At 39.6% G+C, this 72,089-nt stretch overlaps 1 protein-coding gene across 2 annotated transcripts; it reads right to left on the bottom strand.

Moving 5' to 3' along the window:
• Nucleotides 1-16,450: 16,450 nt before the first annotated feature.
• Nucleotides 16,451-47,817, bottom strand: FAM174B (family with sequence similarity 174 member B). 2 transcript variants are annotated; one of them, XM_072617441.1, is made up of 3 exons: nucleotides 47,164-47,817; nucleotides 28,605-28,748; nucleotides 16,451-17,380 (listed from the first exon to the last, which is right to left on the bottom strand). In XM_072617441.1, the coding sequence occupies exons 1-3, from the start codon at nucleotides 47,478-47,480 to the stop codon at nucleotides 17,377-17,379; spliced, it is 465 nt and encodes a 154-aa protein (XP_072473542.1). In that variant the 5' UTR covers nucleotides 47,481-47,817; the 3' UTR covers nucleotides 16,451-17,376. The 2 variants fall into 2 exon arrangements, with proteins under 2 accessions (XP_072473542.1, XP_072473553.1); XM_072617452.1 differs by having other exon boundaries at nucleotides 28,617-28,748; nucleotides 47,164-47,701.
• Between the last annotated feature and the right edge of the window lie 24,272 nt (nucleotides 47,818-72,089).

The raw sequence follows: 72,089 nt of genomic DNA, 5'->3' as shown, positions 1-72,089 counted from the left end.
GAACTTGGTGTCTCCTATGCACTGGTATCACTTTTCATACTCTCTCATGGATTCTCTTTTCCTGGACCTTGCCAGTTATACTTCTTGGCTTCCAGGATTTCAATTACCAGGGACTCTGTTTATTATTTGGCTGTGTTAGGCACTGGTTGTGGTTTGTTGTTGTTATCATTTTTCAGTTGTTTCCAACTCTCCATGACTCCATTTGGGGTTTTCTTGACAAAGATACTGGAATGATCTGCCATTTCCTTCTCCAGTTCATTTTACAGATGAGAAAACTAAGGCAAATAGGGTAAAGAGACTTGTCACCCAGGGTGGCACAACTAGTAAGTATCTGAAGCTAGATTTGAACTCAGGAAGATGAAGCTTCCTGACTCCACCGCACTCTCTCCACCAGCCACTTAGCTGCCCCATCAGCACTAGGCGAAGATACAAAAATATATATTATAAGCTGCCCTCAAAGTGCTTATAATTTTGGAGAAATGATAAGATATATATAAAGACAGGAATAAGGACAAAACCCCCAGATTCTTCCAGTCTTATTTACTTTCACATACAGTGTATCTATCACATGGTCCATTAAACCTTTAGTTCCAGCCTGGCCCTTTTTATGTAGGTAGACTCCAATAATGGCCACTTGTAACCTATAACCCACTAATGTCTCCTCAGTTAGAAGTGGTTCAACAGTACAGATGGCAACGATAGCTAACATGTAAAAATAGATGAGAAATTGTAAGTGAACTAAACAATTCTTCTCTGGCATAAGCTGAAGCATACAACCCCAGCATAGTAGAGTAAGCAAAAGAGGAAGATTAAGTTTTTGATTTCCAAGGTCCAAGTGGGTACATTGATTACAATACATATTGATACAGATAGTATGGGAGTATAGAAGCAGTATCAATCACTACTAAAAAAGGAAGAAGCCTCTGGAAATAACCCCAAAATATGCAGTTCATTCTATACTCCTGAAAAAATGAGCAAACAGTATTTGAGAGGGGAGAGAAGTAGCACTCTCTTATAGGTGTTAAGCATCCAGAGTACCTCCCCAGAACCAACGGAAGAGCAGAAATGTGGGTCAATTCATGTACTCAGCTCAAAATAAAAGATCCTTGTTTCTCTTCTTGGCTTTGGCACCAAATAGTTAACGTGGCCTTTGGCAAATCATTCAACCTTTCTGATTCTCAGCTTCCCCTTCTGAAAGATAAAAATTCTTAAAGCTAAGGCAAAATATCTTTAAAAAAAACCAACCTTCTAGCTCTGAATTCTATGAAAGTACCCTAGCAGAATTCTGCAGTGACTGAGAAGTCACTTAATTGGAAGCTAATTCCAAAAGTTTAACTTAATTATTCAAACACAGATGCCACCATCTTCTCATTACAGCTGTCCCTCTACTTCAGGCCATGTTTGAATAGCCACAGGCCACCTACTCTGTTCTCTCCTTTCCCAGACCCTATCATTATTCTCAGTCTTGAGTATCATCCTTAATAGTAGTTTCAGTAACCAAATTCTATCCCAACTCCAGGGATATTTCACCTGTTTCATACATAATTAACAAAACTGATTTCATAGCACTTTATCCTTCTTCTCTGTACTTATGTCCTCATTTATATGATATTTGTCCATGGTATAATGGATAGAGACCCAATTTCAGACCCAGAGCCTGGATTCAAGGTTCCCCTCTCACTCACACTAGCTAAACATGTCACTTAAACTCTCAACTGTTCTAGTCAATGCCACCACTGTAAGTTACAATGAAGATACTGGCCTGGATTTTTAGGGGGAGTTTAATTGCACCAATTAAATCACAGACCCAGTCCCTACCTCCATTATATTTAGCTGAGACCTGGGAAAGACCTTACCTTAAAAAGGCCAAAGTCTCCCACAGTATCCAGGGCCATCTCCTATCATTCTCTCCATATCTGGCCACTGGACCCTGATGGCTCTGGAGGAGAAAATGAGGCTGGTGATTTTGCAGAGCCCTCCCGCACTTAAATTCAATTCACTTGCAAGTTATGGCATCACCCTCCTGATGTCATGGTCCTCCTCCAGAACGAACGACCAACAATATTTATGTACTTCTCATCATTCATATTAGTCTGCAAACTCACTGAAGACAGAAACCATATAGCTTCATCTCTTTCCCCTTAACATCTTTCTACTGTGTACTACACCTAGTAGAAACTTAATGAAGGTTTGCTGAATTAATGAAAACTAAAGGAATATTTATCTCAGCTGCGATGCCAATGCCCTCCTTTCTATCCCTCAACAATGGCATCTTAGAGATCACTTAACCGATTAACATTTGTTAAGTACTTATCATGGGCCAGGCACTGTGCTAAGTGTTGGGGATACAAAAAGAGGCAAAAGATAGTCCCTGCCCTTAAGTTTACAATCTGATAGGGAAGACAACATGCAAACAAATATGTATGAAGCAAGCTATAGACAGGCTAAACGGGAACTAACTCATGGAGAAAAGACACTAGAATTAACAAGGGTTGAGGAAGGCTTCCTGTAGAAGGTAGGATTTTAGTTGAAACTTAAAAGGAAGTCAGGGAAGTCAGTAGTCAGAGTGGAGGAGGCAGAGCATTTCATTCGAAGACAAAGAAAATGCCTAGAGATGAGAGATTGAGCCTCGTTTGTAGAATGGCCAGAAGGCTAGGGTAGTTGGATCAAAGAGAACGTGTCTGGTAGTAAGGTCTAAGAAGACTGGAAAGGTAGGAGCCTGGTAAACCATGATGGGCTTTGAATGCCAAACAGAGCCTTTTGTATTTGCTGCCAGAGGCAATAGGAAGCCACTGGATTTTATTGACTGTAACATTGAGTTGTTACGTGATAGGACCTGCACTTTAGGAAAATTACTTTAGTGGCTAAATGGAGAATGCATTGGAGTGGGGAGAGCCTTGGAGCAGGCAGATGCACACCCTCATAGGCTATTACAATAATCCAGGCATGAAGTGATGAGGGCCTACACTAGGCATGGTAGTATCAGAAAAGAAAAGGGGGGCATATTTGAGGGATATTTCAAAAGTAAAATTGACAGACTTTGGCAAGTGATTGGATATAGGACATGAAAGAGAGTGAGGAATTCAGGATGCCCCCCAGCCAGGCTGCAAGTCTGAAGAACTTGGTGAATAATGTTGCCCTCTACAGCAAGAGGAAAGGTGGGAGAGGGAAGGGTTTAGGAGAGTTCCATCTTGATGTTTAGTGCACATCCAGTTTGAGATGTTTGAGGCAGCTGGAGGTCAATGGAGAAACTGGGCAAGAATAGAAAGATTTAAGAATCATCAACATAAAGATGGTAATTAAGTCCACAGGACCTAATGAAATCAATAAATGAAATAATATGGAAGAAGAGAAGAGGGCCCAGGATAGAACCCCAAGGGATGCCTATGGTTAGAGGGTATAATCTCAAGAGGGATCCAGAGAAGCACAAGCCTGATAGGTAGGATGAGAACCAGGAGAGAGTAATGTCCTAAAAACCTAGAGAGAAGAGAGTATCAGAGAATGAAGATGGAGAAAAGACTGTTGGATTTGTCAACTAACAGTTCATTAGTAACTTTGGAGAGAGCAGTTTTGGTTGAGTGATTCCAGAAGCCAAACTGTAATGGGTTAAGAAGAGAGTGAAAGGAGAGAAAATGAAGATACCTATTGTAGATGGTCTTTTCAAGGAGTTTAACTACTAAGGGTAGAGGAGATGTAAGCAGCCTTTTGAGCGAGTCCAAGTTTTACAGAACAAATCCTTTTATTAAGGGAATTTGTTCTGTGAAGGCTGGATTCAGTCAAAGGGCTACACTTCAGGACCTAGAGGGTCATGTGTGGCCTCAAGGTCACAGGTTCCCTACCCCTGAGTTAGGTTACTTCATCATGTGAGACAGGGGTAGAGTAGGAGAAAGTAGCAGGAGGCACCTGAGTATTAAAGAAGGAAAGGGAAGGAAATGTGCATTTATGTAGCTCCTACCATCTTCCATTTAATGCTCACAACAACCCTGCAAAGTAAATGTTATTAGTATCTCCATGTTAGGTGAGGAAATTGAGGCAAACTGAAAGCAAGTGACTTGCCATGGGTCACACAGCTAGTAAGTGTCTAAGGCTGGATGTGAACTCAGGTCTTCTTCACTCCGGGTCCAGTCCTCCATCTACTGTGCCAACTAGCAATAGTCAGATTCTTCACTCCCTTCTACCTCTAGAGATCAATGTACTCCAACAGTATTGCCATTCCATTAGCATAGCATTCCATATCAGTATGCACCCTGTCACAGAAGAAAGAACCCTAGTGATAGAATCAGAGGCACTGAGTTTGAAACCTGGCTCTGACACTTATTAACTGTATGATCATAGACAACTTACTTCACTTCTCTGCACCTTAGTTTCTTTCCCTATGAATAAAGCCTTAAGGAGGAAACAAAAATGGACAAGATGCACCACCTGGCCTCAGAGAGTTTACAATTTAGTCAGAACAATAAAATGAGGTACTTTGAGTGTTCACAGGATGAGGGACCTTGTCAGACTGATGGGGGGAGGGAAGTAGGGGTAACTCTGGGAGATCAGGGAAGACTTCTTGGAAGATATAGCATTGAACCTGGGCCTGAAATGACAGGTAGGAAACAGGGGATCGGGAAGTCAAGAAAGGGCATACCACTCGCCTGGCAAGAAGGAATGAACCAGCAAGGAAGCCTGCAAAGCAGTGCATCCACCAGAGCTGAAGCAATGTTAACTGCCCCACCAGAAGGTTCTGCTCACAGCAGGCCCTTGATAAATGTGGAAGTTCTATGGAATTCAATAAATGTCATTGACATGCAGATAATAGGGGACAGCAGGGATCCTCCCCAGTCCAGCAGCTGCTCCATGTTGGGCTGAAGTGGGCCCAGTGCTTTGGGGATACAATAAAGTAGATTAGCAGGAAGAGGCACAATCAGGGTTTGGAGTGACAGCGAAGGGCTAGGAGGAGCTGGTCAAAGACAGGGAAACTGAAAATGTGCAAGTGGCACAAGGAAGGTTCTGCAAAGTAGGAAATGGAGCACAATCTCTCAGATTTCTACATCCATATTTGAGTCCTGTGACTCTATTTGGATCACTCACACTAACCTAGTGCCCTCTATTGTACCCTCCTGGATGGAAAATGAAGCCATCTCTGATACCAGTCCCAGAAACCCAGATACTGAATATCTGCTCTAACCTAAACTACCCCATGAGGGAAGTTTGATTCTCTCCAATTTGCTGTTGCCTCAAATGTTGTTCTAATAGAATTATAGATAAGCCTTATGTCCTACTGTATCAGTAAGCACCCCAATGTACACAGGGGGCTCATTCTATCACAGGTTCTTCGATCTTCATTCATAAAAGGAAAGGCAATTTTTGAGGGGTTAACAATCACTTTAATCAAGCACATGTATCAGTCCCTTAGTCAAGCACATGTAGTTCAGCGGAGTCAACACCCTGAACCCCAAAGTAATCAACAGGCATGGCTTCCTCTCTCTGACCATAATTCAACAGACAGGTACAGTTGTCTGACTAGTTACCAGAGAGGGAAGCATGACATCTGGGTTCTCAAAGCTGGGGGGCTCTTTAGTGGCTTCCCAGAGTCCTCATCTGGCCCAACAAACACTTATAAAAACTAAGTCCAAAGTAAAACCTCATCTCAGAGTATTTATATCTTTTTTAGAGCCAGAGGGCATCACAACCCTTTCACCTAGTGCCTCAATAGAAAAAACAAAAGGTAATTGGGATGCTCCTACAAAACCTCCCTAATCAAGGTTCCCACAATGTACAGGCCCATCAATGGGTGGGAAAGATCTTTAATTACATTAAAATAATTAACAATACAAATACATACACTGTTTCTAATTAAAGAAACTCTGGTTTCTGTACTTTACTCCTTGTAGAGACTCTTGATTGATAAAGGTAAGATTTAAGCAGAGGCACTAGATTATACTAAAATAAAAATAGCAAAAAATCCTATTTTGATTACCATCACACCTACCCCCACAATAACTGCTAATATAGTCCATGTTTTCTCACCTGTTGGTCTTTGCTCATACCATTCCCTATACCCAAAATTCCCTGCATTCCCATATCCGTCAATTCTTACCATCATTTTCAAGAACTTTGGATTTGATTTTGTGACATAGGAGACCCTGGCACAGAACCGCTAGGCATGACATACCCATATCAGAAAAGGTGCCGTGTTCTACGAGCAAAGCAGAATTGAAACAGCACAAAGGAAAAGTAGGATGTACAAATTTGGAGTAACCACCCCAAATGTTCACAAGGACTATCTGTGCCCAATCTGTGTTAGAGCATTCCAAATTCATATTGGTCTCATCAGCCACAATTGGACACACTGAAACTTGACTTTATCATTGTGATGTCATTTTGTTCCTCTTCAAAAATGAAGGACAACCAACCAACTAACCAACTGTGGCCCAGGTAAAATGTCATCCGTTCTGTGAAGTTTTTTCACTATTTCCCAGCCAGCACTAATCCCTTTCAAGCTTTCATAGAACTTTAGTTGTACTTCTCACACACAAATGTCATGCTGATTTTAAATCATATCACACACGCAAGATACATGTATAATATACCTGAGACAGGGACAATCTCATTTATCTTTGTGTATCTTTCAGTGCCTAACAAAATGTTGAATAACAACAATCTTCAGCTAAGGAAAAAAATTATGGTCACGTATCATTCTTTTTTGATATATCAAAATCAGTGTATTATGCATATATTAGGGCTCTGTCTTGAAGTGCTGGTTTAAATAAACCCTTAAAGCATCAGCCAGAGATGTGAAGTTTGAGCTGAACTTAGCTTTTCAGTAGGAAATAAATGACTTAAGAAATGCTAATATGTAGTACCATACCAATCAAACTATCTGATAATTATTTTCTAGAGCTGGAAAAAATAATATCAAAATTCATGTGGAAGAACAAAAGGTCCAGAATAGCAAGGGAACTAATGAAAAGAAATGCTAGAGAAGATGGCCTAGCTCTACCAGATCTCAAATTGTAATATAAAGCAGCAATTATCAAAACCACTTGGTACTGGCTAAGAAACAGAAGAGTAGACAAGTGGAATATGCTACTCAAGACACAGTGGACAATGAATATAGCAATCTACTGTTTGGTAAACCCAAGGACCCCAGCTTCTGGGATGAGAACTCACTGTTTGTCAAAAATTGCTGGGAAAACTGGATAAAACTGTGGCGGAAACTAGGCATAGACCAATGCTTAACACTGTACACAAGAATAAAGTTCAAATGGGTACATGATCTAGGTATAAAGATTGATACTATAAACAAATTAGTGGAGCAAGGAATAGTATATTTATCAGATTTATGGAGAAGGGGAGAATTTTTGACTAAAGAAGAAATAGAAAGCATTATGAAGTACAAAATGGATAATTTTGATTACATTAAACTGAAAAGTTTTTGCACAACCAAATCCAATGCAACCAAGATTAGGAGGGAAGCAGAAAACTGGGAGAAAAAATTTGCAACTAGTGTCTGTGATAAAGGCCTCATTTCTAAAACATATAGAGAACTGAATCAAATGTTCAAGAATACAAGTCATTCCCAATTGATAAATGGTCAAAGGATATGAACAGGCAGTTTTCAGAGGAAGAAATTAAAGATAACTATACTGATATGAAAAAAATGCTCTAAATCACTATTGATTAGAGAGATGCAAATCAAAATAACTCTGAGATACATCACACCTATCAGATTGGCTAACATGACAGAACAGGAAGATGATAAATGTTGGAGAAGATGTGGGAGAGTTGTAACACTAATTCATTGTTGGTGGAGCTGTGAGCTGATCCAACCATTCTGGAGACCAATTTGGAACTATGCCCAAAGGGCTGGGTTTTGACCTAGCAATATCGCTTCTAGGACTGTATCCCCAAGAGATCATAAAACTGAGAAAGGGTCCCACATGTACGAAAATATTTATAGCAGCACTGCTTGTGGTGGCCACAAATTGGAAATCAAGGGGATGCCTATGAATTGGGGAATGGCTGAATAAATTGTGGTATATGAATGCAATGGAATATTATTGTGCTTTAAGAAATGATGAACAGGAAGACTTCAGAGAGGCCTGGAAAGACTTGTATGAACTGATGCTGAGTGAAAGGAGCAGAACCATGAGAACTTTGTACATAGCAACAACCACAGTGTGAGAGGACTTTTTCTGGTAGACTTAGAACTTCATTGCAATGCAAGGACTTAAAAAATTTCCAATGGTCTTTTAAGCAAAATGCTTTGCACATCCAGAGAAAGAACTATGGAATTCAATCACAGATTATAGCAGATCATTTTCTTTTGTATTACGTTTTGGTTTGTTATATGATTTCTCCCATTCATTTTAATTCTTCTATACAACATGACTATGGTGAAAATGTATTTAATAGGAATGTGTGTATAGAACCTATGTAAAATTGTATGCCATCTCAGGGAGGGAAGGGGGAGGTGGGGGGAAGAAGGGAAAGAAAAAAATCTAGGTTGTATGGTAGTGATTGTGGAACACTGAAAATAAATAAATAAAATTTATTAAAAAGAAATGCAAATATATTTTTATAATCCAGCATCGCTTACCATTAATGGCTATATAGATACCTACATAGTAACATCTTAGCTAAAGCAACAACTGATCATGCATTTGCTAACTGTCCTTCCCTACTTTAGGCAGTCACTGCATTACATGAGGATTGAGGTTAATTATCTTATTTATATCAACATTCATCTTATTAACATTCAAAAAATATTTGTTAAGTGCCTACTGCATAAAGAACACTGTGGTGGGTCTTAAAGAACTAAACCAAACATAGATAAGACACATGCTTATTAGCCTAGAGGGAGGAATAAGATTCTACTGCAGATAACCAATTGACACAATATTATATAAGTACATTATAGAGATGTGTGAAATTTGAGATGGAAGGTTGTTACTGACCAGCGAGTCTGAGGAGGCTCCAGGGATGGGATGGTATTCAAGCAGAGCTTTAAAAGAGGTTCAAGAATTAATTGGCAAAAAGGATGGAAGGCATTCTAAATATAAGGATTAAGAGGAAGGAGGTAAAGAGGTAGGTTCAGGGACTGAGGTTTTGACCTGAACATATAGTGTACCAAGGAGTATAATAAGACATAATACTGAAGTGTAGGCTCAGAGAAAAGTTGAGAAAATGTTCCTCCCTCCCTTTTTTCCAGAGGTTAGGACTTGGGATATAGCAGAGTGCACATTCTTGGAGACTTGGTTGATGGCTTGGTTGATTTTGCTAACTTGCTTTTTCCTCCTTTCTTTTTTTAATCTTTGTTACAAGGAATGGATCACTGGGTATGGGAATGGGAAGGGATATATTAATTAAGGTGATGTAAAAAATTAAATTTATCAATAATTATTTTTTTTAACACAAGGCTAGAAAGATTGGGTAGTACCAAATTGTGGACAGGCATGAATATTAGGCAAAAGCTTCTGAAATTAACCCATTAAGCAATAAAGATCACTGAAGATCTTTGAGGAGATGATATGACAAGAATTATGCTTAAGGAAGATAATTTTGGCAGCAGCTCTGAAAGATGCATGAGGGGAGGGGGACAGGAGAGTGGAGTCTGAAGGATGTTAGCTCATTAATCCTTTTTCTGCCCCCATGAGGTAGAAGAATATAATCATACCAACTCCATATAGAAACCAAGACTGCCTTGGAAGCTATCTGACTTTAAGCAAGTCAACCTCTCTGAGCCTCAGTTTTCTCATCTGCAAAATGAAAGGTTTGATTCCAGGTCTCAGAGGTCTTTCACCCCTAGATCTATAATCCTAAATAACTACCCTGGATATGATGGCTACTACAAAGCTCACAACATCTGACAATCTCATCACCAGGCTATCTCTCCTTTAAAAATAGATGCATGGGTTGGACATGGTGGCGCATTTCATTAGCCCCTGACCCTAAGGAGGATATTCTAGCTCAGGAGTTTTGAGCTATATTACCACTAAAGCCCAGGACATGTCTGCATTAAGTCTGAGACTTATAACTATGGGGGATGGGGGACCAACAGAGGGGGTTCCAGATTGCCTAAGTTAAGGTCAAAGTATCCACACCAATCAGCAGTTGCATCTGACATGAATTGCTGCTTCACTTCCAGCCTGGGTGACAAAGGGAGACCAGATCTCAAAAAAATAAAAACACAGGTATACATGTACAGAAAGCCTGATTCAAGACAGAGAAAAGTGAAAGAACAGTACACATAAGAAGTCTAATGGCTAAAGTTTTAGACCCTAAATTAGAAAAGTCTGGGTTTAAATTCCACCTCCGACATTTGCTAATCGTGTAGCAATGGACTGGTTACTGTCTTCCTCAGTAACATGGAGATACCACACGTAATACCTGCCTCAGCATTATTTTGAGATTCAAGTATAATCAATGTAAAACACTCAGCAAACTTTAAGGCACTATATGTCATTTATTACCAATGCCACATTTAAGCTCATGAGTGAACCAGTCACTGGTAAGTAGCAGAATGACTTAATTTGGAAAATTGTAAGGTTGCAGTTCAAGAGTACCCCCAATTCTAGCACACAAGCCAGAAACTAAGGAAAGGCAAGAGACCAGAATGGTAGTCAAATAACGTTAGCCCATTGCTTTTCTCAAACACCACTCAATGCTCCCTAGCAGCTAATGCAGAGAAAAATTTTACTGGAGACTCCATTCTTGTGTAAGAATCAAACCAAGGAACTGAACAGTCTAGCCCTCAGCAGTTGCCGGGTGACGCTTAGGGGTATTTTTGGTAGGTTTATCGTCAGCAAAGAATTGAAATTCATTTGGCTAACAGTTGAATTTAACAGCACCAGATGGACAACAGCTGTCTTTTGTGTGCAGTGCTCCATTATTTGCTGGACTGTCACTGAGCTCCCTGGCAGGGGTTGGAGGAAGAAGGGGTCAGAAAGAAAGATAATTCCAATCCTAATTGCTAGGCACAACAGAGAAGGGGAAATACCAAGTTCATGCCAAGGTAATATGGAAATCATATGAGCTAAGCATCTGAGAAATTCTTTAGCTTAAGCCCAGTTTCAGGCAAACATTTGGAAACACCAATGTCACAGTTTGGGGGGAAATAAACCTTAGGGTCAGCTTCACCCAGCTGTCAGCTACATTTCTAGAGATCACATCTAACACCATTTCCCCAAGGGCAATTCAATGCATTTTTACAGTACAAACAAAGTAGCCAAGTTAAAATTTCCCTAATGTCTATGATTAGAAAAGAACTCCTTCTATTTTGTACTGAGGATCTAACTCAAACACAAATGGTTCTGAGCTCCAGAATTGCCCACAATAAAGACAGAGCCAGCCTGGAGGAGCAGCTCTGGACTTGGCAGTCAAAACCAAGGTTCTAATCCTTTCGGCCTGAGGCAAGTCGCTTAACCTTTTAGCCTCAGTTACTTCATCTGTAAAATGTGTGAAAGAGCACAGACCTGTTTGAGTTGTGAAGATCAGACAGAATGTACATTAAAAAACAAAATATAAATGTGAGCTGTTATTGTGGTGGTGGATGTTAAGAGACTGAGTGGTTGGAGGGAGAAAAGTAAACAAGCATCTCACTTGTCCTAACAAATATTTCCTCCACTCTCTCTCCCAAATGAAAACTCCATTCAATTGTTTAATCTTTCCTGGTAAAAACTGCTGATACCAGAAATTTAATAATCATTGTACTTAGCCCCTCCAGGAAGTATTTGTATCCCCAAAGGGCTAATTAACTGAAAAGAATTTCTAGTGGCAGAGCATATGAGGTGTTTTTAAGACAAGAGCCTTTGGGTGCTTATTAACTAATCAAGATAGCAACCATATCCCCACAGAATCCAGTCCACCAGAGGTTAATATGTGGAATTGCCATAGTTAACGGTATTCAGTGAGTCTGTCATCTCCCTCAGACTCCAGCACACACACACACACACACTCTCTCTCTCTCTCTCTCTCTCTCTCTCTCTCTCTCTCTCTCTAAGGGGCTGGTGCAATGAATGGTGAATGACAAATCTGAGACTAAAGAAGGTCTCCTGTAGTGACTTGTGATAAGATGCCTGAAGCAGCATAGTCCATCCCTAAGTGCACTTTTTGAATGAAAATGCTATTATTTGGTTCCATTAGTTATTTCCCGGTGTACTTATTTATCTCCATCTTCTTCCATTTTAATTCTAGGAGGTTTTCAAGCTCATCTCATAGATAGGGTTTCCTACTTTAGTGAGGAGACGTAAGTACCCTGAAGCTTTACCAAATCCTTTGGGAAATTTTTGGTCCAAGGTGAGGAAAGAAACACCACAAAACAGAGACTTTTGTCAAAACAAGTTATATGAACAATATTCTCAATATCTTGTATCATACAAAACAAGATTATTACAAAAGAAACTATGACGGACTCAGAGCAAAGGTTGTGGCAAAACAAATTTTGACACCTATAAGACAAAAAGAAATGACCCCCCAAAACCCCCATCTAATTCTGAAGAATGATCCAGTCATAATGGCATGGATCATGATAGGGGGACACCCCAGAATGATCTGTTTATTAGTTATTACCAGTCTTTAAAAAAAAAAAAAAAGCTTTGAGGAAACATAAAGCAGATAAGAAAATAATTAGTGTTTTAAACCTGAAGACCCAAAGCATGCCGCAATTCTTACAAAGGGCTTTAAGTGACAACCATTCTGAGGGTTCTCTATCCCCCTATTTGCCCCTGACCCAAAAAAAACTAAAATGACCCATAGTTTTCCTTCAGGGATAAGAAGGTTCTTAAGAATAGGCTTTCCTATGGCTCTTCTCTATTAACAGTGGGATAAACCAGCAGAATTGTACAAGAATGCCAGAATCCCATCTTACAGCTGTCAGCCTTAAAAAAAGGCAGTCTTCCCTCCAGTCTCATTAAATCAGTTAGTAAGGTTTAAAACAATGGTGTTAAAGAGTGACTGAGGTCTACCAGGAAAGCCACACCATGGCACGTGCCACCTATTGTTTTGTTCTCTATTCCCAGAAAAATTGAAAAACATGGGGGGAGGGCCTTTTCCATAAACCTACTGTGGAAGCAGCCAGAAAACAATATACACAAAATAGCAGCAAATATTGAGATGCTTTTAAAAGTACATCCATATTGGTACTCTGTAATACAGAACACTTAAACAACATACCTTACATCCATGTAGTGGTTAATGACAAATCATTCCAAAGGATCAGGGTCATTCATTTTCAATCATTTCCAAAAGATAATGCAACTTAGAGACTCCATTTTAAAAAAAATCCTATACAGTATATATTACTGAGTTTACATCAAATGCTCATAAACTATATTCTCTGTTCAATAAAAACTAAAACTTTCTTTCATCAACACAGCATGAAGTAAAAACACACAGCACAGTATGAAGCGGTAACTGGACCCACGTCTCTGATGAAGCCACTGGCAATGAAGGGAGAACCTTTATTCAAGTAACCAACACATGGTACCATGACTCAGGCATCCTCTCCAGGCCCCCAGTTGTTTTGTTTTGTTTTCTCCAAAAGCACAGATTCACCTGATTCAAGCAATTATATTGTACCAGGAAAGATTCCTCCAAAATTTGTCAGCAGTTATCAACTGTAGACCTAAATACCATATAGACCTCTTTTTTTTTAATCCTCTGGGAAAGCACTTTTGAAATGGCTTCAGTTTCTTGGTTCTGCTGTATAAAGCCCAGGGCGTCGAGCCCTATTTCTTCCCTCCGTGCCCATACTTAATTCAGTAGAAATATTCAAGTCTCAATAATAGAGTCTTTGGGTGACAATGCAGCACAGTATCCTTTTTGGTGAAAATGTTGACTATTATGCTACCAGGAGCCACCCTTCTTCAACCAGCCAGTTTTGACCTTTGTCTGCTAAAAAGTTTTGTCTACAAGATAAGTATTTTATCAAAGAAAGACGAACGAATAAAACTCAGACTTTTTCCAAGAATCCTTTAGGGTTAAAAATTGAAGCCAGTCATTTTTAAACATTCTACAATGCCTTCCTCCTCCAAATCCTCCTCTCCAACAGTATGTTATAGAATAATCAGTGCTAACATCACCTTTTCAATATGCTCTCCACTTAGAAGGAAGAGGTGATAAGTGTGGAGTCATTATCTTTTCTGCCTTTCACTTGGGCTTTACATGGTATAGTAAGGAAAAAAAAAATACTATCTTCTTTATTGGAAAGACGCATGCTGAAGGACACTTTCCCAATTCACAATTCATTATCCAAGTGAAACGCAAGTAGGGGAATCAGAAAAGTCATTTTCTATCTGTTGCTCAGTCGATCAATAAAGAAGGTTGACTGCAGAACAAGCTTTTTTTCCTCCTCTTGAGTTTCTCCGTAAACGTATATATAGACCAACGTAAGACAAACTTCTCAAAGAAGAAAATGCCCCTGGCCTACTGGGTACAGGTTAAGCACAGTTTATTAAGTCTAGAACTAAACACTAAATCTGATGTATTTAGGTTTCAAATACTCCAACTTAGAAAAGAGTTGCTTTTAAATTCTCACTATTGCTTAGAATGCCATTTAGAAAAAAGAAGCTCCTAGAAAAAGAATTAGACACCTCTTATTTCTGGCTATTTAATCTTTAGTTAAAATGGAGAGTTACAAACTCCTTCCTTTAAGCTCATCCTCATCATACATACATACATATATACTTATGAAATGATAAGAAAGAAATCATATCAGAAAGATTAATTCAGGTCAAAGGTGAGGATCTTGACATGGCTGGTACATAATCATAAGAGAAATTCAAAGGTCTTCTCAAGAAATTGTCCTTCATGAACATGGGCCTTCATCATTACACATCAGGAGAGGAAGTTTCTAAAAATCTGTCCACCAGGTCCATGTGAAAATAAAAGTAAAAACAAAACTTCTCCCCCTTCACCATTTTATGTTTAAACATTTTTTTTTGTACTTCACCAGGTTTGTGGAACCATCCAATGAACTTTATGCTGATAAAGCTTTGAAGTAAGTAAGTCTTAAAAGGGATCAGTCATTTCTCTAGGAGAAAAAGGCACCATGTTCTGCTTCAAAAAGCATCACTATCCAAAATAATTTGTTTCAGCCAAAGATTCACCTAAATGTCTATGGTTCAAAAATTCCACTAAGAACTTAAAGGGTCATCCATAGTGACCTGCTTCAGAGATCACCAATGATTCCAGGAACATAATTCTGACAACTAATTCATAAAGGAGAGAAAATTCAGGTTTTTGGCCCATCTTGGAAATGGAAGAGGGGGAGGGAGGAAAAGGAACATTTTAAAAGGTAGTATTACCGGCACAGTTCCAGTTAAAAGGTACAGAAGGAGCAGATGGTAAATAGGAAGGTGTCATTTTTAGTCAACATTCTGGCTGAGAGTGCATTGTCAAGAGATATGTAGTAACCACATCCTTCTCTGTTCGTATGCCCATCCCCTTTGGCAGATGGCAAAAAAGGGAAAAAAAGAAAAAAGGTCAACATATGGAGCCAATGCAAAGGGCAAAGGTCCAAGAGGCACTGTTATGTTGTTTTCAATAACTACAAAGCCTTTTCTGGTTTGATTCAAAATTCTATGGCAGGAGAAAGAGGTATTCTTAGAGGGAGTCTTCATGGCCTGCTATATTCAAAACACCCTCTCTGCACAAGTTATTTGTGGTACCAGCAAACTTGGAATATAAAAAAAGTTCTATGGATGTTCCAAGAGTCTCAGAATACTGGAAGCTTCAGGAACTGCTAAGAGACCTTCCCAGGGAGTTGTAAGAGAAATATTTTAATAGTATAGACTTCCTCCAATTGACTGCAAAGTATAAAAAAAGAAATGGGTCCAGAAGGTCTAGAAAGACCAAGTAGGTCAAACAAAGAAAAGAGAAGAGGAAGAGAAGGAAAGGAAGAGGAGAGGAGAGGAGAGAAGAGAAGAGAAGAAGGAAAAGAGGAAAGGAAAAACTGTTTCAAGTCAGATTGAATTCCCTGGATCCCAAAAGGTACCACTAACAGACTTTAGTGTAATGTTCAAGCAAAGGTAAATTCAGTCACTTGTGGGTGACTGGCAATCAAAAGATGCACATACTTCCAAAGGTATGAGTTCAGCAATCCTTGTGAATGATGCAAACCTAATTTTGAAAGAGAAATACTTATTGCCTAAACCAATTATTCCGGAAAATATAAGAGGAAACAAAAATCCATTTCTCACTTCTACATAGATGTATACTTTACAGCAAAATGAGACACATCAGCCCAAAGTGACAGGGATATTTCCAGTTTGATGAAAAAATGTTCTCTCTCCAGTTCCAAATTTACTTCTGATATAGTCACTGACCCAACTCTGTTCTCGGCAGTCCAAATTGCCTCTCAGTTAAATTGAGGCAACTGAAACACACAAACACACAAACACACACACACACACACTCACACACAGAGTTGTAGCAAAATCAGGGGAAGAAAAAGGGCACAAACTTTTACACAAACCAAAAGCTGCCTGGTGTTTTATTTTCCTAGCAGAGGAGGAAAAATCATAAAAATATATTTTTTTCCTAAATCCACAATTCTTTTCAAGCCAGCCAAGCCTAATTCTGTGGAACTCACACTCTTTAAAAAAAAAATAATAAGCCTAACAAAAACTATTTCATTTCGGACACCAATTTGCTCCACTGGAGCATGAGGAATAAGGGGCTAGTGCAGATGTTGAAATCAGTAGCAGAGGATCATACTTCACCAATAAGTCTGTCGCATACAAACACACAATCCTGGCAAGGCTGGTTTAGCATACAGCTACTAGCCACCATTGTTGAAATCTGCTTTTCCATGAAACACACTCACCAAAGGATTAAGGCAAGTGGCTGAAATTTAAAGTAGCCAGAGGCTGGTATAACCTCAGATCTTGAAACTCAAGAGTCAGGCAAGAAAAAGCATCTAATTCTAAATCGCAGAGCTGAATTTTCTTCCAGCTTTTTAACATTTGGGATCTGGGTGTATTTTTTTATTTTTTTTTCAATTCTCATCTTGCAGAAATCTGCTTTAAAAGGAGAAAAATAAAAAAGAGTTTCTACCCTTCCCCCCTTATCAAAGAACCCCTTCAAGAAGAGAAAACTGGAGCCTGGTGGCATTTGAAAGAGATATTCAGAAGTGATACAGGTTAACCTGTGGTAGTGGTTTGGAAATGAAAAGCTTAATTCTGACATTTTGACACAGAAGTTCAACACAGGCCCGCCTGCCACTGAACAGTTTATAAATACAGTCCTGGAGTCACAGGGAATATTTGTTTTGGTATCAATGTTTCAGAGATGATGGCTTTCACCCTCCCTTTCACACTTCAGGGTCCAGCAGGGTTTCAATGGCTGACTGGCTTTCCACGGTGTGCCCCAACTCCAGAAAAGTGGTTTTTACCTAGTAGGAAAAACAAGGAAAAAATGAGAATTAGAACCTTCCAGTAATAGCTTCATTAATTCCACTCATGTATTCATTCAAGGGAGCTCAAAGAAGGAAGTAAATCTAACCACCTCTATCTTCTGGTATTCATTCTTTGGTGCTGGTTTATTTCCAGGTTATCCCTGTCAGGAGAAGATGATGCTGGCAATTACAAATGGTGGAAGGAATCAACAAAAAAGGACAAAGGAAAGGAGAACCCCATTGCTCCTACCAACAGCTATCTCCCCTTCATCCCAGTCGAGTTTAGTTTCATGAGGAGACACCAGAAGATATCCTTCAGTCAGCAACCGTGTTTCCCCCTCCCAACCCTAATACAAAGGCAAAAGGCAGAGATAGTTCAAGTAACATCAGTCGTGTTGAAAATTTTTAATCACCTATTTTAATCACTTCTCTCCTCTGAACATAAATCCTGTACCACCAATTATTTATTTGATATTTCAAACTAGGTGTCTTAAACTCAACAAGTCTAAACTGAAGTCACCATCTTTCCCCCTAAACTTTCCTCTCATCTAAACTTCCCTACTCCTGTGGAAGACACCATCATCCTTGAGCGATCTGGGGTTCATAATCTCAGCTTTACCCTCAACTCCTCACACATCTTTGCCCCCCCAGAGTTGCCAAATCATGTCATTTCAGCCTTCATCACACCTCTTGCATCCTATCCCTTTTTCTCACCTCACACAACTTACCTACTATCAGGTACTCATCACCTCTGCCCTAGATTACTGCCACAGCCTCCTGGATGGTCTTCCTGCTTCAAGTCTCCTACCACTTGAATCCACCTTACACACAAAGTAAAAGCCTTTAAATATAGATGTGACCATGTGACTTCTCTACTCAATCAACTCCGGTGATTTCCTAATGCCATTAGGATAAAATGTAAACTCTTCTCCTTAGATTTAAAATCCCTACACAACCTGTCCCCACCCTAACTTTCTAGCATCACTGGACACTCCTCCCCTTTCTGAATTCTACTATACAACCCAGTTCCATACTCAAGACACCCCATCTCCCATTCCCGTACCTTGACAGTGGTCTCTCCACTCTTAAGATGTACTCCCCCTCCTTACCTCCACCTCAGAGTCCCTTTCTAATTTTAAACTGAAGTCCATAAACTATACGAAGCCTTTTCCTGATTCTCCAATTTTGAGTGCCCTCTCTCCCAAACTACCTTGTATTTAACTACCATGCATATATTCATATTTATTAACTTTATATTTATGCCATATAATTTTTATATGTAATTGCTATCTTCCTCATTGGAACATAAGGTTCTTGCAATCAAAAATCATTTCATTTTTTTGTATCTATATCTCTAGCACCTAGCCCACTGTATGGCATAGTAAACTTACTAAATACCTGTTGATTGATTAGAAGCATAGGAGTCTTCTCCCAAATACTGAGTCCAGAAATTTATAGTTGGCATGAATCTAGTGTGTTAAGTCACATAGAACCATACATATTCGTATGAATGCCCACAATAGAACAGGGCCTAGTAAATCTGAAAAGAACTGGTAACAATCCAAATTGGTTGTGCAAATGGCTCCAACAACGAAAATGGAAAAAGCATCAAGTGGAAACTGAATGCAATGTAGTTATCATCCATAAGCTTGGCCCCAAAAGTGGAGCAAACAATACACTTCTCTCCCTTCTTTGTGGAGGCCTGGCGGAGTGGAGGGGGACCACAGGATAGAATATTCCATGTGCTGTCAGACTCAATTAATGCAATGGTTGGCTTTGCCAAATTCTTTGTTCCCCTTTTTTATCTTTGCAACAAAGAATGGTTCAATGGGGAAGACAGGAGGACAGAGAGATTTGGGGATAAAGTGGATACAAAAACAAAAGATACCAATAAAAAACTGTTTTAAGGGAAAAAAAGAAATAGTTATACAAACATAATGCTTAACTACTGATGCATTAGAAAATCTGCCAGTAGGTGTTCAAATTTACTGCTTCCCAGATCTGAAATTGCTTCATGTGAAGGATTCCACAGTGTTCATTTTTGGTACTCAAGCTGTTCTGAACCTCTTCAGCAGCTTTTGTTCTCTCTCTTTCTCTGTGTGTGTGTATGTGTGTGTGTGTGTGTGTGTGTCTCTCTCTCTCTCTGTCTCTCTCTCTCTCTCTGTCTCTGTCTCTCTCTCTCTCTCTCTCTCTCTGTCTCTCTCTCTCTCTATCCCTCCTTCCCACACTCTTTTACCATCCCATACTCTTCCTCCTCTCACTTTCTCCAACTCTACCCCACTCACATACACATATATGTACACACATGCATGCACACACACAGCTTCTCCATCTCACACAAACTCTTTTCAATGTCAAATTCAATTAAAGTACCTACTATGTCCAAGACACTGTGCTAGGCGATGGGTGCACAAAGATTTAAAAAGAACATTTCCTCATCCTCGGAATTCAGCTTCTAGTATAGAGAACATAACGTATGTATGTGTGTGCATAAATATACATACATATATGCACATATAGAACAACTACATCAACAACGGAAGAAGAACGAAATGGAGAAAGCAGAGACTGGAGAAAGACAAGGCACTAATGACAAGATTGTCATAATAGTATGGAAAAAAGCAATGAGGCCCTTAATGGAGTTGGGGCTGGTTATGCGAGCAGACAGAAGAGGAAATTTATGAGAGACATTATAAAGAATTTGACTTGACATGATGTTCAAGGGAGAGGAACCCACTGAAGACGGTTTCAAGCTGAGGTGACAGGGGGAACTGAGTCTCATTAATTGAAAAAAAGAGAAATTGCAAGGAAAGGGAGGATGGGGTTAAAAGGAAAGCGAACATGCGTTGAGGTGTAGACAAGGTGATGTGGAGGTGCTAGTGAGGCATCCAAGGGGAAAGACACATAAACAGTTCAGATCAATCCATCTATGAGGATATTGACACTTTAGGCTTAGACCTACAGATCTAAAAAGATGTGATAACTGAGCCATGAGTGTACATAAGGTTGCCAAGGGTAAAAACACAAAGAAGAGAACAGAAGCTAAGGGAGACCCACATTCAGTGGGAAAGGTAACAGATGAAGGAGGAGTGGTCAGGAAGGTGGGAGAACCATGAAAGAGCAACATTACAGAAGTAATGAAGGAGAAAGCATTCAAGAGGCTGTGCAACAGCACAGAATATGGAGAAAAAGTAAGGATTGAGGAAAAATATGAGGATTGAGAAAAGGTCATTAGATTTGGCAAGTGAGAAGTCTCTAGTGACCTTTTAAAAATCATTCCAGCAAAATGATGCCATCAGACATCATGCTGCAAAGACCTTCTGGGAAGTGAACAGTGGGTTAGAAAATAGAGAGCAGGTAGAGATTGTTCTGTATGGAAGTGAGGAATGAAAATGAGGAGATGAATGTTACTAATAGAGAATTTGAGAGTATGACAGTCAAGGAAAGTCAAGGGGAGATCTGGACACATTTGTGGACAACAGGGAAAACTATAATGGGCAGAGGCATATGATATGAGAGGAGTTCATGAAACCGAGCTATCATCTCAGTAAAGTAAAAAGTAAAGTCAAATGCTGAGAGAAGGAAAGGATAGGGTAGGAGTGAAGTTGGGTACACAAGGTTTAGCAGTCTTAGTGAAGTGTGGTAGTGAGTCAAGTAGAAATGACCAAGATTGGTATGTATAGGTGAAGGATGTTTGAGGTTAAATAATATCAACAGAGAAAGTACCCAGTCTCAAAGGTTTCCTGACCTACTCCAGAAGTGCTCAACAACTTGGGATCAGGAAGCATAAAAGCAGATGGTAGGAGGAGACCCACTGGTGAAAACTGAAGAAATATGGTGATAAAAATCAGAGTGGTGCAGTAGAAAGAACACAACTTGGGGGTTACAAGAACTGAATATTCAAGTAACTTTGGGCATGTCAACCTCTAGACCTCAGTTTCCTCATCTGTGAAATGGAGTTAGACTAGATGACTTTAAATCAAAACTTACCCAAGGACTCTTAGAATGACTTTATGTCCAATTTCTGACATCTAAGATCCCTTCCATGTTCAGATCTATGATCCACGCATGTGCAATCTGAGACCAACCTGACTGCAGGAAAATAAAACCCAAACAGGAAAAAGTGACCATGCCTCAATATTCCCAAACTCCTCAACAGGAAAGCTGTCTTCCCATAGACTTGGAATCTTTGAGAACTTGAAGGAACCTTAGAAGTTATCTAACAACTCACTTTTTATAGATCAATAAGCATTTATTTAGCACCAACCATGTGCCAGGCTAAGCACCAGAAATACAAAAAGAGACAATAGATGGTCCTTGCCCTCAAGTAACTTATAACCTAGTGGAACAGACAACATGCAAACAAATCTAGCAACCGAGGGCCAGAGGGATGAAGTAATTTGTCTAAACTTCACCCAGTTAGTGGCGAAACAGTGACTAAAACTTGGGTCTCCTGCCTCCTATTTCAACATCATAGCTTTAAGTAATAGATTCAAAATCACAGAAACTGAAAGTTCAGTGAGACCTTGTAACTCCTCTAGTCCAGTACATACAGGAAAAGAATCCCTTCTATGCCAGCAGATTCAATATACAAAAAGGGAGAAAGAATGAGCATTTCACCACCTTTCCCCCCCAATCTGCTGTGGGTACACTGACAAACACAGTTCAATGCTGCATGTCAATCTGGGGTTCAAGCAGATATAGGTTATTAAAAGTCATTTTCAGACACAGCTACTTCTGATAAAACCATACAAGAGAAAACGATAGAATTTTAGAGCAAGTGAGAAGCAAACTTGGGAAGCACCTTAGATTGCATTTTATTTCCTTCCTTAGGGCCTTGGAAGAGGTTATGGCACCGTTTGGAATTCACTTTCTTCTCTGCCTCTTAGAATCCTTGGTTTACTTCAGGTGCCACCTACTAAATGAAGACCTTCCTACTCCCCACAGAAGCGTCCTCATCCTTCTCAAATTATCTTGTGTTTAATATTGTTGAATGGAAACTCCCTGAGAGCAGAAATCTCCGCCTGCTTTTCATTTCTGTCTTTGTATTCCTACATGACTAGCTGGGGGCCTCATACAAGGTAAGTACTAAATGTTTTGTTGGGAAGAAAGGTCCTCCCATAGACACTGAAATATTCATAGCAAACAACTGGAACAAACTGAGGCCCGTAGACTGGGGGTAATAGCTAAACAAAATGGCAGCTGAATGTGATGCAATATTGTTGTGCTGTAAGAAATAATAGATACGAAAAATTCTGAGAGCTGCCAGCAAGTCTGATGCAAACCAAAATAAGCCTAAGAAAATAATATGTTCAATGACAGTAATAATGTAAAGGGAAACAACATAAGAAAATAGCACATAATTATTATGACTAAGGGTGACCTCCAAGAAAAGACAAGAAAATTCCCTCCTCTGCAGAGATGGAGGACACCATATCTGTTCAATGTGGCACATATCGTCCAACCTGGTTGACGTGTTAGTTTTACTTGACTGATTTTTTTCCTTTTCTTTTTTCCTTTTTCATTACAAAGGATGGTTCTCTGAAAAAAAGGAGTGAGCAAAAGATAAATCTGGAAATGAAGATGATATAAAAACATAAGATGCTCATAGAAAATTTTAACTATTGAATAAACTTACTCCAATTTCTGCATTATACAAGTGAGGAAACTGCAGTGCACAGGTTAAGTGACTTGTCCACAGTCACAAAGCTGTGGGGAGCCTAGAATAGAGGTGTCTAAATTGTGAGGACATTAGTGCTCAAAGCTGGATATCAGATAAGGTAAAGCTAGGGAGGGAAATCGAAGCTTACCCAAGGACTCCAAAAATGGGCTTACTGATTTTGTATAAGCCTTACTTTACGAGTAAAGTTAAATGTTGATACAATATGACCTATAAGAGTTTATGTTAACACTATATTCTAGGCCAGGCTTAATTCAGGCCAGTCTAGTGATTCACTCCCAGATTTCCAATGCAATGAGACACTCATGGCCCATAAAATGCAATAAAAGTGACTTTACTAGAATGAAGTTAAAAAAGGATACATTTCCTAACATGAAAAAGGATACTAATGCAGATAAAATACTACTTCTCTCAACCTCTGTGGTTACCATGGCAATCGGCAATGTTAGGTTGGAAAGAGGTCCCTGCAGGTCAATAGGAATCCCACTAAAACCTCTAACACTAACTCCCCAACAGGCTGGGCTTTTTATATCAAAGGAGGTAAGAGAAGGCAAAGAGTCTGCCCAATCCTTCGAGGATTATCTAGCCCAACTTAATAGAACAGGTGCTGCTCCTACTGTGGATGAGCAGCACCTTTTGTGGAGGCAAAAACTGGGGCAAAAATGTAGGTACCAATTGATTAGGGAATGATGAAGCCAGTGGTGATACATGAATGCAATGGAATATTATCACATCATAAGAAAAAACTAATATGAATAATTCAGAGAAACATGGGATGACATACGAATGGATGAAGAGTGAAGTATGCAGAACCTGGAAAGCATTCTATATAGTAAACAAAACAATGTAAAGGGAAATAATAATAGAACTGAACATTGCATGATTATAATGACCAAGCATGGCCCTGAGGGGAGAGATAAAATATATTTCCTTTCCTTTCATTAAAGAAGTGGGGAGATCATAGGTATGCAAATGCTGCATATATGCCAGACATGCCTGGCTGGTTCTGCTAAATTTTTTATTTGGGGTTTTTTTTTAATCTTTGTTACAAGGAAAGATTTTGCTAAGTAGGGGAGTAGAAGGGGCATATAAAGAAATCAATGGTGCATCAAAGCAAAAAGCATCCATGAAACATTAGAAAATTATATATTTAATAATTATGAATATCGGTCTTTAACATTTTGAGCTGAAGCCTAGGTTGAGATGAACTGACAAGCCATCTTCCAAGTTGAGGTGGAAATTACAACTGATTAAGCTAGGGAAAAAATCATTTTGTGGTCACCAAAGGGCACTCCAGTTTCCCATGAAGTTATCAGTCATTCTGCACTGCTCATAGCCTCTTCTAGGATCCTAGAGGTCATTATTTCAAACTTTCATTAATTAATGACTTAAAAAACAATTTCCACATTTTTCTCCATCCTCCCTAGTCTCAGTGATGATTCTCTCTACCTTCTATTAATGTCAGCAATCTAATCCCCAAAAGATTATTATGGTTTAGGCTGCTGTCAGGATGGGCATGGGGTGGAAATGAGGCCTTCCTAGTAACACCATTAATGAGACTTCAGAAGAGGAGATGTTGACTAAGCAGTCATCACATCAACCTACTTTAATCTGTGCAGCACCAGCATAAAAGCACCCGGACAGACTCTGATCTTCAGCTTCTTGGTGCAAGATGAGCAACGTAGGTCTTTTTTTATCCCATTTCTGGCATATTAGACTACTTTAGATCAGTCCTAGTCTACACTTCAAGGAACTCTAGACTGAAAACTGCACAAAAAAGGTCATTTCTTGGACCTACGAGAGGGTAGGCAGACTCCCTAGCATGCCAGTAGAAAACTCAACAGCTTCTAATTATATTCACATGGATGGGTATCCACAAAGAGGAGGAGAAGGTGGGTATTTCTTGAGCTGTACCCAACCCCATGCCCATCCCCCTCCCTCTGCATTCCTCCCATTACTCCACAAGGGTCACTTTATTTTTAAACAGGCAGAAGTTCCTTTGCCAGGAGGGAGGGGAGAGCTCCCTCTCCAGAGGCTGTGGCAGAAGAAGTAACAGAGATGACTTGTTCTCCTATCTGCATCAGTTTGTGCTACAGTTGTCAAAATGGCAAATGTTTCCTGTCAGATAAATGAGCACCAGAGCCAAAATATGGAGACTCAGTTCAACAAGCATTTATTAAATACTGTGGGTCTGGCACAACGCTAGATAGGCTTGGGGATACAAAAAAAAAACCAAAACGGTCCCTGCCTTCAAAGAATTTACATACGACCAGGGAGAAATCACGTAAAAACAGGTAAGTAGATTTAAAAATACATACCAAGTCATTAGGGAACATGAGTGCACCTATAGCTGAGGCAAAGGCATCATGCAGTTAGGTGGTACTGAGCCTGGAGTCAGGAAGACCCGAGTTGTATGACTCTGGGCAAATCACTTAACCTCTGCTTGCCTCAGTTTCCTCAACTGTAAAATGGGGATAATAATAGCACCCACACGAAAGGGTTGTTATGAAAATAAAATGAGATATTTGTCAAGTGCTTTAGCTATTGTGCCAGGCACAAAGTGCGTTTTTAATAAATGCTTTCTTCCTACCTTCCTTCCTTCCTTACAGGAGGTAACATTTGAGCAGAGCCTTTTAGAGGAAGAGAGCCTTGGGTCGTAAGTGGCAGAGGTGAAAAGCGACAGACTATACAAACTCATGGGAAGAAAGATGTGGGATGTTGTGCCCAGGAAGCACAGAGCTGGTCAGTGTGGCTGGAATTTAGAGTGCATGAGATGCTCAAGGAAAGGCCTGAAGGGTTTTACAGAACTATAGGTTCTAGTTGCACAGCAAGTCTAAGAGAGCTGTAGCATATTACCAATATCAACTTGTACTCAGGAAATAAATCAATGTACCTGTGACTGTATATAGTCCATCCAACCAAACCCTAAAAACTCAGGTCATAACATTTTGTAATATACAACAATTTTAATTCCTTCAGAGTGACTCAAGCTGGTTTATCCACCTTTCAATCAGCCTGCTTTTTTGCTAATGAGAGTTGGAAACGTGCTTCTGGAGAAATAGCCTCAGATTTGACCCTAAAAATTCAAGATGTTTATCTCATGGATTAGAATGTCCTGGTTGGGGGAATGTTGCGGGGGCAGTGGGGGGAAAAGGTGGGTGAAGGGGGAGGATGTAACCAGAGGCAAGCTTGCCTGACTTCTCCTTTTCTTAATCAAATTTCCAACCTGGTGGAAAACCTCAGGAAAATTAAACCTGCCTTTACCCTCACAGCAGGTTATCAGTCATATGGTGTTATCATAAGAACTGTGTGTGCAATAATCCTCAGATTATTGTCCTAGTGCAGAAAACATAACTTCCCTTCTCCCACTGTGCAAAAGGGCAGGTAGAATATCATGTGCTGAAACCATCAAGACACAAGGTCGTGATTCAGTCACATCTCCAATATTAAATGGTGCTTTTTCCGAGAAGAAACCCAAGGACCGTGGATGAATTGTGACTAAATAGGAAATTAAAAAAGAGTTACTTTTTTTCTTATTCAGTCACAAGGTTATTCTGACTTTGCTCTAACTGAAAACATGCCTGTCTTTGAATAAAAAACTAAAACTCCATGGTATTCAGTTACTCCCTACAAGACAATAGACTTAGATGACTCTTAAAACAAAGCTGATAAGGGAGTTCCCCTCCAAAATTGATCTAATTATCCACATGCAAAAACAAAGGGGATAAAAAATGCACATTGCCCAGGCATGGCATGAAGGTACATAAGAGTCAAATTAACTTTATCAACCTGGGACAAATGAATACTGTGTTAGCTCTGGGATCTAGGAAGAGAGGCAGGAGATGTAAGAAACTGTCTTGAACTACACTTGGAAACCATGCCCTTCTTTCAATCATCCCAAACTGTCCCCTGCCACACATGGATATTTCTCCAACAAAATCTTCTCCTAGTGATACTATATGTCTATGAATGATGCAACATACTCTCAGAAGAATTTTTCAAAATTATAAATAAACCCAAAAGGCAACACAAAGAGGGTTGGAGCATGTTCTTGAGGATTCCAGGAGACAGTAAACTCATAACTAAAAATAGGTATGACCAGAAAAGGAAGACAGCCACACACAAGGATGAGAAATGGTCATCCTGAGTGCTATGTTGGAACGCCCAAGATATTAAAAATAATAAAAGAAAAACTTTCATCTGGTCCGGCAGATCCTGTTTTGGAGATTCAAGAGCAAATATGGAGAAGAATCACCAAAGTGAGGGGAAATCTTGGAGGCCTGGCATTAGCTCAGGTAAGTTTCAGTGCCTGCCCATTGCCTTAAAGATAAAATTGACTTCTCAGTTTGACATTTAAAGTTCTATACAGCTTCACTCTATCATTCCAGACATGTTACATTATTCCCCTTCATGTATTTTACGCTGTAGTCAAAATGAACTATTTGTTATTCCATGAACTGAACGTTCCATTTCCGGTCTCCAATCTTTGCATAGACCAAATGCCTGGCCTGCACTCGTCTTCTATCTCTTAACTTCCTTCCAAGTACAACCTAAATTCCACCTCCTATGGGAAGAACTTTCTGATCTTTCCAGGTGTTGGTCCTCTCCCCTTCCTCAAATTTTCTAGCATTTATCTAGCTTTGTAAACATGTCGTCCAGAAGGATGCAAGCTCCTGGAAGGCCGTTTTTCATTTTTTGTCTTTCCTTATTCAAAGTATATACTTCACAAAGTTTTATTTGACCTAGGAATCAGGAGATCTTGGGTCCTGTCCCAGCTTTTATCAGGGAACAACTGTGTGACTTTGGTCACTTAAACTTTCTGACCTCACTTTCCCCATCTGTAAAAGGAGGACTTTAGACTAGACTTGGATGACTTCTTAAGATACTACCCAACTCAAAGAATCTATCTAGTCTGAAATATTCTGGGAGGGTAAGGGCTTAAAAGGTATAAATATTCTAGAAAAACAAGTCATAAAAAAAGAAAGCCATTCTGATTTTCTCCAGATTTATTGAAGAAGCATCCCTGTGTTTCAAGCTTGACAAGACAATAAACTCTTGTATTAATCTACCTTCTGACTTCTGAACCCACTAAAGAAAGGCTAGAAATTCCAGTTTGTGTGCATCCTGTTTGACTGGCTCACATTTATAAATCATTTCACACCAGGGCAAATGCAAGAGAAACAAGAACTGGAGTTGATTATTTTAGACCCAAATTTCTCAGTTTATCCATTTCTCAGTTTGGGAAACAGTAGAGTGGAAGGGGGTGGGGAATGAATGTGAGTTTAAAGGAGGAAACATGAGGCTGTGTATACTCTCCATCCTGTTGGTATTCCTTTAAGAGGAGATCAGAGATGTACATTTTCAAAAATGGAATTCCTCACGTAGGAACTTACAGAGAGAACAAGTATATACAAAGAATAGGTTGTGCTAGATGTTACTTTCATGGGTCTGACATGTAGGAGCATAAAATATAGTTCACTGTATTGACCCAAACACTAGCAGTCAAAGAGGAAGCCTTTACCAGAACTACTGATATTGTACCTGTAAATATACCTGTATTTGACATCAAAAACTGTTGAGTCTTCCTCATCATCATCTTCTTCATTTAAAGGAGTCATTTCCACTCTCTCTGCTGGAGTCGTAATGATATCATATTTCCGGGTTTTCTTTATTCTCTTTCCAGACCTAGAAGGGAAAAAAATACTTTTAGAACAGAGAAAGAAAAGAAATAGGTTGCCCTGGCCTTCACCTCAGTCTGCAAAGGGAATGGACTTATTATAGCTCTCTGACGCAGAAGACCAATTCCCACTGTACGCCTTTCTCTTGAACTGGCAACTGAGCTCTTTCTCAGGATCCTGGTTTCACATAAACCACACCATTCCAGGGCAATCTGTCTGCTTCTAACACCCTAGCTGCTGTACCTCCCAAGGGCTACCACCAACATGCCGTCTTCCGGTTGTGCTAATTAGAGGTACTGAATCACTGGAAGCCCATGGCAGCCTTCAAACCAAACAAGATTGAGAAATAAATGTTATCCCCATAGAGTCAGAGAAAATGAGAAGGAAAGTTGGAGATTTGAGCCTCTAAAATGTTATTTTATAGCACACTGACAGATCATTGACAATTGAAACCAAGGGTCTCTGTTTTACTCCTAAGTTATCATTTTGCCCAACCTGAAAAACTGTCAAGAGAAATGGTGATATATATGGGGTAACAAAATATGCATTAGATCAGGGTTCTTCTCTTGGCTCTGCTACAGTCAGCCATGTGACCTTGGATAAATCACGTCACCTCTGCAGGCATCAGGTTTCTCCATAATAAAACAAAAAGGTTGGGTTACATGAGTCTAAGCTTCCTTCCAATTCTATGATACTCTAGGAACATGAGCTGAAATGCGAATTAAGGCAGAGGACTATCTTTACTGGGGAAATACACAAAGACACCCAGTCACAGAATTTTTCTTGAAAGTGCAAAAAACATTCCCCAAATAAAGTCCTATGCTGATGTCTCCACATGGTATAAAACAGGCTTTGAGTCTTTAAGACTATGCTAATAGAGTAAAAACTCTCATAAGTCCTGCCATATTAGTAAGACTTTGAGTGTGGACCCAGTGATGGGCTTTATCATCTTAAGATTAGATTGAATGGCTAAGTTCAAAGAGCTTTATCACCAGAAAATTGCCCACTGAGTGATGACAAATCTACTGGCCACAGCAACTTACCAAGATTATAGACAAAAGCAAAGAGGAAGTCTAGTACGTAGCATTCAGCAGACACTTTAATAAAACAAGTGCTCACATTTATAAAATGTGTTGTTGTTCGGTCGCTTTTCAGTCATATCTAACTCTTCTTGACCCCACTTGGGGTTTTCTTGACAATGATAATGGAGTGATTTGCCATTTCCTCCTCCAGTTTACTTTACAAATGAGGAAACTGAGGCAAACAGGGTTAAGTGACTTTCCCAGGGACACACAGTTAATAGGTATCTGTGGCCAAATTTGAACTCAGGAAGATGAGTCTTCCTGGCTTGAGGATCCACACTCTACCCACTGCACCACCTAGCTGCCCATATACAAAATTATGGATCACCAAATTCCTAAAAATATTAAATGTGTTGGCATAGAACCAATCCTTTCCCAGTCAAGTTTCAAAGCCTGAGACCATCAAAGCTGAATTTCCTTCTCTATCGATGAGTCACCATAGGATTGCTCACAACTGCTTCTCTAGGGGGACTTTCCCCTTCTATTTTCTTTTCAAGAAAAAGGACTATGATTCATTTAGTTTAAAATAGTCAAGGATACAGACAAGTCTCAAAGACTACAAATTATGCACCTTTCAAACAAAAGAAGAACATATTAATTTCATAGGGCTTGGGACCCTTCTCTCATATTGTTCTGAGGCACACCATGTTACACTCAGAAGTTTGAAGCTGTAAGTAAAGTGGCCAATTACAGCTGAAAGTCAGAAGGATATTCCCAAGGCAGTAATGACAAAATCCCATAATCGGGAAGTTTGGGAATCTGTTTTTAAACCAAACACAAGCTAGGCATACTAAATCCTTTATCACATACTCCAAACACATGAGCCTAAAACTGTATTTTTCTTATGCAAACCACTCCCAGAAAACAAACGTGTATCTTTACACACTCTTAGAAACCATGTTCAACGAATACACAAGATGGGCTATGCTATGTGCTTTAAACAAATCCACTTGATCAGTATGAAGATGATTTATGATGACAGTGAGTTACTGTAATAAACGTTCACCTTGGGGAAAGAAAAGGGTTGCTGTGGGTCACTAATGGAGAAAGGCTACATAGTATTCTCTGTCTCAAACATCTCTCTAAAACAATTACTCAAAAAACAGAATACACAGCTGGTAGATTCATGCTGTCACACTGAATAAGATTAATAATGGTGTACTTTCATTCGTTAGAACCTTTCTCCATCATCTTTTTACATATGGGTGCTTTTATGTACTCACTTTAAAAAAAGTACATATGAAAATTCAAGCTAAAGAATGAAAATCTACCTCGGAAACCATGCCATGCTGGTTACACCAAATTAGCCTACTGGTATGGATATCTTAAGACAGGAAGATAGGAATATCATAGATGGCATTTGTAAAACACAGCAGTGTTTTCAGCGATCCTAAACTACTCATTTCTACAAAAGTCCACTTACAAAAGTCCATTCGTGACAATGACAGTCTGCTGGTGCTATACGGCTGCCAATTATGGAAAAACACAATCTGGGAAGAAGAAAAACTGCAGGTGACCCAAAAAGCAATAGAAAGCTACATAGTGAGGTAAGTATACTGTCAGTGACAAGATGCCAGAAGAAAGATATTCTGGGAGAGGGAGGGGAAGAATAAAATACTATTAAGGAAATAAAGAAAAAAGAAAGACATTCTGGGCATATGCGACCAAGTCATTCAGACAGCAGGAGTAAAAGCCAATAGCTGGGCACCCCAAATGCTACACAGATATCTCTAAGTTATCTGAAGAACCAAAATAAAAAGGTTTCTGGCATGTTGTGGGAAGAAAAATCCTTTATGAAGGATTCGTGTAACGACATGGATAGAACTTGCATAGGATGAGAATGCACTGGTGGAGAAGGGACCCACACCGATGAGATCACAGACCCCTCTAAGTAAATAAAGACAGAAATTAGAAATTAGGATTTGATTATTCACTATATGAAAGCATTTTTTATCAAAAGATTCACTATAGGATTGCATTAAAACTGCAAGCAACCCCTGGTATATTTATGCAGAACACTTCAGAGGTGTGCCTATTTCATAAAGGTGCACTGTTGCATTCCATCGATTCTTTGGAAACAGAAGAGATAAGCCTTTGCAGAGAAAGGAAGGCAGGTTAGCAGGGGTCCACCAAATTGACTATATGTAAGCACTCTACATAGACAATAAAATATTTAAAATAAGCCTTGGGTTAAGGATTTTAGAACTAGAAGTCCTTTTCAAGGTCATCTAGTCCAAATTCTCTTTTTACACATGAGGAAACTGAGAACTAGGGAAGTTGAGTGACTTGCCCAACGTTACAGGGGTGGTAAATGTTGATGTCAGAATTTGAACTCAGGATCTCAGATTCCAAATCCAACATTCTTTCTTCTATTGCATCATGCCATCTTAAGTTTTAAGCATCACTGACCTGCATCCTTAGATATTCTGTCCTTCCCCAATTTCAGAAAACAAAAAAGCACATACAACAAAACTGAGTTTTGAGATCAAGTTCAAACAATACACATAATCAGGATAGATCAAGCTCAGAAGGGAATAAGAGAAGGGAGAGAGAGTTACAAAGGAGTACCTGGTCCAAAGAGAAAATGTTATTATGGGAGTAAAGGAGGTAAAAGAAAATAAGTATACAGCTTATTATCTTTACATTTGAGATAGTAGGGCCTCCCCCTCTCTTCATCATTGCATTCTGTCCTCTCTTTCAAACAGGTGATAATTCCTAAATCTTTTAGTTCTGCCAAAAAAAATCTCTAGGTGAGTTAAAACTCCTCTAATGACTCTGATAATACTATTTTGAAAGGTCTGTTTTTACTGAGAGATAAACTCCAGTAGTCTGTCCTTCGAACACACTTGGCCCTTATATCTAGAATGACCTTTCCCTGTGGAATTCCTGCCTATCCTTTAATGATGACGATGTGATGATGATGATGACGATTTGATGACGATGATGACGATGAGGATGACAGCAGCTAACATTTATATAATGCTTATTATACTCCAGGCCCTGTTCTAAGCTCTGTACAAGTATTATCTCATTTGATCCTCTAAACAGTGCAATAAAAATGTCGCTTTGTCCATAAAGCCTTCCCTGATTCAAACCATCCCTAATAAAGTCCCCCTTGAACCTTCCCTGGTATTTTGTATTATACTTCTCAGATAAAGTGTTACAGGAGAGCAGTTTTTGTTACATCCCTCCTACCCCCGCTGGAATATAAATTCCTTGATGACAGGGATTGGTCTTGACTTTCTTTGTATCCCCAGAATTTACCATGTGCCTGGCCAAGGGTAAGTGCTTAATAAACTGACAGCTAGACTGTTGAGAGACTCCATGAGGGCACAAAGTGCCCCCTTCCTCCTCTGCCACTATTACTCAGTGCCAAGCCTCCAAGGAAAAACTTTAATAAAGGAAAGTAGAAAGAATGACTTAAGGGAAGATGTTCAAAAATAAAGACCATTAAAATTTTACCAGATCCCTAATTTCTAACCTCTAACATCAAACTACTAGTCCACCCACCTACCTTCATGCTATACCATATCCTGGGAAATCACTTTGGGTACTCCCTGGGTGATTTAGAATTATTCCTAGAGTTCTCATCAGAGCAAAAGGTCAACATTCCCTCCTCAATGCTGTACCACCCCATGTGTTTGGGAAAACTGGCTCCCAAATCAAGTCTGAAAATAAGTCTTGAAGCTTTAAAAGAATGTGTGGATCTTAGGAACTGTGTAGGAATAACAAGGGCTCAAGAAAGAAGAATGTTTAGCATCCAGAGACTAGAAAGAACCTAATCATTGATGTCATGGTCTAGCTACACTTGTCCAAGGACTCACAGGCAGCTACTCAAGCTTTTGGAGCATCACACGGTCAAGAAAATGCAGAGTCTCACTAAATGATTCTACACTTGGAACTTCACATCTATTTGAGTAAATGGCCCCTAGGTAAAACCCCTGCTGAACTCAGAGAGAAGGTTTCAAAAACCTCTAAATTTATCACTAAGGCTCAGACAAGGCTTCAGAAAAGAGCAAAGTGCCTCAGACTGAAGTCTAAACTTGTTTTCCTTCTTCTCAATTAATTTCCCAGTCACAATACTCACTAAAACCATCTGCAAAGCTTTAATAAGGTCCCTAAACATTTATTAAGTCCGCAGGAGAACCTAAGGGGGAGAAACATTGAGGGCTTACAGTCACTACCTGTAGAGCCAACTCTTTCTAAGTATGCTGTCTCTATTAAGAGAATAATTTAAAACTGAAAATTTTCCCAGTGGCCATTAGAAAAAGCCCTCATGCGTGATTTACACAACAATTTCAATGTAATGAACTTTAGAAATTACATTTCTAACCACCGATTCTCCGAAACCTGATGAAAAGGAAGCAATTTTTATGCTGTTCGACTGTCCTGGGTGTTAATAAGGTGAAACTGAAACTTGTGAAGTCTTTAATGACATCTAGACAAGTTCTTGCCTGTGGCTCAACTGGAGGTAATGTCAAGTAAGGAGTGAAAATAGAAGCTGGATTGAAAGACCGCATCGAAAAATATGCTGTTCACCAGCAGAGTCAAGATTCCAGCAGGGGTCAGAAGTGTTGCCAAATATTTCTCAAATTAAAAATATATGCTTTTTCTCTAAGCAGCTGGCTGCCAATTAGAAGACAGTAGAGGAAAGGAGTGACTACTCCAGCCCCATTCTTACAAAGAGCCCCAAACAAGGCTTCCAATAAAACATCAAAGCACAAAAGATAAGCCAGATGATACCAACCAAAGCAAGATGGTGCCTGTAATCAGTCTCACCAATTTTCAGAATCCTCCTAACGTCCTGAATAGTTCCATAATCTAGCAAGGCTTCCCAATGGAGAGATCAGCAAAATTTAGGTAAATTGATGATGGTGAAATAGAACAAATAGAGGAAAGGAACAACTGGAGGGCTCTCTGATCCATCTGATGTAGTTTAAAAAAAAAATTTAAAGAGCAGAAATGAAGCACAAGACTGGCAAATGATGCTAGAGGAAGCTCATTTGTGCAGAATTAAGATAATGAAGAGATCAAAGAGATAGGGCCACAGGATGACAATTTTTTATCTTTGTTTCCTGAATGACTCCCAATTCAAGCCTCTTTCTTCCCTAGAATTTCTCACCTCTTGTTTTTAATAATAATAATAATAATAATAGTATTAATTAGAGCTAATGTTTATATACCTATAAGTGCTTTACAAATGTTATTTCATCCTACAACAACCTCGAGAGGTAGATGCTATTATTTCCATTTTATGGATGAGAAAACAGAGACAAAATCTTGCCAAGGGTCACACAGCTACTAAGTATCTAAGGCTGGATTTGAACTCAGAACTTCCTGACTCCAAGTCCAGAGTTCTATACACTGTGCCACCCAGCTGCCCACACAGAGTTTTAACAGGAAACTACTGTACTAACTTCACATCTGTATCACCTGAAAATGTTACTTATCACAGCTCATATCCCAACTTAAAACTGCCTAGGCCACAAAACTCTTAAAAGGGTGCACAAAACAAGGCAAAAATAGAAAACACGACATGAAGTGAAAATAGAGCTGAGACATGAATGCCCAGAAACGCCTTCTTCATGTTTGAAGCTTAAATTCTTTCATTCATTCCTCATTTAAAATGTCACAATTTGACTTTAAGAAAATTTGTGAGCAGAGAAGAGTCTTTGTAAGCCAGTTTTGCCCAAGCACTAACATTTATGATCTGTATGATCTTAGATGAATCATTTCACCTCGCTGGGGTATGGTTTCTGCATCTTTAAAATAAGAGGGTTTGTCCTAAATGCTTTCCAAGATTTCTTCTAATTCTAAAATCCTGTAAATAGTGTAGGGATTTTAAAATTACAAGAAGGGGTCAGGAGATCAACTGATCAGTCAGTTAACTCAGAAGGCAACCCTCTCTATAAATACAACCAAGGGTTAAGTTTTTGTTTCTCTGAAATGACATTCCAAGGTGAGGTATTTATTGAACTGGGTTAGAAGTTGTATTTTCATCTTCTCTAAGAACTAGCAAGCCAGGGTGAGGAACCTGTGGCCTCAAGGCCACATGTGGTCCTCTAGGTCCTGAAGTGAGAACCATTTGACCGAATCCAAACTGGATTCTTGTGGACCTAGAGAGCCACATGTGGCCTTGAGACCGCAGGTTCCCCGCCCCTGAATTAGCTAAATGATTTTTGACAAACTGCTCAACCTGTCTAAACCTCAATTTCCTCATCTGCCAAATGGGAATAAATTCTGCCCTAAGTCTACTTGACAAGTCTAAGGGCTCAAATGCTGTAGACTTCATGAAATGTCTCATCATCTCTGCCAGAAGTTTTCTTTCTCTCCCCAGAACTCAGACTCATTTTAGAGCCAGAAATGTTCTTAAAAGTCGTCTGATACAACCCCTTCCACTTCCCTAAGCATTTGTCATCAGTACCACTTAAATGGCAGTTGCCGTGTAAATGCGTTGCATTATAGTAACATTTGTTTTGTGTCATATCTATAACTTCATGGAGGACAAGGAACCCATCATTGTATTTATAGCCTACTACGCTGTCTTGCATACAGTATAAATACATTGTATCTATTTATAGCCTACTACAGTGTCTTGCACACAGGAGAGATTTAATATTCGTACAGTCAATGCTTACTATTTGTTGAATGAATAATAGATACAAGTATTCTGAAAAAGCATCAATAATTACAAAAATGTAAAGCATACATATTCATTGTAACTAATACCTAATTTGTTACTAAGAAAATACATTTTATAACAGAATTTAAAATACCATACTGCCCCAAAACAGGAAAGAGAAAATTACTAAGTACCACCGGCCTTAGAATCAAACAGTATCCATCCTCAGGCAGGGACTAACCTCAGGTCAAACACTTCCACCTGCTGATAATGTGCCTGACCGAGTAATAGAAGTAAAGCTTTTAGAAACAAGAGGAGAGTAAACCAGAAGAGGAAGCTATTTAAGACCATAACAACATTCACCTGGCTAGTTACTCGGTGCTGCTAACAATCAATAAGAAACTGTGGATGACTGTAAAAAGAGTGACCGTTGTCAGGAGGTGTCAATCATTTTCTTCTTTATCTAGACCCTACCATTTCACCTTAACCTAATTAAAGGCAGACTTTTTTCCAAGAACTGACAACAGGTCACTTTGCTGGGAGTTTTCAACTCACCGCCTGTGACAATGACAAGCAAAGCCTGAGTGTGTGTGTAACTGGAATGTCACAGCCCACTGCTTTGTCAAGCCCAACACACACATTTCCTGCACACTTGATAAGGAGTGGGGCTGGGGGGAAGTGTTCCAAGATTACACTGCTCAAAGAATAATTTGTCACTGTAACCAGATTCTCTAGGGCAGCTGTCACGAAGATGTGAGGCTCCAAATACACACAAAAAAAGTTGGAACCTGAATCTTGAGAACTACAATGACAGGTGGGCTGGATTGCTAGCCAGCAAGTTCAATACAACGAATGCCTTCAGTAGATTCTTTTCAACCACAAAGGCACTACTAGGAGAGCATAAATTCCCCCATCATCAAACTTTTCCCCAAACATCAAACATTCTCCACTGTGGTGTTGGATTATAGATCTTCCTATCCTGGGGACTGGGGAAGAAAGACAAGCAACAATTAACCCATAACTGCTCCCCAACAAGTAGAACAAAATAAAAGAAAGAGGTTCTCCAGAATTCTACAAACCCATCCACATTTTCCTATGTTAAGGAGGAAACTTGTCATCATTGGGACAATTTGTAGGCACATAAATTCACTAGGGAATTGGTGAATATGATGGATTACTCAAATGGACTTGGGAGTGAGAAAGGCCAAGGTTCAAATCTCACCCCAACACTTTTCTAATGTGATCCTGGGCAAGTCCCTTAACCTCTCAGAGCTTCTGGTTTTCTCATCTGTAAAAAGGGGGAAACAGCACCTGCAGTTCTTTCCCTCAAGGGGTTTTGTGAGGCTTAAATGAAATAACATGTAAGCCACTTTGCAAACTTTGAAGCATTACATAAGTGTTAATTTTTGCGATACTAGGAGTGAGGGGGCCGAGTTCAAGTCCCATCCCAACATTTATGAATCCTGGGACCTGAGCAATTAAACTAATCTCTCAGGAACCCCAGAGGCAGCTTTGCTCTTCTACACTGCTGGAGGGAGTTCTCACCTAGAATTCCATACACCAATGAAATCACAGGCCTAGCCTCCCTCTCCCCTCCACACGCAAAAAATGGTGTTACATGACACTGATTTCAAGAATTCTTTCAAAAAGGATACCAAGAAAATCTTTATGCTGATCACAAAAATTGTATTGCTTCCAACTGTACGCATCAAAGTTACTACCCTCAGGGCACATCCTTTAGCACTTCACCTTTTTTGAGCCATCAGAGAACCCTGTTATGGGGTCCAGGTATCACACCAGGGAAGCGGTAACATGCTAGGAAACAGGGTAGGTTTGAGGAGCGGGAAGCAGAGGAGAGATGCTCACATCTGTTCAGTCTTAGTACTGGTAAAAAAATAAAAATAAAAACTTCAAACAGTTAAAACATTTGTGGGGGGGGAGAAATTAAAATCTCAGGTTTTCTTTGCAAAACTGTAGCACTGTAGTTCCCCTCTCCGAATACTCTCTCTCTCTCTCTCTCTCTCTCTCTCTCTCTCTCTCTCTCTCTCTCTCTCTCTCTCTCTCTCTCTCTCCTCTCCCCCACCCCCAATCCTCTCCTTCCTTTAACCTTTGGAAGACAGATAAACACTCACACCATTAATCTTTCAGGAAGTCACTTCTCCGTGTTCTCATGAAATCTTTCCAAACTCTTTTCATCATCACGCCAGGTCTTTGTGACCCTCTATGTTTAATCTGTTAGAGGAGTCACAGAGAAAAGGGTGACAACAATTTCTGCTAGACAAGTTTCTCCAGGTTTACACTTATGTTTATAAAGGGCTGAGTACTTTTTTTTATTAGTCAAGCAAATAGGGTTTGCGGATGTCAACAGATAACGAGAAAGCCATTCTCAAGAGAATTTTTTTTTTTAAAGCAGATTAGGAGTTGGCTTTGCCTATCCCTAGCAAAACTGTAACCTATCAAGTTCCATGGCGTAATAAATAGTCTCACTATTTGCCATGTTGGATGCTTCATTTTTATGATTACGTAAGTATAAGAAAATCCCAAAGAGGAAGCTTCCTCTACCAAAGGTACCTCCTCTGCAATTTAGTCTTAAAGAGCTCTCTGAGACACTGAGAGATTAAGTAACCAGTCCAGAGTCACAGAGACAATGAATGTGTTTTATTGGTAGGACTTGAGAACACAAATCTTCCTGATTCCAAGAGCAGCTCTCTATCAATTATGACCAACAAACTACTTCTTATGAGCACTGAACCCTTTATAAGAAAATACAACAAAACAGAAGCTACTGTGGAAACATCTTTGCCCTGAACCTGCCTTTCCCACTCCTTCACCAGTTCTCTAAAAAGCCTTGAAAAATTCAACTCTTAACCCTCTTCTCTTCTCACACATGAAGATTTTATCCTTTCCCACTCCTCAACCATCATGTCCATACAGATAGCACCATGCTGGGGGAAAAACACTGGATTTGAGGGTCAAGAACTGTGTTCAAATCCTGTCTCTGATACTACTTACATGACCTTTGGAGTCACTTAACCACTTTGGGCCTATTTCGTCAACTGTAAAATAAAGGGGTTGTACTATATTAAGCCAAAGGTTGATTTCCTGCTATAAATTATGTTTCTATGAAATTCACCATGACCTATGTTCTGACTGCAGTCTCACATCTCCAAGTATCTGTTCTACATTTCCACTGACCTCAAACCTACAATTTAACTCATTGTCCAACTTCCCAAACTAGCTCAACCTTCTTGACCGGTTTCCTTCTTTAAAGGGAATCATCCACCTGTCACCTCAGAATCACTTTTTAACCCTCCCTTTCCCTTGCAACCTTCATCTAGTTATTCAACAAATCCTGTCCATTTCTGGAGTCCTGGAAGGTTCCTTAACTGCCTCCAGGGTCCAAGTCATACAGTACACTATCACTAGATTAATTATGCTAATATATCCCTTTGATAATTTTATTTATTCCCCTGTTCAGAATTTTCAGTGGTTCCCCATCATCTATAGAAGGAAGTCCAAATTCAAGGCCCTCCATAATCTAGTCTAAATCTAGTGCATTATAAATCTATATAATTATAATTATCAAATTACAATTTAATAATTATAAAATCTACCAGCATTATCTCCATCTTCCCCAACTCATCATTCCAACCAAAATGGTCTACACATTGTCTCCTGAAAATGTCTTATATTTTCTACAACTGAATCTTTGCTCATACCATTATCCTTACCTCCATCCCTTTCACCCTCTTCTTCTTCAAGCCTTCATAGTGAGTCAATACTTTATTAATTTAATAAGTGCCTACTTAGTTTACACAGTGCCAGGCATTTTGCTAAGCACTAGAGGTATCCCAGAAAGGGAAAAGAACATCCTTCCCTTAATGGGGGAGATATCATGCATATAACTATGAACAAACAATCTATATGGAAGATAAACTGGATATAATTAACAGAGAAATCATACTAGAATTAGAGGAGATCAGGAAAAACTTTCTGTAGAAGGTAGGACTTTAGCTGTAATTTGAAGGCAGCCTGAAAAGCAAGGCTGCAGAGATAAGGAGAAAGAGAATTTCAGGCATGAGGGACAATTAATAAAAATACCTAGAATCAAGAGATGAGGTGTTCTGTAGAGGAGCGCTTCTTAAACTGTGGGTCATGACCCCATAACTGGATGTGGTGGTCACAAAAAATCTGGCAATAGTAAAAGGTTTCTGAACATGCAACAACCAAAAATTAATTCAAAATCAAATGCCTAATGAATCTGAGGTCTTTCTGAAAGCACTTGCCGTGTTGTACCATGAAACTTCACTGCAACCTTTGTTCTGAACACACAACATGCACACTTTGCACTTCGCATGTCATCCATCGTACCATGCAACATCTGCTGCCAGAAATGCCTCAGCTCAGATTCAAGACTAGTGTTACATTATGAATTGCAGTGCTTTTACTGATACCAAATGGTCATGAATTTTGGCTTGGGCTTAGGATTGAATTTCTGACAGTTTCTGAAATGGTCCTAAATATACTTCTGCCATTTTGTACTATGTATTTTTGCAAAGTAGTGGGTGTTCTCACACTGCCAATTATAAAATCACAATATTGATCAACTCTGGAAAACATTGGAGATACTCGATACTCTTATGTCTTGAAGTATCAAATATTCCACCAAGATTTAATTCTCTATGTAAAAATTAAAAAGTACATCCATCTCATTAGTATGCATTTCATCTCTAATAAATGGTAAAATTATATGTATACCAAAGAATTGTTTTAAAATAAATTTCTTTATGATTATCAATAAATGTTTGATCTATATGCCTATTTTATATACCTATATATCCAGGGTCATGTCAAAATTTCTCGGGCAACAAGGAATCATGAGTGGAAAAGTTTAAGAAGTCTTGTCATAAGAGAAACAACAAGGAGGCCGATGTCACTGGATTAGAGTATGCAACTAAAATCTGAATTTATTTCCATTTGTCTGTCATTTCTAGGGGAGACTCTGTGAAACATATTCATCAGTTCCTTCATTTTTCCTTTTACAATGTTTTATATATATATATATATGTATATACATATGTATATGAATGTATATGTACATACATATATATGTATGTATATATACACACTTCATGCTGTGTCTATAAGGTGAGCACTCAAAAGCATTATGTGGTATGATAGCATAAAGGCAAAAATATATTAAAACAAAAGGTTTAGGAACAAATCAATGGAAGGATTTTCTCTTTTCCACTGGGAGAATACATCAAAGTGACATTTCATGCAGACCCACAGTTTAACATAAGAAGTCTAACGATGGTGCTATAAAATTCAATTCATGTTATTGATGTAATGGAGAAATCCAATATCTAAGCAGACGACGTACAGTGAAGTCTCAAGAAGAAGAAAAAAACCTAGACCCTTGGGGCCCAAGAGTCTCTAGCCTAGGGAGGCAGATACTCTGCTCCAAATTATTTTAGGTACAGGGATACCTCAATTTGAAAGGAAGTTTTGTTTCTCAGAAATTGCATACAAATTAAATTTTGGCAAATTGAGCCATAATTTGAATGCATTAGAAGAGAGTTTCAAAGTTGAGTTGAAAAGTCAAGCGAATATGTAAAAATGGGGCAGAAGGTACAGAATGAGAGGCAGTGGAAAATGATTTCTAAATCTTATGACTTCTAACAAAAAAAAAATACTCTCACCTTGATTTGTACGCAGTTAATGTAACACTTTTACTCATTAAGCATTAATAATAGTAGCCAGCATTTACAAAGTACTTTAAGCTTTTACAAAGGAACTTTACCTATGGTACGTCTGCTGATCCCCACAACCACTCGGGGAAGCTGACACTATTATTATTTCCACCTTACAGATAAGAAAACTGAAACTGACAAAGATCAAATGACTTGCCCAGGGTCACATAGTTAATAAGTGTCTGAGGCAGGATCTGAACTTGGATCTCACCGATTCCATGTCCAGCACTCTATCCACTATGACCTTTTGCCACCTTATTACATTATGAAACATAAAACATTTAATAAAAGTTTCAGTTCTACAGTATTTTTATCATGATAAACCAAAGCAATGTTGATGTTCTCTTTTAAAGTCATAAAAATAGTGAATGGGGCTCTTTGTTGCCAAAGATACAAAAGGGATTTTTTTTTCATGTAATTGAGATGACAACTATTAGCAATAACTAGTCTATCTGGGATAGAGTGATGAGGGGTAAAGGGGGAGGCACATTTTGTTTTGTTTACTGTTTAGTTTCTGCCTGGCACACAGTCTGAACAGATCTCCAGGGGTCTTAGGAGTCTCGCTCCACAAGGAAAGAATCCTGCCTTGAAGTTTTGCCACTGATCCAAACCGGGAAATGTTAGCTGACCTATATTGCCAGCCCCACCCCAACCCCAAGTACCGAAGAAAACTCTCCTTTCAAAAAGGAGTTTATAGTGATTTCTAGATGAGTGGTTTAACAAGATATTAAATATAGCTATTTAATCAGAAAGTAAATGGGGGCAAATGGACAAATAACTCTGAAGAATGTGGTGATGGCATTTTATGCCTCAAAACCCGTTTACTTCACTGTAAACAGTAATGAAGTAAGTCTTACTGGTCATACTGACATTCAGTATTGTATTTATAACAGGTTGTTTTTGTTTTTACTTTACTTCCCTGGGTCTCAATTTCTTCATCTGTAAAATGAGGGGGATTGGCCTCTGGGTTTCTTTGAACTCCAGAGCAATTGTCCTTCAGAAGGGAAACATCACCTCCAAGGCAGGCTACTTGGCCTGGGAGTCTGCCACTAGGTCAGTTTACCTCGATTATCCTGCTTTTTCCAACTTCTTCCCTGGGTTCACATCTGAATGCAGTTTATCTGGTAATAAGAAAACCCAGGAAGGGCAGAAGGGAAGTAGTCATTGCTATAGATATGTAATTTGTAAGCTGGGCATCTGTAAATCAGTGATTCATGTTATTCTTCTCATTTACAGAACCTTTGGTCAAGGTCATACCAGACCTTACATGCCTTGAGTAACATGGGAGAACTGGTACATTTACATTCAACAAAAATGTGGGGCTGGAAAAGCAAGGGACAGTGCAGTTCTAATTCTGACCTATGATCTAGATGCCAGAAACAACAGCAAAGAACACATAGGGGCAAAACTGGAGGAAAAGTGACTTTCGGTGGACAGCCCAGGAGCAACTATTTTGACCTTGAGAAGGTCAAAAACAAAGGCACTGCTGCCTTCTGTTAGTCTAGTCTTTTGATTCTTCCCTTTCTTTTTCTTCCTCATGCCCTTTTTTTGGATTAGATGATTCACTCCACGGAGGTACCTGCTACTTTACAAACACCCTCTCCATTTTTTCCCACATCATCTCTATTTTTCAACATTCATTCAATATCAATACAAGGCATTCTGCTTGTAGGTGTGGGAAATAAAAAGAAATAAGTCTTCAGAAGCTTACAATTTAGTAGGGAAACCAGCAGTTAGACAAATATCTGTATTACTAGAATCTATGATAACTGTAGAGGTAATGGATAAAGTCCCATGAGTTGAGGAAAAGATCACAGCCCTTAGGGAAAGGGCAGGAGAGACCACGGAAGGTTTCATGAAGGAGACAGAATTTAAGTCCTGGGAGGGGGTTTCAACAAGAACTACAGAAACAAAAAACATAGCAAAGGGAAAGCACGGGACAGGAAAGGGGACAGTGAGAAATCAAACTTGGCTGAAGTATCTGCTTATAGGAAGGAAGCAGAAGGAAAACAACAGGAAAGGAGGCATTTAGATTGTGCTAGGTAAACGATCTTTACCACCCCACCCCCAAACTTACCCCCCCCCTCAAAAAATAAAAGGCACATTTATTTATGCTATCAGTTCTAATCCAGTTTTATAACAATTAGCCATGCAAACTAGTCAAAACTGAAAAGTAATTTCCCAAAAGTAGCACTTTTATAAGTATTAGATTCACTGAGTCTCTGGTTAGCCTCCTTTTTGCCAACATAGGTAGTAGCTAATTAGATTCTTCTTGTCCACAGGTATAGGAGCAGAAGCTTATTCCAATAAAACTGGTCTAGAGGAGGAAAGAACATTAATCAGTTTGCCATGACAGCTGTTTCTCGGCAAAACTAATCTCCTTTTATCATTCCACTACCAAGTAAACAAGAGTCCACCCCCCTTCCTAGCCTGTAGAGTAAGCCGCATGACTCAAATATGCAGGGCAGTCCTTTCACATCTGGAGCCATGCTGGTTTATACTCTATTTCCCATTCTTGGGGCAATAACAAGGAGCATGCTGGTTAAAGAGTTAAAATATTTTCTTTAATTTTTGTTAGTCTTATGGATTTAGTTTCATGTTTTGGCCCAACTAACTGAAACCTCCAAGTGACTGCTTCTCTGATCACTGAAGTTCTCCAACTGGAAAGCCAGCAGAATTCTGGGACTTATGGTTTCCTATCTCTTGTTTTTCATGGCCCCTTTATTTCTGGGACACACTGTGTTGTTTATTTTCCTTTCTCTATAAGGAAAACCCTTTACCCAAAGTTCTGCCACAAAGAATCAAAATTTTTCATCAAAAACCCTGAAGTTCTTACCTAAGTTTCTTCCCATCTGTTGATGGTACTCATACACTCAGTAAGCTGCTGGTTTCATCGGTGCTCCTATGAATACAACAGACATCAAAGTGTTTGGTTGCTAGGCCCGGGATGGAGGTGCATGACCCATGAAACCATGACTCCCTACAGGTTATGGGGAGCTAAACTGGGCTGAGCAACAAGACACATTTGTTACACTTCATGCAAGATCAACATCTTGCAGCCATTATACAAAATGCTACTTCAGCGCATTATTGTGCGGCCACACACAGATACACCGTTCCCATGACAAACATTAATTCCTCCAAAAGCTCTCATACAACAAAACCACCCCCATCCCCATCACAACCACCACACATGCAGCCTGAAATATAATCAATCCACTACCTTGGCCACTACCTTAACTCCATTACCTATAAACTTTTCATTTAAAAGTTCCTTAAGGGGAAACCCCATTTCAACTTTTACTAGAGTCTCACTATTTATATCCCAATTAATCTATTCTGTTATCATAAATAAATTAATAGCTTATATTTAAGTAGCACTTTATGGTCACAAAGCACTTTTACAGACATTATCTTTCTCTATGCAATAACCATGGGAGCATGATGCATTGGAAAAAGTGTTGAATTTGGAGTCAAAGAACCTGGGTTCAAATGCTAGCACTGTTGCTTACTTGCTTGACCCTGGGTAAGTCTCTGGGCCTCAGTTTCCTCAACTGTAAAATAGGGAGGCTGGATTAGCTGACCCTTCACTCTGAGAGTACATCATGGTGTAGTAGAGAAACGGGCCTTGTAATCAAGAAAAGTAAGACGAAATCTTTCCTCTGACACATGTTAGCTGTGTGACCTTGGACAACTCCCAATCTCCTTGGCAGTTCATTTTACAAATGCATTGCTAATCTTCAGAGGCGAAGATGAGTCCTGTACACAGATGAAATCCTAGGCAGACCCCTCAAAGAAAACGCCCCTGTGATATAAGTAGTACAAGTCCTGCCATCACTGTTTTATAGCTGAAGAAATAAAATAAGGTCAGAAAAGTTACACAAAACTAGTAAACAAGTGATACTGAATGTCAAATCCAGGTCTTCTGACCCAGGCAACTAGGTGGTACAGTGCATAGAGTCGGATCCTGGAATCGAGTTCAAATTCAGCCTCAACACCTGCTCTTTCACCCATGGCAAGTCACTCAACCTCGGTCTGCCTGCGTTTTAACCCCAAAATGGGAGTAGTAACAACACCTACTTCTCAAGATTGTTGTAACGATTAAATGGAATAATTAAGTGCTATTATGATCATTCCAACTATAAGGCCAATGCTCTTTCTATGCCTTCTTAAATCTGCAGAGGGGGAAATGAGAGGGGGCAGGAAGAGAAAAAGGGATTATTTACACTGAGAAAATAAGCAGCCTGGGCCCACAAAGAACTAACGTTAAAGCCACCACTGGAGCATATGAATCTCAAGCCTCCCTTTCGTGGTGCTCCTCTAAACCTCGTAACACCCAACCTGAAGCAGCACCTGTGTACTCCAAGTCACAAACGCTTCTCGGAGGCTAAAAAGTAGACTGGAAGCAAATGAAGGGACAATGGAAGGGAAAAAATAAAAAGCTTCAATAGCAGACTTTTTTGGCTGAGAAAGGTCATCAATTGAAACACTAAAATGGGGGTTCGGTGGGGGCTGAAAGCAAACGGGTCACCGAAATCATTGCATTCCAGGGCCTGAAGGAACTTTGGAGATCCCCCTCCTTTCCTACACGAATAACCTGAGGCCGAAAGGGACGAAGGTGTCCATGGAGCGGTCCTAGAGTTTCTGCCCAAATGTATAAAGATCGGGGCATCAGTGAGCCCTAAGATCAACCCCGGGGAATGGGGATCCCAGTTTGCTACAGTTACCCTAGCGCAGAGTCGAGATTTCCTTAGAAAACCAAGCATGTGACCTGAGGCGTCTCAGACTGATTAGGAGCGCTATTGCCCCGCTGCGGGGGGCCCCCGGGGCATCTCCGGGATCGAGGGCACCCACCCCGCCGGTGCTCTCCTCGACCGCACCGCCGCTCTAGGCATGAGAAGACGCAGGGGAATGGAGGAGAGGGGCTGCCCGGGTCGGGCCGGGCACGGGCACAGGACAGGCTACCTGAACACCCGAAGCAGCAGGCAGGCGATGAGCAGGGAGGTGAAGGCGCACGCCACGATCACGGCCGCCTTCAGGGTGGGCAGGTCCCGGAGCAGGCTGGAGATGCGGGTCACCAAGGTTTCACTCCGGTTGGCTCTGCCGCCCGCCGCCGCCTCTCCTTCCAGCTGGGTGCCATTCCCCGGGCCGGACCCGGGGCTCACCTCCGGCGGCACCGGCGGCACCGGCGGCGACTGCTTGGGCGAGGGGTAGAATACGCTAGCGCAGGCTCCGGGAGCCAGCAGGAGGAACAGCAGCACCGGGCAAGGCAACGCTCTCATGATGTTCGCGGCCGCAGCTTACCGGAGCCTGGCGCTCAGCCGGGGCCGCGCTGGGCAGGGCTGGGGGGCAGCTGCCGGGGGCGCGGGCTGGAGGAGACCGGGGACCGGTCGGGGGGCGGGGGGTTGTGCCTCGCAGGAAGCGGCGGAGGCCGGAAGAGCCCGCGCAGCCGCCGCCAACACGTTGCACCGAGCCATTCGATGGGCTGCGGCCCCACGTGGGCGGGTCCGGGCGGCGAGGGGAGGCGAGGCAGGGGCGGGGAGCTGCGCCTCGGCTCGGTCCAGGCCCCCGCCCCAGCTCCCCCCGCCCCGGCTCCCCGCGATGCTGCGCGAGGGGGACAGCTGCGGACGCGCCCGCGATGCGGGCACCCCTCCGGCCGCGGCTCTCCCCCTTCCCGGCTTCCTCCCAATCCCCACGGGGAGCCTGGAGAAAGTTATTGAGGTCCGACCTTGGCCGGCTCTTCCTCCCGAGCCCTGAACGCCCGCAACTGTTACTAATAATTGTAACATTGTAGCGTATGAACTTACGTCCGAACTGAGCCACAGAGTGCGATTTGAAGAGGTAAATGACGCTGGAGAAAAAGGAAAAATGCAGAGGGAATTAAAACAAAAATCTGAAGAATGAGTGAGTTATCCGTGTGCCAGACTGTTATATTTTTCTTGGGTCTTCCTCAAACACAAGGGGATGCTAATTACAAACCACATAAATATATCACCTCTGCTGGAAGAACAAATCAGAGTTTGAACTAAGAACCTTTAAAGGACAGCAGTCTTCTCTTTTGAAGGACAAGTTTTTATTTGGTTGAATTGTTGATTGTAAAATAAATAATATCTGTTATAAAAACAAAACAGCCTGGCAGAGTGGGTAGCAGGGTGTTTGGAGTTGGTCAGACTGCGATTCAGACCAATTTTCTGACTCTAGCAGTGTAACCCTGACTTCTAGGCACTGCAGGGCACCTCTAGTTAGTCACAGAAGGGTTGAGATTTGAGAGTAGATAGAATTTTCCATAGGGGGAATCCCCTGCTGCCGAAATCACAACTCCTTGCTAAATGTGTATTATATGAGAAAAGTCATCTTGTCTTTCCCTCAAGAAACTTTTATAATTTTCGTTACCATATTTAGCAGGGCTGTTTTCTCAGACATAGATCATATCCATGTTTAAAGGTCTGATATTTCAGAACTTCTTGATACCTCCTAATGGGGCAAAAACAATTTGGTTCTTGAATGCTGCATTACCATTATAAATTAGACATTGTGGACGCACAGCCCAGCCATTAACTTCCTTTGGATAAGGCAGAGATTTGCAATACTATTTTACAAGTGTGCCAACTGAGACAAGACACTACTTAACGGCTAACAGGGTTATTTTAGAAGGCAGCCATAGAACCAAGAGTGAAATTGGACTTAACTCCCTCTCACAGTCACATTTCTAGAACAGTTCTCTACACCTGTTGACACCATTTTCTCTGTCACATACACATATACCACTTTCCTCTTTATCAATCCGTTGCAATCTAGCTGTCTACCCTGCTTACCAGACTGAAACCAGTCTCTGCAAGACTACCAATGATCTCAGCTGCAATGGTTTTTCCTTAACTCTTATTCTACTTCATCTCTATATAGCTTTTGATACTGTTAAACTTCCCTTTCTCCTTGACACTCTCTTTTCCTTTACCTTCTATCACTCTGATGTCTCTGGGTTCAGTGCAATTCAGCAAGCACTTAGTAAGTCTTGTACTTCAGTGCTAGGCACTGTAATCTGTGCTGTTGATATAAAGACATAATAGTGTTTGCTCTTAAGGAACTTGCATTCTTTCTACTGGTTCTCCTCGTCCCTGTCTGATTAGTCTATCACCGTATCCTTTAGTCAGTTATTATCCTCTACCCTGCCAGTAAGTATGGGGGTCCTCCAAAGCTTATCCTGGTCCATTTTTGCTCATTACAGTCTCTTCTTCAAAGATCTTATTAGCTCCCCTGGGAGCTACTTAAAGATTGACTTGCAGATCCTTAATTCTATGTATCCAATCCTAATCTCTCTCCTTAATTTTATTCACTCCTTTATTACCAACTCACTGCTTGATATCTCCACCTGGATGTCATCACAAGCTCAAAAACAGAACTCATTTTTCTCCAAAACCCATCTCTCCTCCAATCTTTCTGATTTATGTTAATGTACACATCATTCTTTTATTTGTCTAAGTTTACAATCTTGGAGTCATCCTTGACTTGATGCAAATTTAAAAAGTAAGACAATTGCTGTCCTCCATAAATTTAAATTTTAATAGGGTAAGAAAACATATAGAATATATAGGAGGGTGGTAGCCAAGGAGGATGATTTTGGTCTGGGAAGCCACAGGGAGCCCTAGGACAATTGATGGACTTCTTTCCAGGAATTGGAAATCCAAGCATTGATATGATTACAGTTTCCAAAGATCGGAGTAGAAAGGGGGGAAGGTGGGAAGGAATTTAATTATTGTTTGCAAAGCACAAAAAAGAATGGGGGGGAGGGGAGCAGTCAGGGCTAGGATAGATGTGCAGAACTCTTACCTGATCATGTTTCCAGGGCCCCAGAGCATGGACTGGAGTGCCAGATCAGAGATGGAGGCTGGAGGTGGTAGGAGGAGAAATGTCATGAAGATACCTATAGATCAGTAAAGAAAGAAGAAAATTTTATTATCTGCTCAAAATTGTTCATTGAAATTCATCTGAATAGAACTGCCTTTCATTTATTTTTTTTAATATTACCTAAATTGTGAAGGAATTTAAATAACAAAAAAAAACAAGAATTCATATTTGATCCTAGAGGGAGGCATTGGAACTTACTGAGTGGATCAGTGAAATGACCAGAGGAGTGGAATATCACTTTGGTAGCTGTGTGGAGGATGGATTCGAGAAGTGGGTAGACTGGATAAAGGGTTCCTTAATCTTTGGCACACTAGTAAAACTTAGGCCACTTCTCAGAATGTTTTTAAATGCATATGATTACAAATGAAATCAATAATACTGAAATACAGTTATCAAAACTTAAAAAAAAACCCTCACAGATGCCCGATTATAAACCCCTGAATGGAGGAACCCAATTAGAAGAACATTGCAATAATCGAGGCTATTGAATTATAGTGGAAAGAGATGGGGCAGGGAGGGTCTTGCAGATGTGGGATATGTTTTTAAGGTTTAATCAACAAGAACTGGAAACTAATTGGATGAGAGGAAGGTAAGGGAAAGTGAAAAATTGAGGGTTGTGAACCTGGATCTCTAAATATGTAGTGGTATCACTTTTTCCATCATTTTTCATCCTCTTGCTGTCTGGTTATTTAGCCACCTTCACTCCACCTTGTACACAAGGATACCATGAGAGACTTTGTCAAATGCCTCACTGAAATCCAGGTATACTACATCTTTTAAATTCCCTTGATCAACCTGCAAGTCTATTAATCCTGTCAAACAATGAAAGGAGGTTAGTCTGGCATGACCTGCTCCTGCTGAACAAGTTCTCTCAGTAGCAGGGTTTGTTTTCTAGACATCTGACAACTGCCTCCAAAGGACCTAAAAACAGTTTTGCCTAGGAGTCCTTTTTTCTGGGGGAAAAAACCCTCCCATAACGCATATGCTCCCCTCCCCGCTAAAATAGGATTTTACATTATCTTGTTAAGGCAAGGGATATTGTGTTTTCAAAGGAAGCTTTTCGAATCAAATCAAGAAATATTTATTGAGCATCAAATATATTTTAGTAAAGTATCAGTCTAAAAAACATGAAAAGTCACATTCCTGCTGGACAGACAATATGGAAAGGATTCAAATAACCCCTTCAAGACAACAACGGAAAAGCATTCGTAAAGCAGCATGGGTCTAATTACCCCCAATGAATTATGCAAACAATAATTGCCATAGCAGTTAGAAGCTAAACCAGGATGGTACAGAGGGGAGGGGAAAGGCAAGTTAGTACAAGGGTTTTATAGTTAAATTAAGGACTAAAGGCATTTTTATTGGAACTTCAGGATTGTCAATGAATCCCTAAAACACAGTTCTGATGATGTTACCCCAACAGTTCTACATATCGCAGGTATGGGCAGATATGATTCATGACACAATAATTCAATCATTTCTAAGGGAAATTTTTCCACACAATGGATGGAAGTAAAGCCCTATAGTAAATACCTGTTAAAACAGTATGAGCAGTGGCTCCTGGAAAAGTGAGTGAGACATGAGGAAGGCAGATGGGCTTTATAGGTCATGGCAGCAAGAAGAAAAAGTGGTAGAGACAGCAAAGGCCAAGGTGTTCATCATATCCCTGTGGTCAACCTAGCAAATCCAAGAGCAATGAAAGCCTGGTGGTATCACCTGGTGGTGGGAGAAACAGGACCAAGAACTGAGAAAGAAAGGATACAAAGCAGGCATATTGATGCCAGAGTAAAGGAGTGAGCTGCTGATTGGAGAAACACTGATGTTGCCATCCACCAAGCTCATCGTTTAATTAATTAATTTGCTTCATTTTGTGAGCACTGTGAGATTCAGCCATTTGGAGACTGAGGGAGAAAATGGCACTCAGCAGAATGTAGGCTACAAATTGTTTTCTTGCTATTCAAGATAAAAGACTAGTCACTTCTCTATCTTCACCTGCATTTTAATAATGCTGTGTTCCATGCTTTCTAAGCTTAATGCTTAGAGAAAAATTAAATATTCTTAGGAGAACAAGAAAGAAATTAGATTGTGGTTTTCCCAGAGAGACTATCGGGTGGCAGCAAAATAAGCTATAAAGTTATTATTGAGAAGACTTCAAGAATAAACACTGTCCAGTTGAGCCTAGAGCTATAACAAAGGGCCCTGGGTTACATGTAATAGTATTGATTGAAGAAGGAAAAGAGCAGTAGAGGACAAATTTATTCTAACGTACCTGCCCACAGGAATCCCGCCAGCCTTTAAAATAATCCCTTAGCCTTTTTCTTTTTTTCATATATACTAAGAGCAACATAGCACTCAATGAGTACTTTTAAAGTTCTACTATCCTCACTCCCACAAAAAAATTATTGCCAACTATTGTAAATAAATTAATAATACACCAAAGTTCATTTTTTTCCATAACTCAGACGATAAAGGTCCCATCTTGCATCAGAAAATCTCTCCATAATGTAATTGTAGGAGAAAGTAACTTCTTTTTTTTAGAACTGAGCTCATTCATAAGGATCAGATCCCCATTCTCAACTTGTGCCCTTTGTCAGAGCTACATTGGTTCTGATGGATAGCCTGATGCCACTAATTTTACTTTCCAATGGGAAATGAAAGTTTTATCATCTGATATTCATACCTAATTTTATAAATTATTCATCATTTTGCATGGAAGTAAAATAGCCTCAAGCAAGAATATTTCAAAGAAATTTTTATACAATATTCATAAAAGAATCATGTGCTAGTTGCCAGACAGTTTGTACAAGTCCTGAAGCTAAAATACATGGAGTACTGTCTCTATTTTTTAGCAGGAAAAAGATTCTCAAAGCTCTGTCTCTGTTCATTCTTGATAGGTACAAAAGATCTGTTTTCTTTGAAATTAGTATGGGCTTTCCCTAGCCAGGAGCATTTATGTACATAGATCTGAAAATAATTTGGTATATATATATATATGTATAGATGTATATACATATTATATATAACTTATTGAATCATTTTTTAAAACCTTACCTTGTCAAATAGATGAGCATGTAATTTCTACATCAGAAAACACCAATAAGAATGAGGAGAAGGAGAGAAAGAGGGAAGGAAAGCCAACCTCTGATAAAATTGTCAGATGTGATCATGGCAAATGGGATCAAAATTAATTAAAGTTTGTATAATGTTTTTTTCCCTAATTCTGGAAGTTAGTTTACTTTTTTAGAAAGATAAAAACACTGAAAAAAATAACTATTAGATGAAAAAAAGAAAGGTTATACTTGTCTTTATTTTTCTGTCAATATACACTTTTTATACAAAGTGACTTTATATATTTCATTCTCTGAGTTAATCAGTACCATTTCCTGCTTTCTAAAATGACATTTGGGTCTATTTTTTATGGTAATAAGCATCACTGTCAATATCAAGTGAAAGGACCATTAACTTCAAATTGTAGCTAATGAAAAGCAACGGTTTTGCCATATATTCAGGTCAGGCTAAGTTAACAGCCTAAACAAGTTCTTTACATTTATCATTTCATCAGTTTTTACATAGGCTAGTTGATATATAAGAATTTTCCCAAAAAACAATGGAAATGGCAAGGTTTTGCCAAGTAAAGAACTATTTCAATCTCTATTTCTCAAGCATCCCCTCAGAGGGACAGAGACATAATGAAATAATACCAGTTTTAATAAATCAATCAAGCATCCTGTAAAAGTGCTACCCATTTATTTTTAAAAATTCTCAAAAGGAGTCATTTCACAGTATTGAAATGAATAATGCAGAGATGGAAATATCCACAAAACCTCTGAATGCGGAGATTGTTCCATCTGTCTGTAGCTGCTTATTTATTCAAACATATGTCTACGTCTGGTCTGTATTAAAGTCTCTGTGGGTTTCTGGGGAGCAAAGACTAGCCTTCCTCTACTAAAGCCTTTACATAGGAAGCCATCTTTGACTTGCATTTTATAAATTGTGATTAAGGGGTTGAATCCAGCTGAAGCCATGAAAACTTTCTGGTTGCTGCTTCCTTATTCTATCTATGTCTATTATCCTATCAATAGAAAGCATGAAGTAGTGCATAGAGCACTATATTTAAGTCAGAAAGACCTGAATTCCAATCCTACCTTAGACACTTATTCACTATATAACTCTGGGCAAGTTATTCAGCCTCGGTTTCTCAACTATAAAATGGCAATAATGATAGCACAACCACTACAGGGTGGTTTTGAGGAGCAAATGAGATAACATAGGTAAAGTGCTTTGCAAAGGTTAAATCACTGTGTACATGTCCTATCTTATTAACACCATTATTGTTAGATTTAGGACCATCCGAAAGGGCTTCTTTCCAACAGTCTTATTGCTAATGACTTCCAACTATTAGCATCATTCCTTTGAAGTAAGGCATTGTTTCCATAAAGTGCCTCTTAAACTACAAATATGAATTGTATAAATAGAATGCATTAACCTATGATCCCATTTTTCTTTAAGGAATCCTAATCTCTTAATTTTTCCACCAATTCAGGTCATCTCAATTCCTCCCTGTCTTAATAGCTTCTGTAGCTGCCCACCCTTCAAAAAAAATCTCTTCTTACGAACTGAGCTCTGATGATAATCTTCTGGAAACTAAGTTGGGCTGGTTCTGGGTCCCTGGGCTTATACTTGAAGTATTTCTAGAGCTTATGCTCTGCTTATCTATATGGCCCTTCAGAACCCATTTGTCTTTCCCTCTCCCTACCCTAACTAACCCTTCCCACACTCATATATAACATACCATATACTATGATGAGGCAAGTAGTTGAAAACTGTAGTTAAGCATTATTATTAGCATTATTATATTATTAATTTGTTGATTACCAATAGGGAACAACATCCAGAAAGAAAAGAACATAGGACGAATAAGTTTTGATAGACTTGAAGGATGTTAAGAAATGTCTGCATTTTAGGATGTTCTTAAAAGACAGAGGCATACCAAAAAGCTATAGAACTGTGCATACCCTTTGACCCAGCAACATCATTACTAGGTCTATATCCCAAAGAGATCATGAAAAAGGAAAAAGCACTCACACATACAAAAATATTTGTAGCTGTTTTTTTTGTGGTGGCAAAGAATTGATCATCGAGGGGATGGCCATCAATTAGGAAATGGCTGAACAAGTTGTGGTTTATGAATGCAATGGAATATAATACTATTGTTCTATAAGAAATGATGAGCAGGCAGATTTCAGAAAAACCTGGAAAGACTTGCATGAACTGATGCTGAGTGAAGTGAGCAGAACCAGAAGAATATTGAACACAGTAACAACAACATTGTGTGATGATCAATTTTGTTAGACTTAGCTCTTCTCAGCAATACGATCTAAGAGAATTCCAAGACTCATGATGGAAAATGCTATCTACGTTGAGAGAAAGAACTATGGAGTCTGAATGCAGATTGAAGTATGCTTATTTTCTTTTTTTTTTGTTTTTTTTTCTTTCTTGTGTTTTTTTTCTCTTTTGCTCTGACTTTTCTTCCATAGGATGACTAATGTGAAAATATGTTTAATATGATTGTACATGTATAACCTATATCCAATTGCATGGACAGGGTGATGGGGAGGGAGGGGGAAAATTTAGAACTCAAATTCTTATAAAAGTGAATGTTGAAAACTGAAAATAAATTGATTTTTAAAAAAAGACTGAGGCATAGATATGTTTTATTGGTGTGAGAAGCTTGGTAGCCGTAGGGATAATTATGAAGGCACTCAGCCCCCGGGAGGTGGAGTTGCCAAAAGTGAGTTTGTCTGTCTTTGACAGCTTCCCGTCAGTGACTTCAGGTTCTTTAAGAACCTCCTGGCTTTACCTAAGCGTGCAGAACACGTTGGTATCATTCCACTCCCAATAAAAAGTCCTATTTCCTTTGTGAAGTTAAGACACAGAATTAGTTCAAGGGGGGATATAAATCTAGCCCTATTTTACTTCTTGTTTATAACATGACTTTATTAATAGTAGCCATGCAAGGTTATGGGTAGACAAGGGAAATGTTAAGAGAGCTAATGTTTATAAGCTTCCCTTCAGTTTTGTAGTACCTCAGCTGAGATCTAAGCACCATGAATTGATCAGCTTTTCAATCCTAATGATTTTTCACAAAGCACATTGTGAGGTCCCTGTGGTATATTATAAAGAAAACTAGATTTTTCAGTCTAAAAAAAACAAAGAATGTAGTTTTTAATCTTGTTCCTGTTATTTACCATCAAATAATCTGAGATGTGCTATATAACTTGTAAAAGGTGCTATATAACTTGTAAAAGCCTTGATTTACTCATCTGCAAAATAAGAGGCTTGGTCTAGATGAACTCTAGGGTTCCTTCTATTGCAGTTTCATGGTATGTTGCAACAGTAATGTCTCAAAGAATTTAAAGTCAGACCTCCTCTAATCCAAGTACAGGCATTTATTGAGGATTGATGCCTCTGAGAAGCGGGCTAGGTTCCAAGAGAACCCAGTAACTTAATAAGACAACACAGGCAAATTAATAGTGTATTGGTGCTGATTACACAACAGAAATTATGAATATTAAAAAGACAGGGGGGGTTGTTAAGGAATTAGGTAATGGGGAGGGGTCCCTTCTATGGTTTGGTGGTCAAACATTCTGCTTTCTGATTGGCTAGCTATTGTGGTCCTTTCTGGTCAAGGTGGATAGTCAGGTATTGTGGCCATGTCTGGGGCTAAATTGATAGTGGGATTGTGATTGAGTGACCTGAGGTTTGGTTTAAGCCAAATTGTGCGGTTAAATCAGGACATGCCTGTGGTTCAATAGGACCCATAAGGAAATTAGAATACTGGGACTGGGGACAGCTTTATTAGGATTCCATCACTTCCAGTTCTAAATCCTGTGATCTTATATGACTTGATGTGTTGACTCTGTACCCCAACTCAAGTACCACCTTCTGCATGAAGCCTTTTCTGATGCTAGTGTAACTCCCTCCCCAAAAAGGGATAAGTTCCTGCCCTCAAAAAGTTTACATTCTAATTGGAAAGACAAGATACATAGGGATTGGTGATTAGGAAAGGGTATTTTGATCTGGGATGTCACAGAGATGATAAATGGAACAATAAGTTGGTCAATCGACATGACCTTTCCAGAACCAAGGGAAATACTGATTTTATTATATTTCCCAGAGTGAAAGGAAAGTGAGGGGAAAGAACATGGGCACAGCAAGTTGGAAAATGGCTGGAGTAAAAGGGCATGGTCAGAGCTAAATAATGAAGTTTTACCATTCAGAACACCTGGGTCACAGAGGAAAATGGAGAGCTTTTAAGTAAATATTAGTGGAGGCAGAAAGAGAAGCACTATGGTCACCAAAATATGTTACAGATCGTCTGAACAGAAAAAGGAAATAGAGAAGATGTTTGGGAAACAGATTACAAGCCTAGCTCAAGGTGAGTAATGGCACCTGAGATAGGAAAGATGTCTTGAGGCCTTTCCCCATGCAAGTAGGCTAGTTTTTCTTTAAAAGGTATTGGAACTATCTTAATTGACTTAGGGCACTGAAAGCTCAGGCTTTTGATCAAGCTTTCTGATGGCCTGAGTTTTAAAAAAAAAAAAATAGGGGGGCGGAGCCAAGATGGCGTAGTAGAAAGACGCACATACACATAGCTCCGAACCCACAACCCATAGAACAACTACAAAGAAGTAACTCACGGCGAATTCTGCACCCAGAGGCCACAGAACATTGGAGCGAAGGAGATTTCTGTTCCGGAGAGACCTGCAAACCTCTCGTAAAAGGTCCTTCGTGCTGCGGACTGGGCGCCGGGACTGGGAGCTGAGTACAGCCCTGCCGTGGTCACGGCACCGAGAGGAACAGATCCGAGCGGGCTTCAGGGACGGGATCTCCAGCGGCCGCACAAGTACCTCCACCCACAGGTGACGGGGGTCTGTGAGAGAGTCCCTTTGGTGGGTCGAGGGGGGAGTGGGGTGCCCCCATGGCTCGGGCCCCCTCGGGAGACAGAAGCTGAGGGGCAGCGGCAGACCAGGGCTCTCCAAGCAGGCAGGAGCCTGGATCCATTGTTGAAGGTCTGTGCATAAACTCCCTGAGGGAACTGAGCCTGAGAGGCAGCCCTGCCCTCACCTGAGCATCTGAATTTAATCTCACACTGAATAGCAGCCCTGCCCCCGCCCAAAGCCCTGAGGCTGGAAGCAGCATTTGAATCTCAGACCCCAAACACTGGCTGGGAGGATCAGGAGGTGAGGTGGGTGTGAGGAAAATATTCAGAGGTCAAGTCACTGGCTGGGAAAATGCCCAGAAAAGGGAAAAGAAATAAGACTATAGAAGGTTACTTTCTTGGTGAACAGGCATTTCCTCCCTTCCTTTCTGATGAGGAAGAACAATGCTTACCATCAGGCAAAGACACAGAAATCAAGGCTTCTGTGTCCCAGCCCACTCAATGGGCACAGGCCATGGAAGAGCTCAAAAAGAATTTTGAAAATCAAGTTAGAGAGGTGGAGGAAAAGCTGGGAAGAGAAATGAGAGACATGAAGTCAAAGCATGAACAGCAAATCAGCTCCCTGCTAAAGGAGACCCAAAAAAATGTTGAAGAAAATAACACCTTGAAAACTAGCCTAACTCAATTGGCAAAAGAGGTTCAAAAAGCCAATGAGGAGAAGAATGCTTTCAAAAGCAGAATTAGCCAAATGGAAAAGGAGATTCAAAAGCTCACTGAAGAAAATAGTTCTTTCAAAATTAGAATGGAACAGATGGAGGCTAATGACTTTATGAGAAACCAAGAAATCACAAAACAAAACCAAAAGAATGAAAAAATGGAAGATAATGTGAAATATCTCATTGGAAAAACAACTGACCTGGAAAATAGAGCCAGGAGAGACAATTTAAAAATTATGGGCCTACCTGAAAGCCATGATCAGAAAAAGAGCCTAGACATCATCTTTCATGAAATTATCAATGAAAACTGCCCTGAGATTCTAGAACCAGAGGGCAAAATAAATATTCAAGGAATCCACAGAACACCACCTGAAAGAGATCCAAAAAGAGAAACTCCTAGGAACATTGTAGCCAAATTCCAGAACTCCCAGGTGAAAGAGAAAATATTGCAAGCAGCTAGAAAGAAACAATTCAAGTATTGTGGAAATACAATCAGGATAACACAAGATCTAGCAGCTTCTACATTAAGGGATCGAAGGGAATGGAATAGGATATTCCAGAAGTCAAAGGAACTAGGACTAAAACCAAGAATCACCTACCCAGCAAAACTGAGTATAATACTTCAGGGGAAAAATTGGTCTTTCAATGAAATAGAGGATTTTCAAGCATTCTTGATGAAAAGACCAGAGCTGAAAAGAAAATTTGACTTCCAAACACAAGAATGAAGAGAACCATGAAAAGGTGAACAGCAAAGAGAAGTCATAAGGGACTTACTAAAGTTGAACTGTTTACATTCCTACATGGAAAGACAATATTTGTAACTCTTGAAACATTTCAGTATCTGGGTACTGGGTGGGATTACACACACACACATGCACACACACACACACACATAGAGACAGAGTACACAGAGTGAATTGAAGAGGATGGGATCATATCTTAAAAAAAAAATGAAATCAAGCAGTGAGAGAGAAAGATATTGGGAGGAGAAAGGGAGAATTGAATGGGGCAAATTATCTCTCATAAAAGAGGCAAGCAAAAGACTCATTAGTGGAGGGATAAAGAGGGGAGGTGAGAGAAAAACATGAAGTCTACTCTCATCTCATTCCACTAAAGGAAAGAATAAAATGCCTACTCATTTTGGTATGAAAACCTATCTTACAATACAGGAAAGTGGAGGATAAGGGGATAAGCAGAGTGGGGGGGGATGATAGAAGGGAGGGCATGGGGAGGAGAGTGCAATTTGAGGTCAACACTCATGGGGAGGGATAGGATCAAAAGAGAATAGAAGTAATGGGGGACAGGATAGGATGGAGGGAAATATAGTTAGTCCTATACAACACAACTATTATGGAAGTCATTTGCAAAACTACACAGATTTGGCCTATATTGAATTGCTTGCCTTCCAAAGGGAAGGGGTGGAGAGGGAGGGAGCTAAAGAAGTTGGAACTCAAAGTGTTAGGATCAGCTGTAATGTTCTTACCACTAGGAAATAAGAAATACAGGTAAAGGGGTATAGAAAGCTATCTGGCCCTACAGGACAAAAGAGAAGACAGAGACAAGGGCAGAGAGGGATGGTAAAAGAGAGAGCAGATTGGTCATAGGGGCAATTAGAATGCTTGGCGTTTGGGGGGGGGGGGGAGAAAAGGGGAAAAATTTGTAACCCAAAATTTTGTGAAAATGAATGTTAAAAGCTAAATAAAAAAAAAAAAAAATCTCTTTGGGAAAAAAAAAAAAAATAGCCAGGGCATGAGGAGTCAGCAACTTCTCCCATAGTTTTCTGATTGATGGACCTTCATGGATAACACAAAGGCAGGAAAATGGTGCCCAAATGAGTCAATATTATATCTTTGCTAAATATCCTTCCCCAACTATGGCTAAGTGTTCTTCTATTTGGTAACTATTAGGTCCTCTACAAGTGTTTCATTTGATTCCAGTCTTGAATTTGAGCTACCAATCAGGTCTGCCCTATTATAGCATGTTAAAGAGGTAAATAATAGGTGCTAGAGGGATTTAAATTAAGCTTACATTTTTCTGACCAAATCAGAGCCGCTAATAATTTCTTGACTCTCCTTAGTGTTGAAATCCTTCAAGAGGTGGAAAAAACAAAGAAGAAAACATCGGTACTAGATCTAATTCTCACCAAGAAAAATTGGTGGCTGTGATAGAAAGCATGAGTCCCTTTGAGGGAAGTAATTACTATACCTTTGAATTTATGATCAAGAAAGATGGAAAGTCAGAAATATTCTAACATGCACCCTCAATCTGAGGAGAGTAGATCTTAAAAGGTTAACAGAAAGGATAAATAGAATCCCATGGGTTAAAATTCTATAAGGAAAAGCAACAAAAGAGGAATAGGAAGTTCTCAAGAATGAAATTCAGAAGACACACAGAAAAATGGTTCCAGTGAAGGAGAAAGGAGAGCGGTCAGAGAGCTGAAAAGTAAATTTGTCAACTAACCTATATTTTTTAAAGACATGCAAAAGATAGAAGCAAGGCAGGGTACAATGGATGGATGCAAAAACATGGCACAACCTTGTACTAATATTCTGAGGAGTTCTAACATTTAGAATGAGCTGAGACTGATGAGGAAAATTAGTCACAAGAAGAATTTTTTACAAGCTATATTGGGGGGAGGAAATGATAAAAAAAAAAAAGGATAAGATTGACATTCAGAATGAATGAAGCTATAATGGATGACTATGTAAAGGTAAAGATACCGAACTCTTGTTTCTCTTTGGGGTTTTTTTTTTCTGCCAGGGAGAACGATCACCGGACTTGAAAGCTCAGAACAAAAAAAATGGCTAACAGAAAGTTGATACCCAAGAAAAGTAAGGAGATTTTAGGAGAGTACATGGCTCTCCTTAACTAGTTCATCACTAGTATACTCAAAGAACTGAACACTAGTCAGTGACCTTTGACGGATTATGTAAAGAGTTACAGGAAGAAGGAAGAAATGTAAATATCCTGATTTTTTAAAGGTGACAAGAGGGAAAAAATGGCATATACAAAGTATAGGCCAATTAGCTTGACTTTAATTCCTGGAAGAATACTAAAATGTGGATGAATGAATAGAGAGTAGAAAACTGGTTCAATGGTGGGACCAGGAGTATGCTAGAACCAACTCAAACTGGCTCTTGACCCCATTGTTAAATTTTTAGTGTGTGCCTTTCACCTCAGACATTGGTAAATACTACAAATCAGAGATTTAATTTATTGTTTTGTTGATTTCTATACTTAAGAATGTGATGTAGAAAATGTCAAAAATATAGATTAAACATAAAGATGGGTCAAGTGCCCATTTCCCCCACACACACTGAGCCACTTATTAAACATTCACCTACCAGCATATGCTATTGTAGGACCCAAAGAATATTATTAATAACTCAATACCAACTTGGTTGAACATTTTGATTGCTGGGTTACAGGGAGCTGTTCCTGGCTTTGTTCTGTTTAATATTTTTAAAGATGAGTTAGATAAAAGTTTGCATATGATACCAACTTGGGAGGAATACATGATGCATTGCCAAGTCAAGTCAGGATTTACAAAAGGACTCAATAGACTAAAACACTGGACCAAATTAAATAAGAGGAAATGTAATAAGGATAAAGGGAAACCCTTACATTTGGGTTCAAAAAAGTCTATTTCAAAAATGTAAGTTAGAGGCTAGAATCAAGGGTGGGGAACCTGTGACCTCAAAGCCTCATATGGCCCCTCTAGGTCCTCAAGTGACCCTTTGACTGAATCCATTATTTAGGCTACATACAGGAACTAGAGGGCCATATGCGGCTTTGAGGCTGCGGGTTCCCCATCCCTGATGATGGCAATTGATCTTAAAAAAAAAAAAAAGATCTAGGAAGGAATTTTAAAGGAATGCAAACCATACTAAGTCAGGAGAATTACAGTGCTCTAGATTAGAGAGGTGATTATGCATCTGTTCTCTCCCATTGCCACACCACTCTGCGTTCCCTTCTGGGTATCATGCTTAAGAAAGACATTGACAGGGATAGAGCATCTAGAGCAGGGTTATCAGAAAGGAGGAAGACCTCAAGATCATTCCATAGGTGGAAAGATAGGTAAAAGAAATTTAGGATACTTAACAATGAGAAGGTAAGACTTTGGAAAAACATGAATAATTGCTAGTATTTACATAGTGTTTTACATACATTGGCTCACTATTTTCAAGAATTTGAAAGGCTGTCCATGTACTAGAGACTGGAATTCTTCCTCTTCTGTCTGTGTCCATCCTTAGCTTTTGAAGAAGACCATGACAGCAGAGAAATGATGACATGACTTCTTAGCCCTTAGAGGAAAGAGTTTCCTCTCACCCCTTAGAGGGAAGAGCTAGGAAAAAAGAACGACAGATGAATGGTTGATACAAAGATGTATTCTAAGACTTGAGGTGAGGACAAACTTCCTAATAATTATCCATGGGTGTGCTGGAGCCAGCTCATGCAGCTTATGCTAGCCAATTGTTAAATTTTCAATGTGAGAATTTACATCTTGGAAATGATGAACGCTACAAATCAAAGACTGATTTATTCTCTTGTTGATTGTTTGGACCTAAGAAAGTGATGGAGAAAATATTAATAATGCAGATTAAATTTTTAAATGTATCACAGGTATTTTTTTTCAGAAAGCCAGTTTTTAAACATTTATTAAAAGGACACCCTTGACTATGGTTATTTAAAAAATAGTGAGTTCTTCATTACTGAATCCTTTCCAACAAAGGCTGGATAACTACCTTAGTTCGGTATAGTTTGGACTACTTGGCCTCTAAAGGCTCTTCCATTCCTTTTTGGTTCTGTGATTCTTGTTTGATCATAATAATGTCCCATAGAAGCTCTGACCCCCCCCCCCCCCATCCCTGGAGCCTCACCTCAACTCCAAGGTTACTGAGAAGATATACACGATAGTTTAATGAATTCAGATCTAATAAGTAGCCATTACTGGATGCCAACTTGGAAGGGAAATCACTAATGAAACACCCCGGTGGTCTGTCCTTGGTCCCATCTTGTTTAATATTTTTATCAGAAACTTAAAGACCTAAATGGTACAATTATCACATTTGCAAATGTTGAATAAGTCAAGTAATAAAATGGACAACAAAACTGAGAGTCAAAAAGACCTTGCCAGATGAACTGAATCTAATAAGAATAGAGAGACATATATAATCCAACACTCAAAATTTAAAAATAACTGTACAAAAGGGCAGCTAGGTAGCAGAGTAGATCCCAGTCTTGAAGTCAGGAGGACCCGAGTTCAAATCCTACCTCAGATACTTACTAGTTATGTGACCCCTGGGCAAGTAATTTAACCCCCATATTATGCAGATAATATTGCCATAAAAAAAATAATAACTGTACATGTACTGGATTGAGGAGATTTTTTGAGACAATAAGGTATAGTTGAGTTTTCTAAGGTAGAGAGAAGTAAAAGAGGGGGGAAAAGAACCAATAATATATCTGAAGAATGCCAATAGAAAAGGAATTAACAGGAAGGGAGGTAAACCAGAAGTTCTCACAGAGGTGAGCACGGGGTGGTAAGCAGGGTCAACTACAACAGAAAAAGCTGAAATGGGACCAGGAGACTGGATTAGGTCACTGGTCCTCTTTGGCAGAGTCGTTTCAGTGAAAGCAAATTGGAATCGTAAGTAGTAAAAGAGTTAATAAGTAGAAGTAGCAAGTACAGATAATTCTTTTACAAAGTTGCAGTAAAGTAATAGAGAGAAAGATCATGGTAGGCTAAATTGGCAGCAAGGGCCAGGGAGGGGTTATTTTAAAACAGGGACCTAAGCGTGTTTATAAGTAGAAAAGAAACCCACAGAGAAGAGAGAGATAGAAGACAGAAAGGAAAGGGGCAATAATTGGTGGGACAGGAATAGGATTCCTAGGATCAAGAACACAAGTGGAGATTAAACTTCAAAAAAAGGAAGGACAGGCAGGCATTCCACTTAGCCTTTGTTAGGGTAATAGCCATTTTTATCGTTTTATTACAAATAATGTCTTCTATCTCCAGCAACTTAACACAGTGAGACTTGGTGTTTGTTGATTAATTGATTGGAACAGTATTATTTTATCTTCAAGACTGACTAATATCTAATAGGATAACTACTATGGGCCATTATTGAACTATATTTTTTAGAGTATATGTTTAAAAAAAGAAGTAGGATGGTAGAGTGAACAGCAGACCAGCCTTAGAGTCAGGCTGGATTTGAGTCCTATCTATGAAACTTATTAGCTGTATAGTCCTGGACAAGTTTCTCAATTTCTTCAAACCCCAGGCAATCTAATAAATTTCAGGATAGTCATTGCCTATGCTAGAGGGACTTTCTACACTGGGAGTCCCCCTTAATTCACAGACCTAGATCTCTACTTAATAACAACAAATTGCTAAAATAATGTGAGAGTTTTGACTTAGGAACAATAGACTATACACACACAGAAGTTATCACTTTAAAGTCAACCAACCATCATTTAAATAGGCAAGTATGTCCTACTGACATCCCCAGCCCAGAGAGAAATAAAAATTGTAAATGGTTTAAGAACAGGTGTTACCAAAGACACAATCTACTAATCCACCAACCATTCAAGGATACTAATAAAGTAATAGATTGTCACTCCATAAAGTGCTGTTGGCCATAAAAATAGTTCGTCAACATTAAGCGTAAATACTTTTGGGAAGTGACTTCACAGCTTCCTGTTGTCAGGAAGTTGCATATTTTCTACTGTATTTGGGTGAAAGTATGTTTGCAGTAACCAGTTAGTAATAAAAAACATCTTTGAAAGCTATTTTGAACTTTCTGTATAATGCATCTAGGGATATTTCTCACGGCTGATTGCCGTTATTTCAAATAGTATTTGCATAACTTGGACAAATTTCCCATTCTGCTTGGAAATGCATGATTTCACAGTGCCCTTTGGTGACATCATGCTTAACAGAATTACAAGAAATAAAAGGCACCCTGGGTTTACTAGTTTTTCAAATATAATATCAACACGTATATAAATAAACATTATAGAATATAAACATCTAATAAGAATGTAAACTGTTGAAAAGAGATGTCAGCTACAGAAATATACCTTGGTCCAAATACATTTTCCAACGCTTAAAGCTGTCACTCTTTGACTTCCTCTTCTCCCAAGTCATCCTAATCTGGGAACCCATTTTGAACATGAATATCTAGAATAGTTTTGACATTCAAATTGACAAAATTTAAATCTAGAAGGGACTTTGGAGATCCTAGACAATACCCTCATTCTACAGATGCAGCTGTGAGGGGTTACCCCACACATATAACATGGGGTGCCGTCAATGAGTTATGGCTCAAAAGGAAACAGAATAGACCTAACTCTTTTGCCCACCTCCCATTCTCCAAGAGAAATTTTAATTTCTGTCAGAAGGAAAAACAGGAGGCTGAAGAAACCTCCTTGTTCTCCTCAGAGAGAGGGTGCTAGGTTAAAATCATATCTATCATCAGCTCTCTTAAATATTATTTGTCTAGGAGGTGAAGTTTCCAGGTTCTATCTAACTTTTGGTCACTGTTTCATTTATGGCAAAGAAAAGTAGGACCCCCAAGCTTTATATCCAAGGCTTTACCCCTTTCCCACTAAATACCAATTCTACAATGAACACATATAGCAAATAGCAATTATCAAAGAAAACATGTATCCAAATCAAATAATAAAACAAAAATCAAAGAAAGTATATGGAACTATATAACAGACAATACAGAGTGAAGGAGCTCTCCCATTGGGAGAGAAGTAATTCAGCTCAACAAGATGGAGAGCCCTAGATTTCTCCCAAGGAGAAGTTCCCCCAAAGTCTCTAGTGCAGGACTGGGGAACCTTCAACCTAGAGGACCTCTAGGTCCTCAAGTGTCAAGAAGTTGAGACCCTGAAAAGGACTAGACCAAAATCACGTGCTTTGTTTCTAGTAGGTCTCTTGAGTCCTAGTTTTGCTACTCACCTTAGCATACAATCCAGCAGCTTTACAAACTGGAACATCTGTGATACAGATTCAGTCCCTGGCAAAGTGATGTACTAGGTTGAATTCTATAGCTTGGAAAAGAGGTCAAGTTTGTTCCCAGTGGTAGAAATGGGGAGGTGGGGGGAGGGAGGCAGTCTAGAACTTCACAGCCCCCCCAATATGTAGCACATATTACAGGAGATGGATGATTCAATAGTAATATATTTAGAGTCCCCTACTGCTAAATGTCACTTCCATCAAAGCTCACATCATCCTCCTCCCCTTCCCCCCACCGTGGAACATTGAACATTGCCCCTGGGGCACAGAAGAGAGAACTTTTCACTTATCTTGCTCAGAACCAGACTTACAGGTCATTTCATTTTCTACCCTTCCCTCTTCCCAGCTCCCCTTTATGTACTGTCTTCTTCCAATTGAATAGAAGCTTCATGAGGGCAGGGATTCCTTGCTTTTTGTATTTGTATCCTGGTTTTTTAGCTCAGTGTCTGGCACTAATAAGTATTTAACAGATGCTCTCTCTTTTTATAGAAGACCAATATATAAAAAAAAACTTACCAGCCTCTGAGGATAAATAGTTCCTACATTTTTAGTGTCAGTTGTCCCACTCTTTGTGGCTCTATTTGGGGTTTTCCTGGCAAACATACTGGAGCTCATTTTACAGATGAGGAAACTGAGGCACACAGAATTGTGACTTGCCAGGGTCACACAGCTAGTAAGTGTCTGAGGCCAGATTTAAATGATGAAGATGAGTTTTCCTGATTCCAGGTCCAGCACTTTATCCACCTAACTGCACCTTATAAAGATAGAATTACAAAGATAAAATAGCTAACTTTGCTTACATGAAACTGAAAAGCTTCTGCACAAACAACATTAACGCATCTAGGATGAGAAGGGAAGTAATGGAGTAGGAAAAAAATCTTTGTGTCAAATTTCTCTGAAAACAGTTTGGTATCCAAAATATATAAGCAATTAACATATAAGGAAAGAAGAGTAGTCATGGCAATGAGTCCCATGTATAGAAAAGGGCCCACATGGCAAAGCTATCTTCCCCCAAATGTAGAAGTGTCATGGTGTGGCTAAAAAGGAGGCAGAATAGACATATCTAACCTCTTTTCCCCCTATCCATCTTCAAGGAAGACTTTTATTACTTTTAGGAGAGGAAGCAGAAAGTTGAGCCCAGAGGCCATCACTGCTTTCCACAGAGGTAGCAGCAGGCTAGAAGTCTATCTATCTGCTCCCATAAAGATTGCTTATCTAGGGGATATGATTTGGTCACTTTATCATTTTGGGGAGGAAGGGGACCCTAAGCTCTATGTCCAAGGCTTGACTCTTTATTTACCTAATAATAGTTCCACAATGATCACATATAGCAAATATCAAAGAAGTTCATTTGTCCACATCATAGCAAAGCACATATCAGAGAAGGTATATAGTAGAATATATACCAGATGACACATACTGAAGAAACTCTCCCACTAGGAGAGAGATAACTCAGCTCAACCAAAAGAAAGGGTCCTGGATCTCACCCAAGGGAAAATTCCCAGCATTTCTAGAGTTGTTGTTGTTATAGGGACTTAATAGAGACTGCCTGCTCCTCCTGAGTCTTCCCAAAGTCTTTTCCTTTAGCAATCTGAAGTGGGGTTGGGCTCTTCCATCTTTCTCAGAGCTGGAAGCTGGCTAGACCAAGGAAGAAGACTTGAAGCTTGGATGAAGTAGGTGGTCTCTGGAAAACTGAAGCTCTCTGTTCTCACCAACTCCACCCTGCCTCTCATATAGGGCAGAGCCTTCATTTCCACCAATAAGGAGAGAGTCCTATAACAATGGGCCTTGGAAGTTACAAACAAACAAGAAGATAGGCAGATATATAGATACAAGGGCTGGGGTGTATGTGTGTGTGTGTGTGTGTGTGTGTGTAACTGATAACCATCCCCCAATGGGCAGCTAAGTGGCATAGTGGATAGAACACTGGGTTTAAAATCAAGAAGACTCATCTTCATGAGTTCAAATCAGGCCTCAAACATTTACTACCTGTGCAACCCTGGCAAGTCATTTAACCATGTTTGCTTCAATTTCCTCATCTATAAAATAAGCTGGAGAAGGAAATGGCAAACCATTCCAGTATCTTTGCCAAGAAAATCCCAAATGGGGTCACAAAGAGTCAGACATGACTGAAAAATGACTCAGCAGAAAACAGGTAAATGGTCAAAGGATATGAACAAGTAGTTCTTAAAGAAGAATTGCAAAATATTCACAGCCACATGAAAAAATGCTTTCCATTAATGTTAACAAAAATGCAAATCAAAATAACCCTGAACTTTACCTTTACCTCACCCCCTGCAAATTGGCAAAGATGGAAAATAAAAAAGAAATACTCAGTGTTATTGGATGGGATGTGGAATGATCTAATTGTGATTTGGCTGTTGTTTGTCCTTCATTTTTGGAAAAGGATCGCTGACATCATTATAATCGAGTAATGTTTTGACTCGTGTGTGTGAATTGGATTTAAGTGAGGCAGAGCTGCCCAAAGCTGTCAGCCTCACTCTCTCTTCCAGAGTCACTGAAGTCCAATGGGAAGGCAAAACTCAGGACCATTGACCCACATAAGATTGTATGTCATCTTGGGGAGGGAAGGGGAGAAAATTTAAAACTTATGGAAATGATTGCTGAAAACTGAAAACAAATAAATTAATAATTTTTAAAAGTCAGGACTCTTGGCAATGGACTGAGATGCAGCGGAGGACCTTGGCATCTTCAATGTCTGACCAGTCTTTAAGTACTCCACAGTGCCTGCTTCTACTGCCTTTAATTCAATGTGTATTGGTATAATCATTTTGGAAAACAATCTGGAATTATGCAGTTTTGACCCAGACAGAGAGAGAGAGAGAAGAAAGAGAGAGACAGAGACAGAGAGAGAGAGAGAGAGACTCCATTATTGGGCTTATACCTCAAGGAAGCCATTGATAAGAAGAAAGTCCCCATATACACCAAAGTATTTATAGCAGTACTTTTTGTAACAGCAAGGAATTGGAAACAAAATACATGCCCATCAATTGGGGAATAGCTAAACAAATTGTAGTGCTTGAACATAATGGAGTAATTACTGGGCTTCAAGAAATGGTGAATGTTACGATAATCATGGAAAGATCTACATGAACCGATTAAAAGTGAAGTTAAGCAGAGCCAAGAAAACAATGAATTCAGCAATGTCAATGGAAAGAACACACACCAAAAAATCAAAAGCAAATGTAACAAAATTATAAAGATCAAGCAGGACTCAAAAGAGAAAGAAGAGGACACGCCCAAGCCAGGCTTTCAGGGAAGTGCAGTGTCTAAAGGAGTACATGCTTTCAACTTGTACTGATTTTTTTTTTACTTTTTCTTGTTTTTTGTCTTTAAAAAAATACTATTTGCTACATGGGATAGATCCCTGGGAAGAGGAGAGGGATGGATACTGGGGAAAACTATAATGATGCCAAAAATAAAAGATATCAATAAAAGCTTATTTTAAAAAAAGATTCAAATCATTGTCTTAAAGTGTAGAATTATCTGGATGCTAAGAAAACACCCTAATTTCCCACCCATCCCCAGTAGGATTACCAGATAAAAGCACTAGAATAATGCCTACCTATTAAAATACCTTCATTCTGAGTTAGGGTCCAGTGATTACACAGTAGGTTAAGAAAGCCTCCCTCTTAGGAAACCGTACCTTCTTAATGCATGGGCTTTCCACGAGACACTGGTGGGTGTGTTCTCCTGTACTTGGTTTCTGACTAGATAATGGCAGTGCTGATGCCAAGGAGATGGCATAGCTCATAAGCCACCATGATAAATGAACATGATAAGTGACAGGGAGAGAGTCTTCGTGAGATCCTTGATCTCAGATCTCAATGATGCCTCCTGCTGCCTTAGGAATATGTTCTGCCTGATTCCATGATGACTTCCCTGTGTTTATTTCTGCTTCAGATTCCTTTTCTCACTTCCCTGGATTTGGTTTCTTGTAGAATTCTTGCTGAACTGAACACAGCATTCTTTTGTAAACTCCTCTAATCACAGGTTAAGCCAGGCCTTCATTCTAAAGAAAGTTCTTACCCACAAGGCCTATTAAGTACACCACAGGGTCCTATACCCTTGTTGAGAAATTCAGTAGTATTATATCATACCCCAAACCAAAACTTTCAAGGAACCATTTCTGAACAATTAAAACTTCTAGTCAAGGATAGTAGGGGATGTCTATAAATCCTGCTACCAGGGAGCTTGAGGCTGGTGGATCACTTCGGCTTTGGAGGTCAAAACTACAATTAAGCTAAAGTTGATTAAGTATCCACACTAAATCCATCATCAATATGGTGAGGCCCTGAGGAGAAGGGAGGGGCAAACTGTACCAGGTTGGAAATGGAGCAGGTCAAATTGCCCTGACCTATCAGTGGGCAGTGAGCGGTAGTTGAAATTCCATGCTGGGCAAGATAGGGAGCTCCTGTCTTAAAGAGCAAACAAAAAAAACCTTCTAATTGTTTATTTTATTCATTATCAAAGGACTTAAACATGTGGTTACTGAAAATAAGGTTGATATTGTAAGGACCTAAGGTATGTACATGTGTGAAGCATAAGAACCAAAAACTTGGCGTCCTCTTGAATGATTTGGGCCATTCCTACCCTAGACACATTTGTTTTTTTATCCACATCTTCATAATCCTACTTTTGGTGTTTTCTTGGCAAAGATCCTAGTGTAAATCACATCATTTCCTTCTCATTTTACAGAGGGGGAAACTGAGACAAACAGGGTTAAGTGACTTGCTCAAGGTCACACAGCTAATAAGTGTCTGAGGTCATATTTGAACTCAGCTCTTCCTGACTCCAAGCCCTCGCTCTATCTACTTCACAGCCTAGCTACCAGATAAATTTGTACTGCTTTACATTTCTCAGGTGAGCCTGAACCTCTGACAACCAGGGAGTCTATGACTAGAGTGCTGGACTTGGAGTCTCAAAGCCTGAGTTCTAATCCTGCTTCAGACACTTACTAGCACTGGGACTCTGGGCAAGTCACAACCTCTGTTTGTTTCAGTTTCTCCAACTGTAAAATAAGAATAAAAATAACACTTACTTCTCAGGGTTATTATAAGGATCGAATGAGAGAACCCTTGCCCTCTGTCCCATTTCATCATTTATATCTGGAAAGAAATGCAGAAAAATTGTTGCACTTTCCCTTTCAAACCTGTTGCTATCAGGATATATCAAGACCGTAGGAAATGGAGCTGGAAGAGATTCCCCTACCTAATTTTTACAGGTGAAGAAACTGAGGCATAAAGGAGTGAAAAAACTTACCTGAGGTCCCACTGCTAAA

Source organism: Notamacropus eugenii, chromosome 1, assembly GCF_028372415.1.
Source record: "Notamacropus eugenii isolate mMacEug1 chromosome 1, mMacEug1.pri_v2, whole genome shotgun sequence".
Classification (NCBI taxonomy): domain Eukaryota; kingdom Metazoa; phylum Chordata; class Mammalia; order Diprotodontia; family Macropodidae; genus Notamacropus; species Notamacropus eugenii.
This window is presented reverse-complemented; position numbering and strand designations above follow the sequence as displayed.

Bases quoted from the DNA above. Each gene is read 5' to 3' on its own strand.
- FAM174B (XM_072617441.1), bottom strand. From the start codon at position 47,480: ATGAGAGCGTTGCCTTGCCCGGTGCTGCTGTTCCTCCTGCTGGCTCCC. The intron at 28,749-47,163 runs GTAGCCTGTCCT...TTTCCCTTCTAG, and splicing joins CTGCTGCTTCGGGTGTTCAG to GTCTGGAAAGAGAATAAAGA.